This window comes from Octopus sinensis, linkage group LG11 (genome assembly GCF_006345805.1).
Source record: "Octopus sinensis linkage group LG11, ASM634580v1, whole genome shotgun sequence".
In the NCBI taxonomy this organism is placed as follows: domain Eukaryota; kingdom Metazoa; phylum Mollusca; class Cephalopoda; order Octopoda; family Octopodidae; genus Octopus; species Octopus sinensis.
Window position 1 is genome coordinate 12,757,966 of NC_043007.1, and position 61,917 is coordinate 12,819,882.

General features: G+C 36.0%; 2 protein-coding genes across 5 annotated transcripts in view; one reads left to right on the forward strand and one right to left on the reverse strand.

Moving 5' to 3' along the window:
- The window catches only part of LOC115217499 (protein kinase C and casein kinase substrate in neurons protein 1), a 241,944-nt gene extending 229,848 nt beyond the window's left edge, over positions 1 to 12,096 (forward strand). The window contains exons 11-13 of one of the 2 annotated variants that reach the window (XM_029787212.2): positions 918 to 1,025; positions 8,331 to 8,614; positions 11,841 to 12,082. In XM_029787212.2, coding sequence (XP_029643072.2) covers positions 918 to 1,025; positions 8,331 to 8,614; positions 11,841 to 11,947 — 499 coding nt within the window. In that variant the 3' untranslated portion in view covers positions 11,948 to 12,082. Of the gene's footprint in view, positions 1 to 917; positions 1,026 to 1,551; positions 2,430 to 8,330; positions 8,615 to 11,840 lie in introns of both variants that reach the window. The other variant, XM_036507078.1, reaches the window with a different exon arrangement.
- An 8,740-nt stretch (positions 12,097 to 20,836) lies between these two features.
- On the reverse strand, positions 20,837 to 56,211 carry LOC115217104 (cysteine-rich with EGF-like domain protein 2). Of its 3 annotated transcripts, XM_029786703.2 has the most exons (12): positions 55,692 to 56,209; positions 52,293 to 52,375; positions 46,458 to 46,512; positions 44,130 to 44,244; positions 42,062 to 42,150; positions 40,885 to 41,011; positions 40,109 to 40,210; positions 38,950 to 39,030; positions 36,843 to 36,938; positions 35,476 to 35,616; positions 33,728 to 33,769; positions 20,837 to 21,009 (listed from the first exon to the last, which is right to left on the reverse strand). In XM_029786703.2, the coding sequence occupies exons 1-12, from the start codon at positions 55,836 to 55,838 to the stop codon at positions 20,948 to 20,950; spliced, it is 1,140 nt and encodes a 379-aa protein (XP_029642563.1). In that variant the 5' UTR covers positions 55,839 to 56,209; the 3' UTR covers positions 20,837 to 20,947. The 3 variants fall into 3 exon arrangements, with proteins under 3 accessions (XP_029642563.1, XP_029642564.1, XP_029642561.1); XM_029786704.2 differs by lacking the exon at positions 33,728 to 33,769 and having other exon boundaries at positions 55,692 to 56,210; XM_029786701.2 differs by lacking the exon at positions 20,837 to 21,009 and having other exon boundaries at positions 32,197 to 33,769; positions 55,692 to 56,211.
- Between the last annotated feature and the right edge of the window lie 5,706 nt (positions 56,212 to 61,917).

The following is a 61,917-nucleotide window of genomic DNA, read 5'->3' on the forward strand; positions in this document are numbered from 1 at the left end:
AGTTTTTTGGGGGTTTTTTTTTTCTTGCAGTCACTATTAAATGAGCAGTCTAGCAAAAAAAAAAGAAAATTGCTTTTGTATGTATGTGTATAGGATGGGAGTTAACTTTAGTGCAAAGATGTTTTTAGATCAAACGTTGATTTACAACTAATTTTTGTGTATTAGGAAGGAAAAAACAAAATGAGAATAATGGTTTAATCTATCGGGAAAATTGTTATTTTGTCTAATCAGTTGAGCATCATGATTGGACTTTGTTTCTCTCGCCTGTTTTTTTATTATTTTTTTTTTCAAGTAATTTCATTTTATTTTCAGCTCTCATACAAAATATATTTCAGGTCCCAACAAATACATCATACTAAATTGTTTCTATTTATTTGTATGAATTTGATAAACAACACATGTATTTGATATTGTTTATTGATTTCTCTTTTTCTCCCAATTTTATTATTGTATTTTCTTGTGTGTGTTTGTGTGTTTCTTCTTGCAAAAGCAATCTAATATCTATTTATTTGTTTAATAACTATTGATTCTATAAACGAATTGAAATTTTGGTGAGCTTTTTTTCAAACACACGAGGCGCTATTTTCTTGCCTTTTTTCTTTTTTCACGTTTGTTGTTTTTTGTTTTATTAATTCTCTCATCTATATTGCCCATACCTATCAGAAAAAATATCCTCTCAAAGAAACCTAACATCCACTTTAAAAAAAAAAAATTCTTGTTTTTTTAAAAATCTAATAATTTATCTTAAAATGCATGGAATGGTGTGTGTGCGTGTTGTGTGTACATGTATGCGTGTGTGTTTGTTCAGTTTTACTTTGGCTCCACATTCCCTTCCCGCCAAAAATTAAAAACACAATACTTTTAGCTCTCGACTTCATTGAATTTGAACAGTCTTATAGCTCCTATACCTTTTATAGGCAAGAGAGCTACGATGAAAGTCTCAATCCTTTTGGAGAGGAATCTGACGACGAAGATATACATAGTGATGCTAAACATTTGGTGAAAGATGCATCTCAAAAGAAAAAGTAATGATAGGTTTGCAGTTCAGTGTCTATAATTTAAATTACTAAAAAAACATTTTATTTACTGCATCTTGGCATGAAATGAAAGTTCCTGTCAACAACATACCTCTTCCTATGCAGACTTTTGCCATTATAGATTAGACGGGCTCTTAAAAGAAAAAATAATAATAAATTAAATTAAATTAGAATTTTTCTTCTCAGCTCTTCAGTTTTAGTTCTTCTGAAGTGGGGGGGGGTATGATTTTCTAGCTTAGTACAAAGAAGAAGAAAATTCTTTAATTTAATCCATTCTTATTTTACAAGGAGCTGATCTTTGAGCTTACACAACACTAACAGACTTTCTTCAGGTTGTTTGTTACAGCCGATAGATTATTAAATGATTCTTATCTGGATCACTTAATAATTTACAGGATTGTGTAGGTTATATGATTAAAATAGCAATTGTTAACATGAAATTGAAATTTTTATATCCAATCGTAGCAATGATGTTTTCTAAGTCCTTTGTTCCTTCCTCTATTTACCTTACTAGCTCACCCAGGCAGAAAGGACCTTTGAACACTGGCATAAAAATCAACCCAACTACTCAGTCACCCGCAGGTATGGGGCCTCAAGGACGGGGTGCTGGACCAGCTAAATTTGGAATGGATCCACGTTCCCATGTTTCAAGTCCCCGTGGCATGAGACCACCAGGTATGGGTCCAGCTGGCATGAGACCACCTGGTATGGGTCCACCTGGTATGGGTCCACCTGGCATGGGTCCACCTGGCATGGGTCCAGCTGGCATGAGACCACCTGGCATGGGTCCACCTGGCATGGGCCCACCTGGTATGGGCCCACCTGGTATGGGCCCACCTGGCATGGGCCCACCTGGAATGGGGCCACCTGGTATGGGTCCACCCGGAATGGGCCCACCTGGTATGGGTCCACCTGGCATGCGACCACCAGTAATAAATGAGCCAAAAGTAAGTCCAGGAAATCGACGTGGTAGCATGACACCACAACCCCAGGGTCCACCTAACCCAATGATGAGACCCATGATGAATCAAAATGCACCTACAATTCACATAGAAGAGAGGAGACCTAGCTCTCCATCGCCGATCCCAACCAGAAAGAACCAGTATAGAGGAATACCTGATAACTTTGACCAAGAAATTCGAGACATGATACTTGGGAAACCTGCTGGAGGTAACAAAGGAATCGGTGTCAACAGAAATATAAACACTCCAAATAAGAACCTGAACAATAATAGGAGCCCTATGCATCAATCCTCTCCATATATAGACAGCCGAAAAGGATCAACTGACTATGGAGTTTTGAACAGATCCAACACAGATCAGTCGATTGAGGGTTATTATCGCAGTGTTGAAACCGAGTCCTTGTCTGATTTCTCTGATTGATCTCTACCAGGTAGGTACGATCCTACACCCGCCCCCACCACAGGCAGTTAGCTAACTTCCCATTGTTGTAAACCTGTATCAGTTGTTCCATTTGCACCGCTCCAGATCTGACCTTGCAAACAAACAACATCAGTACAAACCAAGACTCGCCACCCCCCCACCTGCTTTTACCTACAGTCACAACAGGGTTACCACGTGCCCTTATTTTCCATCGTACTTTCTCTAAGGGATTTGCTTCAGACTGTTATTTATGAATTTGTGTCGGGAGGTGGGGAAAGATACATACATACATATATATGTGTGTATGTGTATATATATATATATATATATATGAATATTCACAAATCTGGTTGTAGCTAATTAATTTAAGAGCATATGCATGATATATATATATATATATATATATATATGTGTATATATAAAAACACAATGTTATTTCTTATCATGCTTATACAATAATCTTTTTACCCTCAGGTCTGTTTTCCTCTAACCGTTTTTGTTGGTGAAATTCAATATCACTCATGAATTATAACACTGTGCAGTTAAATTAACACAAATTTATGCTCAAAGACTAACAAAATAACGACGTTCGTTAAGGTTTTCATCTTAATATATTTAGTAGGGAGTGTAGGTACCTTAAATTTTGTACAGGGGCTCATCTGACTTTTGCTTACATTCTCTATAACCCCAGGTAAGGCTAGGTACACCTTGGTTCATCTTTAATGTTTCCTCAGATTCACGACTTGCATATCATATGCAATATGTAATATAAGGTCTTTCCTTTTACAATTTACTGAAATTACTGTTACACATTGTATATAAGCTTAGCTTTTAGACAGACAATATATTTTCTTAGTCCGTTAACATTCAGACTAGTTTCAAAATCTTATGCTCATTCACATTGTCTTGTAGCTTTGGCATTTCAATGATGTGATTGTTTAGTTTAGAATGACATTGTCAGGTAAGTGAGAGAAGTTAGATCTGGTCAGTTTCAACCTAAAACGGACAGAATATTTTAACCTGATATGGCCCGCTTAAATGCCAAAAAGTTAATAAAATTCAAAAAGAAGGAAGCAAGCACCTGTCTCTATATTTATTCTTCATCAGTTTGTATTCTACCTGTCCTATATATAAACTTGTAGAATGTAGAATATTTGCTTAAAAATATTAAATGATTATTTGGACTGTTTCCTTTCTTTAAATAAGTTGGTTAATATCAATGTTTATCATTATCTATTATGTGGGATTTTTTTTCCAAATTTCACTTAAAAGAATAATTTTCTGGCTAGAAGAGTTCCTAATTCATTTTATAGCAATCAACCTAAAATATCTGCATAGGAATGGCTATGAAGAGCAGGTTCCTTTTTGTTATTCCCAAAGATTTTATATAGCCGCTTTCTGTCCAAATTTTAACCATTAATTTCTCTCCGTTGATTTCATTTTTCTTTTCCTTTTGTCATCTGTTTGTCTAATTTGATCCGTCTTTCCTCAATCTGATGCCATGACAGTTGCAGCCAGTGCATGTTGCTATTTGCTCGTTTTTGAAACTGCATGCAACACCTTTTTTTATTTTTCTCTCTTTGATTCTTTTATATCTTCCTTATTTCCTTCCTTTCTTTTCATCTTTGTAATTCTTCTTTGTATTGTCAGCTGTCTGAAAAGCTTACTGTTATATTTTATAACAAGCTTGCAAATATTTTCCATTCAGGTCTAAGGTTTAGGTTATTTTCATGTACGTTTTGTCATATCATTGATAACACATATTAATATGATTTTGAATTTAAAAAACAAACTCTGCTTATTTGAATTTTGAAAAAAAATTGTGTTTTGCAGGGAAGGGGAATTTTTCTGGTTTTTCTTAATAGCATTCAATCATTTTTTATTTTCTACCTGACTTGTAACTATAACACAACAGATGGAATGAAACTATTGTATTACTTGAATCTTGTGGATTTTTCTTACAACCATTAGTCTAACACTGAAGGAGATAAGGACCTGTTACACCAGACACACACTCATTTGATCATTTTTATGCCTGTTTTTTCCATGCTAGCATGGGTTGGACAGAAGTTTATTCAAGACAGTAGATTATAGTTAGACACATTCCCTGTCACCAGCCATTACTTGTCTTTCAAGTAAGGGTGTTTTTGGGGGTTTGCTTGTTTTTTATTTTTATTTTTTTATTCTGCTGGTCTTTGAAAACACTGAGCAACAGGATGTATTGTCAATGGGAAATGCAAACATTACATCACTGTATTATTCAGACAGTGACCAGTGAGGTCAAGAAACATCAGCATTTGTACACACACACACACACACACACACACGTATACATACTTAGATAAACTAATTTCCATATTTGTTCCTGTCTGACAATTCACAAGGCATTGGTTGGCACAAAGCTATATTTGAAGACACTTGCCCTGGGTGTCCTACAATGAAATTGAAACCATGTGGCTACAAAGTGAACATAAATATATTCATTTATTAAGGTACATGTCCTAGTGGTTAGGTTGTTGCACTCGTGTTTTCACAAGATGGTGGTTTTGATTCCTGGACTAGGTGGTGCTTTGTTGTTCTTGACCAGAACACTTCATTTCAAATTGCTTAATGACCACTGATATCTGACATGTGGCACACCATGCACCTGTACAGGTAATAGCAATTTGATGAAGGGAGTGCGCTAACGTATGCCACATACATTTGATCACTACAAAAGAAATCATCTGTGTAGGTTGTGCAGCACAAAGTTGCAGAATCCTCTTCAGTGTGAGAGTCCACTGTACCAAACCAGAATTGGTTCAGTTCCCTATAACATTTGCCGTAGGAACTGAGTTTGTCTCTAATCAAAGAAATTACTGAAGTTTGGTGCTGTGATTTACTGAATCCAACACCTTTTCCAGATTCCTCATTGGAACTACAATTGGTTTTGGCTCTCACAAATCCTCCCTATTTTTTCATTTCAACATGATGGTCGTCCACTCGTGACAGAGGAAGACCATTGCCGACTTTTAGGAACATTTTGCGCTCTAGGACTAACTTATATTTTGCATTTACGGCTCTGTTGGTGGCTAATGAGCCCTGCCCTTGACAACCATACATGGCTGCAAACATTGCAGGCCAAGCTTTCCCCATTCACTATACAAGCCATGCGCTTTCAAGCAGCACACTTAAATTCTTCATGCAGAATACGTACATGCATATGCATGCACACACACACACACACTTCTCAAGTATTTTAGAAAGGTTGTTTGTTTCAGTCAGCATTTTCTTTTTCAGTACAAGAATTATATTAACTTTCCTTTTGCAGACAAAGAGGATTTTGGTTTTTGTTTTGGCTTGGTTTTGTCTGCTTTTAACAGTTCTGAACCTTGCAAGTAACTGGAAGCTGTTTTATCGTTAGAAGGCAATATTTGGTAATGAGGTAGATTATAAAAGATTAACAGATCATTAATCCGAAATGATGCACTGTTTAAGTGCAAGACTTCAGATTTCATTGGAGTCGTGGCTAAATAGCTTCATCTAGGATTTGAAACTGGTTCATAGGTTTACTGGAGATTTACTCTGTTTTTTGAAATGGTCACCGCTACACCAGACATTAAGGCTTGAATTTTAAATTAAAATTATCGCTGACCTGGTCTTGATGATATTTTCGATTCCAATTTGCTATGGAAAGCATTGATAAATACATTTGGTACAAGGCCACAGAATATATAGGAACCAAAATCAGTTTTGGTTATAACGAAAATTATATGAGTTCATATTGGAGATTTCTTACTTTGTCGGCTCTAAAGAAATGGAAAGCAAAGTTGGACTGTCAAGATTTGAGCTTAGAATGTAGGACATCAAGATCAAATATTGTAAGACTACATTTAGTTTGTTGAGCTGGTGTTTCTCTCTCTGCAGATTTTCAGTATTTGATGATTAACCCCTAAGCATTCAGATTAGTTTGTGAAATGCATTGTAGCTTATAGCTTCGAGATATTGAGGATGTGATTGTTTATTTTTAAAATGACATTGTGGGATAGGTGAGAGAGGCCAGATCTGGCCAGTTTGAACATAAAACAGGGTGAATATTTTGGCCTGATGTGGCTGATTTAAATGCAAAAATTTAATTAAAAATTGATTTACAAATAGAATGCAGCTTAGTTTTTATGCTTTCCTGAACAAATAAACATTCCGTTGACTTATTTTTTGCTTTCCTATTCTAAGCTTTTCTATAAGTGTTCTGGCTCCAAGAATTTACCGAAACAGTCTAGCTTCAATATTTCTCTGTTTTTCTTGTACTTTTTATTATTATTATTACTATTATTGTATTGGCATGCTGCATTTTACAAAACAGCAACTTACCAATATGTTATATTAAATGAGTTTCAATTTTCTTCTAAATTTAATATTATTCGTCTTTTCAAGTAAAATTTAGATGTCATACTCTAAATCTTTATTAACTTGTTTCTTTTATTTTTACTATCATTTGTTCCTATTTTGGATTCATCTGCCAAACTTTTTTTTCTGTTTTGATTGGACAATATTTTTCTGTTTTCAGACAAAATCAATAATTCTTTAAAATATTATTATTGGTATTGTGATGCTGGATTGATTGAATTGTTAAAGAATTGGTGGGGAAAATACCTTGTGGTGTTTGTTCTGGTGTTTATATTCTAAGTTCAAATCCATCCAGGATTGGTAAAACCAGTGCAAGTACAGGGACCGTTTTGACCAATTCTACCAAATTTGAGGCTTTGTGCTTAGGTTAGAAACGATTATCAAAGATGTGGTTTGACAGAATTGGTTTAGCATTGAGCGAAATATTTTGCAGTATTTTGTTCCAAGTCTTTCCAGCTTGAGATCAAATCCTACTGAGTTTAACTCTGCCCCTTCATTCTTTCAGGGTCAGTAAAACAAAGTTCCCGGCAAGTACTGGGGTTGATGCAATTGACTTGTCCCCTCTCCTATGTCCTTCTGCCAAAATTTGAAATCATCATCATCATCATCATCATTGTGCCAAGCAGCACTTCTCCTGGCTCTTTACATTCTGAGTTCAAATCTCATTGGGTCAACTTTGCCTTTCATCCTTTCAGGGTAGATTTAATTGACTAGCCCCTTCCCCCAAATTTCAGGCCCTGTGCCTATAATAGAAGGGATTGTTATTATTATTATTATTATTATATTATTATTATTACCATCATCATCTTCATTGAAGTGGGTTGACAGAGTTATTAAAATGTTGTACAAAATGCCTTGTGGTATTTAGTTACAGCTCTTTACATTCTCAATCCAAGTCCAACTAAAGTCAAACTTCACATTTCATCCAATCCTAATCCTGGGGTAAATTTAATCAGTTAATCCGCTCTCTGCTTAAAAACTTGTGGCTTTGTGCCTTCTGATTTTAAGAAACTGAAAGAAAAAAAAAATTTGTAACTCAATAATTTGAACAGTTAATAATGTCTAAATCTTCATTATTGTTTCAAAAATGTAAAAGAGAAAGTTCTGGAAACCACCATTACTTCTAATTCCCTTCTATTGCACAGCTATATATATATGTGTATGTCTATATATATATATATATATATTATTACTAGAATCAGTGTGCTTTATATGTTTGTATATTCAATTTTTTTGCATTTATTTTAATGTCGTTCCTCCATGTCGCTTTGCATGTGATTTTCTCAACCATTTTCCTTTATTTTTTTTCTTCTTTGTATCCTTTATATGCATGTTTTCCTTTGAAAATCCCTGTGTTTTTTCTGTAGATTTAAGGGTATTTTTTTTTTCTTTCTAAATCTTCATTATTATTTTTTTTCTTCTTCTTTCCATTTAAAAAAAAAAAAAAAACTTGTTGCACTCCTTGCTTCTTTTTGTCTCCCTGTTGCCACAATTCCACCACCGACTATTTCTGTTAACTTTGCAGTGCTGAGACTGCTGACAATCATAACCCTGATTCAATATACTCCAGCTCAACATACGTTGCTCCTCCTCCTTACTCTTCTATTACTGCTCCTACTACTACCACTACCACTACTACCACCACTACTGATATCAAAGATGCTGATGGTAGGAATCCGTTTGGTGACCCCGACAGCGATGATTGGCTTGACGACACAACATTGGTGGATGATAACCGACCAGGTGTGCCAGTGCGCGCTTTATATGATTATAGTGCAACGGCTCCAGATGAGCTGACTTTTAAAGCAGGTGAGCTCAGATTACTCTAAAAAAAAAAACACTGAAAGTGATCAAATATACTAAATGGTGTCATGTTTGAAAAATCAAAAAGCAATTCTTCGATTAAGTTTGCTCTGGAATAAATTAATCATTTCTTTTCTAATCTAAAAAAAAAAAAAATTCCTGCTCTTTTTTTTTCTGCTTTTTTTCATGATTCTTTTCATGAATTTGAGGTTTTGTTATTTTTCTTTTATTTTCTGGACAAGTTCTGGACATTGGTTGATTTTCTTGGTTTTTCCCAAATATTTTTGGTTTTTTTTTCTTCTGTGACTGACTCCTAATCTTAAAAATATAATCTAGCCTTTTGATTATAGGGACCAGCTTTATCTTTTAAATCTTGAGTAGTGATTATCACATTTAATTGTATTGATGTGGGTTTAGTCCAAAGATCACAGTCGTTGAGCTTTTTAGGGCCTCCCAGACTGGTGAGAAGGACACTGATACCCAACCTGAACATCACCATGAAAAAATATAGGTAGGAAGGTGACCAGAGGTCTTGGCTAGAATGCTTATGACAGAATGAACTCTACTAAAGTTACTCAAGGACCAAGAGGTGGCTTGAAACTAGGCAGAATGTTAAACTTGGCACCGAAGTAGAGTTAGAAGTTTGAAACCATCAGTTGTGTATCAGGTATAGGGAAGCTTTTTCACTGAGTCCTCAAACCAACAAATTCTCTGGATTACTTGTAAAATTAAAATAAGATTGTGGAAGGTGTTTATAAGCCATTTAAGAAACACACAAAAACCATTAGATTCACTTTGACATTTAAATTTAATTTGTCAAAATATTTTCGCTTTGAGACTGCGACCTGTTCACTGACAAAACTTCGTGCTGCAATTGTTTTTGTTCCAGCACAAATCTCAGATCAAGTCACTCGCTATGCAAGTACATCTCCCTAAAATAAGATTTTTAATTAAAATATTGAGACTACAATTATTAAAACTACTACCATATTTTGTTGGTTACTTAGGTATTGTTTCTGTCTTTCCAATTGTAAAAAATATTACCGTTTTTTACTTTGGGATTTTATTAAATGAATCTATTTTACAATAGGTGATATTTAGCAAATGATATTTTGCATTTCTGATTCTTTGCTTAACACCAGTAAGTAGGTTGTATCAGTATTTGAAAGCTTTCTCAATATTCATATTTCATGTTTATTCAGCGTCTGAACCAGTCATGGCCAAACTGCAGGCAGCAGGACTTTCTGTTTGTTCTGCCTAATGAAAAATTACCTTCAGCATTATTTAGTAATGTGGCCTGTTTGATAATAGTGCTGTGTCTCAAGTGGCCTGTTTTTCAAAAAAGATTGCCCATGTCCAGTGTAATTCCTTAGGAAAATTCAGTGTGTTCTATTTCACTAGTCTTAATTTGTTTGTTTGCATTCTTCCTTGTTGAAGAAATGTTGTCAGTGCTTTGTTGTTCTCAAACCAGTTTTGATTTACTAACTTAGCAACGAAACCTTTCAGTCACTTTCTGAAGCCATCGGATTAGCATTCAGTTAAGCCTAGAATGTCAAAATGTTTGCTGCAAGGAATGCAGTTTTGTGTCTGTAATGCCCTGCTGTACACTGCTTCTCTACTAACCCCTTGTTTCACTCTTTATTTTATTCTTTGGTCAAAATGCTGAAGGGCAATGACCATGAATTCCTGTATGGCCTCTGGCTGATGCAAGGGAAGGACAAGATTATTCTCTGACCAGAGATCTAGTTTGAATTATTATAACGGTGTGGATTCTGATAAAAGCACCAAAGATTCAGCTGGTCATGTTAAAACACAACAGATGCTGTCTCCCACTCAAAGACAGGATTTGTTCCACTGGACATCCACACAGTTTCCATCTCCCAGACTTACCTACCCAAAGCCATGGTAGAATGAAACTGCTCAGTGTGCTATGCATTGGGATTGAACCTGAAATCACATGGTTGCAAAACAAACTTCTTGACCACTCAGTCCTGCTTGCGTTTATTTACAAAACTTTGAAGGGTTTTGTTGTTGTTTTTTATTTTTCTTCTGTTGTTGATATTTTACAAAAACAGGAAATATTTAGATAGAAAGCAGAAAGCTGGAAATTTAAATCACAGAATGATGCCATGCGATGCTGCTATGGTAATGCTAAATTGTTCTCATGGAATAGACAGAAGTAATATTCTTGAATTATTGTGTACGATACTCTAGTAAATCATTATTTCAGTGATTGGAAGGGGTTTCGGATAACCCAACTAGAGTTTTAAGCTTTTGAACTGTGGATGATTTAAAAGTAAAAAACTGTCTGGGAGAAGAAAGATTATATTTCCCATCTTGTTTGTATCTCTTCACACCATATTTGGTTATCACAGAACAAAGCTTTAGAATCTAGAATTGAGATATTACAGTTGCTGAATATGAAGCTACAGAACATTCTTTCTCATCTACTTTCCTGATACCTCAAAACCTTGCCTAATTTCCAATGTAGTCGCCTTTCACTGAAACCCAGCACAAAAATACATCATTTTCCTTCAACTTCATCATCACCTGTTTATTGTTTCAGTGTCTTTTATTCAATATTTCACAACCTACTCATTCATTAGTTAAAAAATCCATCATTTATATTGTGGCATTTTTTTTTTTACCTCCCTCATATTAAATAATACCACTTTTAAAAATTTTTTCTTAATACTTTACATTACTAGATGACAAACTGTTCTGGATTGGAGTTTTGAAGCATGCAGTTATTGACCCACCAGTTTACGCATGTCTTCCAATCTTCTCTTTAAAACCTTAGTTATTTTCTTTTTCTTAATTTGATTACTGACATTATGTAATTTTCATTAGTTGTTAATAAATTAAATCTACTTGTAGCTTTTCAAAAATAAATTAGAAAGAAAAAATGTACAAATTTTCAAGTAACGTCACAGCCACAGTTAAATTACTAGTTTTTTAAAAACTTTTTTATTTGTTTTTCTTTAAATTATTTTCTAAATAATTTAATTCTATTTTAAATCTGTAATTTTACTTTTAATAGAAATATCTAATATCTCAGCTATGCATCTGTCGCAAGAGAGAGAGAAGCTGTCTGTATATGTGTGTCTGTCTATGTATGTATTCATAGATATTTAAAGAAATACATATTTATGAAAATTATAACACAAGGTGTTAGGGTTTGTTTTTAAATGTCTGTCTGCAAACTAATCTTTCTCCTTTTAAATTTTTCTAGGTGAAATGTTCACTAAACTTTCTGATCCTGACGAATTGGGGTGGTGCAAAGGACGCAAAGACGGTCGAGTAGGCCTCTACCCAGCCACCTATGTGGAACCACTGTGAAAAAACACTTAGATAATACGCTAATATAGCCCTTTTATTATCACACAAGACCTTTTTTGCCCTGACCTGGAGTATAATATCAAAACTGGAAAAAAAAAAAATTACACATTAACATTGAATATCTGTATAATCCTTCTCATGGTACCGATTATAGCTTCCCTTGTCTGAAGAACTATTGTGCAACAACCATATCTATAGCTTAACGTTTCACACACACACCCACACACACACACACACATCAACACGGTCAAGAATTGACAGATTCCTTGTGACTTTAGTCCAGTGTTGGACCTTATATCCAATATTCCCACTGAGTCTGTTTTTAATGATAACCAAATTGGTTTGTACGTCATTGATCAAAGTTCAGGATGTAATCACCGTGAACTGTAAACCAATTTAGAATTGATTCCACCTTCTATCAGTTATTGATAGTTTCCCCTTTAGATTATTGGCAGAAAGGTCACTACTTTTAGTTCAAACAGTCCAACTACAGTAAATTTCCTACATGGTATACATGTCCAAGGGGGTAGGGGAATATTAAACAGAATTTTATATGTGTGTATGCATGTGTGTGTAAGTGTATGTGTATATATATATATATATATATATATATGTATGTTTGCATATTTGTGTATGCATGTTTGTATGTATACATGTAAGTTTGCATATATATATATGAGTGCATGTGTGTATAAGTGTATATATGTATGTTTGCATATATCTGTGTATGCATGTTTGTATACATGTAAGTTTGCATAATATATATATATGAGTGCATGTGTGTTTATATATATGCATGTATGTGTATATGTTTGTGTATGTGTCTATATATATATATGTATGTTTCCATATATCTGTATGCATGTTTGTATGTATACATGTAAGTTTGCATATATATATATATATATATATATATATATGAGTGCATGTGTGTATATATGCATGCGTGTGTGTGTGTATATATATATATATATATGCATGTATGTGTATATATGTTTGTGTGTGTGCCTATATATATATATATATATATACACACACACATACATGTATATATATTTATGCATACATGTGAATGCGTGTATGATATATCTATATTGCTATATATATATAGCAATGAAGTTGTTAAAAATTTCTCCATTTTCATTTTTGTTATGTTAGTAATACAGATTATATACGGAAGTAGCTTAACTGTCTTGCTAATACAGATGATGATGATGAAGGTACAATTTACAGATTAATTGTCATAGAAATTAATACAAGTTAGATTGCAATACTGGAAGTCTATATCTCCTAGCAAAGCAGATTATTCTACAACGGTTGAGATTAATGATACAAGAGTAATTGTTGGAAACAAACAAACAAGAAAGAAAAAAAAACAACCTTGAACTGCAATATAATTAATTATTCTGCAAAACTCCTTCACACTGTTATCCTAAAACTCTACACACATTTTAATGGATGGGCTTTAAAAAAAAAAAAAAAATTTAACAAAAGTTAGCTGAGCAATAAATGGTATTTTATCAATCTACGTCTTTTTTTTTTTTTTTTAACTTCGTTTTAATTAATTGTAGTTGATTATGTTAATTAAAATCCTTTTTTTTTGTCTTTTTGCACACAGAAAGTGCGAACCACTATTTTTCAATTCCCAAAGACAGCCTCGTTGTTGATATTTTTGTCACAAAAATGCAAAAGTTCATATTTTGATTTTTATTTCGTATTATCTAAAGCTATAAGACGATGGCAAAGTTGCAGAACTATTAACACGCCAAGCCATATGCTGACAGGCATTTCATTTGTCCTTATGTTCCGAGTTCAAATTCCGCCAAGGTCAACTTTGCTTTTCATTATCAAAATTGCTGGCCTTGTGCCAAAATAAGAAACCAATATTATCTGAAGCTATATAAGCTTTTTGTTTGTTTTTGTTTTCCTTTGAAATATTGCTATATTTTTTTCATATCTTTCCTTCCTCCTCATTGTTCTCTTCACTTAGTGGAGCCTTAATAATCAACATCCAACCTAATTATTCAGAAGTAGATATTAATTAAGCAATCTGTTAAAATTACACTCTACTTCCATTGGTAAATGCTTTTTTTTTTTTTTAAGAATTTAAGCTAATTTCATAAGTTTAATTTATATTATTTAAAATATTTTACGCACACACACACAACTATTTCAAGCATTACCTCCTCTTACTTTTTTTTCTCTATTTTTAATATCATTTTATTACGGAGCTGATAAGAGAATCTCTGAAATCTGCCCAGATTTTTCTTTCAGCCAAAATCTCCCATCAGTATTGAATGGAGTTATAGTTATCTCCCTTGTATATTTTGCTATTCCGTGATTTCCCTTCACTGCAAATTTAGTCACTCCATCATCCACTTTTATTACTATCAGCCTTTATATATTTTTTATAAAATCAAACAAAATATTGTAATAGATTTTCTTAAAATAGTATGGAAATTGATTTTATAGACATATATAATTAAATAATAAGGGTAGAAATTGATGTTAATCAATTAAAACCAGTGGCTTAGCATATTTAAAAATCTGAAGATTAAAAGCTGTGTTACATACAAAATTAAGAGGTCTGACCACTAAAGTGAACACCTTATATGCTAAACATAGACATCAAATCTTCATTACCACGAAGAATGTGTTCTCAAGAAAAAATCTCTGCAAAATGTAAAAATGAGTAAGACAAATGAAAACATACAAAATAAAAACGTTTTTATTTCGTATGTTTGCTCATTTTTACATTTTGGTGTTTTGCTGAGAACACATTCTTCGTGGTAATGGCGATTTAATGTCTATGTTTAGCATATAAGGTGTTCACTTTAGTGGTCATTCCTCTTAATTTTGTGTGTGTATATATATATATATATATATATCATCATCATCGTTTAATGTCCGCTTTCCATGCTAGCATGGGTTGGACGAATGACTGAGGGCTGGTGAACCTTAGTCATTCATCCAACCCATGCTAGCATGGAAAGCGGACATTAAACAATGATGATGATATATAGATATATTATAATTAGCAATTATTTGCACCGTTTAGAAATTCAGCTGATGATAAATGTAACAGCAGAAATACACAATTGAAGGGAAATGTAGGTGTGATACTTTCAGAATTATTCAATTATTATTAAGTTGTAATATATAATTATTGATTTATTGATGATCTTAGCATCTAAATTTATAAAACGAATTATATAAAAAAAAATCTAAGTAACCTGGGTTGTGACTACTAAGTTTTTGTATAATGAAGAGGGTGATCTGATTCTGAAGATTAAAATGGTGTTCAGTGTTGCACATATTGATTTACTGTATCTGCTGGCATACAAGACGCACCCCTATTTTCCAAATATATTTTGTATTAAAAAAAAAAATGAAAAAAAAATTAGCATTTGAACATACACTTAATGATATTTTTATGTGGCTTTGTATTGGGGGAAATGTTTGATTCTGTGTGTGTGAATATGTCTGATATTGCCAGCCAATCAATATTATTGTGTGCATATAACTCTTAATATTTCTTACCAATGTGGCGAGCTGGCAGAATCGTTAGCATTCCAGACGAGATGCTTGGTAATTTGTCCATCTTCGTGTTCTGAGTTCAAATTCTGCCATGGTCAGCTGTGCCTTTCATCCTTTCAGGGTTGATAAAATAAGTACCAGTTGTGTACTGGATGGGCGGGGGGTGAGGGCAATGTAATGGGCTTACCCCCTCCTCCAAAATTGCTGGCCTTGTGCCAAAATTTGAAATCAATATTATATGTGTTGAAATAAATGACAAAAAAAAAAAAAAAATTCTCATCCAAAGAACAAATTGTTCCTTCTGCAATAATTGCAGAGAATGCATCTTTGTCTGTTTATCAAGGAAATCCCAAATTTCTCTTGGACAGATTCTGAAATTTTATATGTACAACAATGAATTTGTTGATCTTTGAAAAGTTAGGATTAAAACCTACCAGGATGGAAGTGTTGTATACGTAGCTATTTTTGACAATTGTTCTAATAATTAATTTGATATTTCTATCAAAACTTTTGTGCAAAACTAACAATTTAAATATTTGTTATACCATGTAATGCATTTCTCCAGCCTTTCTTTCATTGTGTATGCAATCAACTTATCAAACAGAAAGAAAAAAACTTGTTATCCAAACCTTATGGTTACTAGCTATTAATATTATTTCTATGTTTTGTGTAATAAAATTACTATTACATATATCTTACATTGAGTAGTAAGTATATTTTGTATTACTATGTAATAAATTTTTGAAAATGAACTTGTATTTAACCTCAAAAAAAATTTTTTTAATTAAGAAAAGTGAAAGAAGGCGGCGAGCTGGCAGAATCGTTAGCACGATGGGCGAAATGCTTAGTGGTATTTCGTCTGCCGCTACGTTCCGAGTTCAAATTCCGCCGAGGTCGACTTTGCCTTTCATCCTTTCGGGGTCGATTAAATAAGTACCAGTTTCGCACTGGGGTCGATATAATCGACTTAATCCATTTGTCTGTCCTTGTTTGTTCTCTCTGTGTTTAGCCCCTTCTGGGCAGTAAAGAAATAGGTATTTCGTCTGTTGTTACGTTCTGAGTTCAAATTCCGCCGAGGTCAACTTTGCCTTTCATCCTTTCGGGGTCGATTAAATAAGTACCAGTTACACACTGGGGTCGATATAATCGACTTAATCCATTTGTCTGTCCTTGTTTGTTCTCTCTGTGTTTAGCCCCTTCTGGGCAGTAAAGAAATAGGTATTTGTAACTTTCTCAAACTTTTGCATTAATTTGAAATTATTAGCCAAGAATTGGCACCTTTTGTCAGTTGTCCAATTGTCTGGACTACATTTACAATCAACACCCCCACCCCTCTCTTCCTTTTGCAATTAGTTAAATATTCAGTTATCTCCATTAATAGTTATTTGCTACCATTCTTTGGTTACTTTTTTTTTTTCTTCTGTCATGTGTATGCACACACACACACACGGTTTAATGTCAATCTCTCTATATATATATATAAAGCTGAAGTTTTCTGTGTATGGCAGGTTTGGTAGCCTTCAACTAACACTATCTCCTCCGAGACCCTGCAGCGCAAGTTGACCAAAATTGAGAGTACGATAGAAGAAGGCTTGCTCTTCCTTCCGTAGAAGAAAAAATTCAAATCGGACCATGTTAACACTAAAAATTATTTACATCAAAAAGGTGCTTTTTTTTTTTTTTTTTATGAAAATCCCTATTTTTTACGATTTATTGACTGCTGTGTTGCCAGTTTTCGGTGTATTTCAACCAGAAAAATGTTCACTTAAAGAGAATAACAAGCTACATATTGCAAAATTTTTACTTTTCAAAAATTCCAATTCTTAAGGGTCGAAAAGAAAACAAACCCGAGCAACGCTGGGCGATACTGCTAGTTTGCTTCTAAATCTGGATCCATTTGGACTGACTGATTTTCTGTTTTGTGCTGTGTTGTTTTCATCTCTCTTTTGTTAAACAGTCATAATATTGAGAGTTTGATTTTGTTCTGCCCTTGCACAAGACACTTTATTTCACATCGCCTCAATCCAATGAGCTGAAAACAACTACCCAAGGCAGCTGGAGGGGTTAACCCTGTGATGGACTGTCGTCAACAGAGGAGTCTTCTCAACACTCTGTCTCTCATACCTTACTGTTATCTCTGTTGATTGTATTTATGAATTTTGCCTTTCATCCTTTCGGGGTCGATAAATTAAGTACCAGTTACGCACTGGGGGTCGATATAATTGACTTAATCCGTTTGTCTGTCCTCTCTGTGTTTAGCCCCTTGTGGGTAGTAAAGAAATAGGTATTTCATCTGCCACTACGTTTTGAGCTCAAATTCTGCCGAGCTTGACTTTGCCTTTCAGGAGCAATAAATTAAGTACCAGTGAAACACTGGGGTCAATGTAATCAACTAGTCCCTTCCCCACAAATTTCAGGTGTTGTTCTTCCAATAGAAAGGATTATTATTATTATTATTATTATTATGATTAAAGCAGTGAGCTGGTAGAACTGGTAGTGCATTGGGTAAAATGCTTTACAGCATTCGTTCCAACTCCTTGTTCTTAGTTCCAATCCTGTTGAGGTCAGCTTTACCTTCATGCTTTTGAAGTTGATGAAATAATAAATATATATTTATTATAATTATATAAAGAGTATTTGACATTACAGTTAATACTCAAAATTAAATATATAAAAGTATATAAACCACGGTTTATATAGTTACTTTGCAGTTAAGTATTAACTGTAACATTAAATATTCTTTCTATAGGTAAATAACCAGTACATTCATAGGATTTTGCTATCCCTGAATGAGGTTTGTAACCTTTATTTGTGCCTTTATATATATGTATATGTATTGGGGTGTCCGGAAAGTTCATGCCGATTTATAGTAGCTTACCTTTCGACTTATTTTAGAACTTGGTTGAGTCCATAAAATAGGATTTGACTACACCTCCATTTAGTGCACAGTTTAAGCTATCTTTTCGTGGAAGAAGGTTTATGTTCCTATAACCAGTGTTAATTCTGTAACCCTTTAAAATGGAAGATAAGAAAGTTCATTTTCAGCACTTGATGCTTTGGGAACCAGACAAAAATTGCTGCAGCTCGGCTGGGATGTGTTACCCCACCCTCCATATTCACCAGATATAGCTCCTTCGGATTTCCACTTATTCAGGTCTCTGCAGAATAGTCTTAATGGTAAAAATTTCAATTCCTTAGATGACATAAAAAGATACCTTGATGAATTCTTTGCCATGAAACCACCTCAATTCTGGGAAAAGGGTATTTTCATGTTAAAGGAAAGATGGAGACGCATTGTGCAACAAAATGGTTCATAGTTGGTTGATTAAAAATGTAATGGCAAGTATTTATTGACCTTTTTCTTTCCTTTAAAAATCGGCACGCACTTTCCAGACAATCCAAAATATATATATATATATAGAACACAGTATTGATTTATAAAATCATCTGATATATTATTGTTGCATAAATAAGTACGTTGTCCCTACAGGTCGTTAATATAAACAGGTTACCATTCGTTAGTTCTGTCTTACATTCATTTTTCAATGCTGGCATGAGTTGGATGAAACTTGTCAAGACAGATTTTCTATAATCAGATGCTCTTCTTGCCAACAACATTAACCTTTTTTTCTAAGGAAAGTATCTTTTTCTCATTCAACTGGTCCCTACATATGCTTTATACACACTTTTATCAAGTTGTGGTGCACCTGAGCACTGTGTACAATAATTTCATTATTATCATTATATCGAAAGTTTTACAGGAAAATGCAAACCAGAACATCTCTCTCTCCTCTTTGGGTAATATTTTTGTTCTGATTATGATATTAGGCTAGCGATTTTGAGGGAGGGGGCAAGTTGGTCGAATACTACTTATTTTAACGACACCAAACGGATGAAAGCCAATGTTGACCTCAGCTGAATTTGAACTCATTGTGGGTGTTGTTTTGAATTCAGTGCCGCTGCATGGCACTTTGGGTAAGTGTCTCCTACAGCCCTGGGTCGACAAAACTTTTTTTTTTTTAAAGTGTTTGTTTACATTTGCGCCCCTGTGAAAGTTACTCACAACGAGCGATGTTGTTGTGACTTCTGTCTACAAACCGTCCGTTTGCTTTACGTCTTCAAAGAGATCCTTTATTCGAAAAACAGAGAAGGGTGACCAAAAGGGTGCCCGGCTGTAAAATAAACCTAATCCATGTTATCATGCTAAAAGACGGACGTAAAATCAAAGAATATAAAAGCTTCTTTTCGGGTTCCATATACCAATTTCACTTACACACATGATGATGACCCGAGACTGTAATTAAAGACATTTGCTCGGGGTGCCATGCAGGGGGATTGAACCTGGACATAGATGGTTGTGAAGCTAAATTCGTAATCACAAGGAAAAAAAAATGGCGCTCTCTGGTGTATGAAGAGTAATCTCCCCTTTTTGGTGTGAAAGCGTCGTCAGTATTGGTTGGAGTTTATATCTTTTAAAGGTTAATCTCATTTAATCCGATAAATACTTATCAGATATTTACTTGGGATGTTAATACTTATGCGGCGAGCTGGCAGAATCGTTAGCACGAAGGGCAATAATGCTCAGCGTCATTACGTTCTGAGTTCAAATTAAGCTGAGGTCAACTTTGCTTTATATCTTTTTCAGGGTCGGTAAGATAAGTCCCAGTTGAGTACTGGGGGGGGGGGGTCGATGTAATTGACCAGCCCCCCCCCCTCTGCCGAACTTGCAGGCCTTGTGCCAAAATTTGAAACGAATATCTTCGAATTCTATGAGTAGAAGGAAAAGGTGGCAAACTGAAAGTTGTTGGCGTTGACAGACATGTCGTGTGGCAGTTGTTTCACCCGAATGTATGTGCTTTGAGTTCAAACCCCGTCAAAGCCAACTTATCATTTCAGGGTCGACAAAAAAAGTACCAATCAAAGGTGGTGGATAGGCGGAAATATTGGAGTGACAAACAAGATGCCTTGTAGTTATTTGTTCTGCCCTTTTGTATTTTAACAGCAACAGATGCAATGACACTGGCCCAAGCTGTGGCCTTTCCCTTGGACAACATCAGTGCCTTGGAGAGGATAAACTTGCACATATGGGCAAATGCCAGTCTTCCAAACATAATAATAACAGGCCTTTACTCAGGCCTGTGCATAGAGATGCAAGACCAACAGATGCAAGACCAACAGAGGCTTTCATGAATAACTCACTAGGGATTGAATAATTGAAGATTTCAAAGATCAAAGTATAAAAAACAAAATGTGTCCCACAAATAAGATTGTGGTTGTTGATCAAAAGCTAGGAACATTCTTTGGTTTTAATCTTTCAGAAAAGGAGTTTTAGTTGTTGATTTTTTTTTTTACTTTGTTTTATTTTAGTATAAAAAATTATTTATTGAAAATTTAATTTTTTTCTCTCTTTTTTTGTTTGTTTTTGTTTGTTTTTGTTTTGCCAGCCAAGTTGATTATTCTCTATCATAGTTCGACTTTGGGAAGGGGATCTTCTGGGACTGTGGCATTGGTGACTCGTTTGCTTGCTAAAAGAAAAGAAGAAAAACAATTATAAGACTTAGTTTGGAAACAAAGCAATACAATTAAGAAATGGAATAAATTTTTTAAAAACCAGCCCTGAAGCCCAAATGGTGTTGATTTAACATGCTAGGTGTAAATTTCAAATTTCTCAAACCTCTGACAAGTTTAGTACCAAAGCTTAGAGCCCATTAATTTAATTGCATTGCTTTTATTTGATTTGACAAGCATTATTAAAATGGGGAGGACAAATATTAGCATATCCAATACTGAATTTGCTATATAATTGATGTAAAAAATGAAGCACCATTGCCCATAGAATGGTGTACACATCCTGTTACATTTCAATATATATTTACTAAAACAGCATTTTTCCTTAGGGAGTCATTAATAACATTACATTCTCTATTTTTCTAGTTTTTCAGAACTCTGGGTCCGTTTCATATTAAATTCATTTTTTTTACCTTCCCAAATCTAATTTCCTTTTAAGGAGAACAGGTATCATACAAATTAAATAAATTCTGTGATTCTGGTCAACAGCAATGGATTGCTCAGTTTAGTTATAAACAGAAATAAAACAGAAATGAGTTTTGTTTTGTTTTGTTTTTTTTTGTTTACTCATTAGAAATATCACAGTTTTTAATTAACCACAATAAATGTCCTTTGTTTTTTAATTTATTATTTTTTTCATATAAATAACATCTAATATTTGACTTTTTTTTTTTACCTTGATTAGTGGTGAAACATTACAACAGAATGGAATCATTTTAAAGTTAGTGCAAAAACACAATTGAAAACAGTTTTTTTTTTTAAATCACATTGCAAATAATCACGGCACAAAGCCATAAATTTTGGGAAAGGGAATAAGTAAATTACATCGACCCCAGTACGTAACTGGTACTTATTTTATCAGTCCAGAAAGGATGAAAGGCAAAGTCAACCTCGGAAAAATTTCCAACTCCGCATTTTATCTGGCGTTTACCTGCAAACAATTCTGCCATCTTGCCACCTTGATTAATATTTTCATATTAAAAAGGCAGTGAGTTGGCAGAAACATTAGCATGACAGGCAAAATGCTTAGTGATATTTCGTCTGTCTTTACGTTCTGAGTTCAAATTCCGTCAAGGTCGACTTTGCCTTTCATCCTTTCAGGGTCGATAAATTAAGTACCAGTTGCATACTGGAGATGATCTAATCAACTGGTCCCCTCCCCAAAAATTTCAGGCCTTGTGCCTAGAAAAGAAAACAAATATTTTCATATTAAAAAGATTCTGTTTTTGGAGAGTGGGGGTTAATAGTTATTTGTCAGCATCAGATTCAGTTACAGAAAAAGGAAAACAACAAAAAGGATGCTCGACTCTAACATTAATAAGATTACTGTGAAAGTTATTTGAACTAAAATACAATAAAATAAACAGTTTCCATTGCTAAGGAGAATTCATCACAAAATAACGAACAATTCACCTCAGCAGTTTGCTACAATATATCACTTGCTCCCACCCTGAGTATTAATGAGAAAGTTCAGTCCTATATTTAAGAGATGGGGAATTATTTACATTTGACGGATATTTGTCCTCATCTTGTTTGTTGTTAACACAACGTTTCGGCTGATATACCCTCCAGCCTTCATCAGGTGTCTTGGGGAAATTTTGAACCTAGGTTCTCATTCCTAAGGTATTTTTATATATTATTATTATTATTATTCAGGTCACCATATGCCCATGGCATAGTGGTTAAGAGCGCAGGCTACTAACCCCAAGATTCTGAGTTCGATTCCAGGCAGTGATCTGAATAATAATAATAATAACATAGAAAAAATACCTTAGAAATGAGACCCCAGGTTCAAAATTTCCCCAAGACACCTGATGAAGGCTGGAGGGTATATCAGCTGAAATGTTGTATTAACAACAAACAAGATGAGGACAGATATCTGTCAAATGTAAATAATGTAAATTAGAAAGTTATACAATATTCTTTTATTAAATAGAGAATACCAAACTCATTCCCTATGGATACCGTATTTATTACGAGTGGCTTATAAACGTATCTAACGAGTGAAAGCGAGTTAGATACGTTTACAAGCCACGAGTTGTAATAAATACGGTATCCATAGGGAATGAGTTTGGTATTTTATTTATTACACACGAATAAACGACCATATTTTATTAACCCAATAACTAAATTCTTCACGTTTAGTTGTAACTTATGAATGACAAAAGTAGTGCCGTCACCGTGACCTCGGGTCATCACCATGAATTGACCAATCAGAAGCAGCGCTGTCACCGTGACCTCGGGTCATCACCATGAATTGACCAATCAGAAGCAGCGCTGTCACCGTGACCTCGGGTCATCACCATGAATTGACCAATCAGAAGCAGCGCTGTCACCGTGACCTCGGGTCATCACCATGGATTGACCAATCAGAAGCAGCACTCGCAGTATCTGACATGTTAGATACCAAAAATATCTCAAAGTGTTCTCACTCACATGTGTGTAATAATACCCAATTATTCTGCCACTCACCATAACCACTTCCTCAATGCTACATGCTTCCTGCTGTGATCAATCACAAAAACAAAAAAGACTAATGTTGCCAATCATACTTTATCCATCATCGTTGTTTTTATGCCCTTGTTAGCAGGAGTTGGATGAGACTTATTGAAGCTGAATGCCCTCCACCGTTTTTAAGTAAGATTATTTATATTCTACAAGTCTTCACACAAAACCAGAGCTATGGAACATATTGATTACACAAGCAGAAGACAAATGTACCATAATGCAATACCAAGGTGAACACACTCACAAAGATAGGTTCTGTAGAGTTTCCATTTACAGAATTTCAGCCACAGGGTATTGGTTAACACAGAGGCAGTGGTAGAAAGACACAACCTGAGGTACCACACTGAGGGATGGAACCCAAAACCACATGGCTACAAACCAAATTCCATATATCCACACACCCATGCCACACAAGAAATTACTAAAGGCTGTATATTTGATTCGGTCAATATTGGATTGGTTAATCATTTACAGCCAGCTCCTAAGATCAGGAAAATATCCAATCCTTACCAGAGGACTGAGTGAATCAGTAAGATGCAAGCAATGGTCTGTATTGGTGAAGTAAAAAAAATTTTTTTTTTAATAAAAGACTTCACAAGTGGAATAAATTTGCTGTTAGAAGACAAGCCTGAGGTTTTGAGGCTGAATCTGTCATCATCATCATTGTTCGACCGTGGTTGAGACAATGGAATTTACTATGTTACGCCAGACTTCACAGTCCATCATGGCATTACGGAGGTCCTGTTGCTGGATGCCTGTATCCCTGGAGATTACATCAGGGTAGGAGAGTGTGTGCCCTCTGGTATCGCGAGCAGATGGCTTCCAGAGTAGAAATTACCTCGTTTTCAGCTCTACAACAATGTCCAGCAAACTGGACTCTTCTACCTTTCACAAGAGATGATACAGGTGGTAATTTCCCATATATTTGTACTTTGGTTGGATGGCGCTTCCACGAGAGATTTTGAGCTCTCATAAGGAGGCGAGTGTAAGTTCCATCCAACCGCCTCTCAAGCTTCTTTGATGACATCCAGGTTTCTCAGCCATATAGTAGAATCTGTTGATGAAAGATGAGATGGTCACTAAAACTGCCGAATAACTATTTTGGAAAGACTGAAATCAAGGAATTAATTTTCCTCGTTATCATTGCTCTCAATGTATTTTTCACTATAAAATAATACATTTTTCTCAGAAGGAAGCCTTTTTGTACTTAACTAGAGTACAGTTTCAGCCAAATTTCATAAAATGAGTCTTCCCTGGTATATAGATTATCCAGCAGAGTCATTTATGACAAACAGCCTGTGGGTTATTCAGTAGAGCTGTTTGTGATAAACAGCCTTTATTTAATAGTTGAGTATTTGCATGGTTTATTGACAAATTCACCAAAATACCCCAACTTCAATAAAACGGTAAATGAATCATCAATCGATCAATGAAGCCTCCAAAACTAAATAAGTTTGTTGCTGTTTAGCCTCAGGTCAGCTCTGGTCAAAAGCATTCCAGGATCATTTTGTTTTCTTTTCGGACATAGTATACCTCCTCCTTCTTGTCTTGAGACAGCATTCACCTGGGGTGGGTTGAGCTGGCTTCATTCATCCTCAATGCTGCATCTCTCACAAACGCCAACCAGGCCTGGCAATTTGAGGCTAACGACCGCATGATCTCCAACCACTCCTTATATTATTCTAGGTATACTAGAATAATACCATCCCATTATGTCTTTTCTTTTGTGAGAAAATAAGGTGTGATTCGAGGGCAGCCAGGTGACAATGTAGATGTTCACTTAAGGTGAAGTTGAAAAGATAAGTACAAGGAAATTGTTTATACTCTTTGATACAAAAAATTCCTCTGCTAAAACTTCATTTTCTTCAGGTAAACATTCTTGTAATCCAAATAATTCAGAACCCTATTGAGCAATTTGGGATCTAAAAACTTGTATGGTGCCATTTTCCATCCACGAAATATCAAGAACTTCAAATCAACCCACTGGTTCTGTTGGCGAAGCTTGTGTTCCTCTCATTTCTCAACATAAATACAAAAGCCTAAGTTCCACAGATGTTTTGATGAAGGTTCTTGAATGTGTTTTCAGTAAAGGAATTCATTAATTTTTGGTTCTTGCTGTTGGGGTTGATGAATCTGAAGTGTTTCAAGACAAATTCTGGAAAAACTTTTGCAGAATTGAAAAACTTCATTTGCTAAAAACAGCAAAAATAACAAATATATATTGTTGTGACAAAATTTCCTTGATTTTGAAGAATCATAAAAGGACATTTTTTCATGCTCTTTCCATTTATCTCCTGATAAATGTAATGACACATGAAATAACTTGACAAGTCAGATGAGATCACAGACAAGCAGACTTAATTAAAGGCCATCACCTAGACAAGTAAATGGAACACATCATTAATGAGATTATCAACACAGATATTTCAAGAACTTTGAGACAGATCTGGCTCAAGAAAGAGAAGTGGTGCAGCAAGAATGAACACTGGCAGAATCTTTAGCACGCCGGGTGAAATGCTTAGCGGTATTTCATCTGCAGCTACGTTCTGAGTTCAGATTCCGCCGCGGTTGACTTTGCCTTTCATCCTTTCGGGGTCGATTAAATAAGTACCAGTTACACACTGGGGTCGATGTAATCGACTTAATCCGTTTGTCTGTCCTTGTTTGTCCCCTCTGTATTTAGCCCCTTGTGGGTAGTAAAGAAATAAAAATGAACTCTGAGGATGGTAGAAGCATCTGGCCAAGAGTTGCAAACATCTGACACAAAGCTCATGGGAACTGAGAGGAAGAGCAAAGACCATCATAGTAGCATCGCAAAAGACAGAGTAAATAGAAAGCACATCTATGGTTCAGACGCCAAAATGGTAGCAGGCAAGTCAACCGAGCGGCTCTTCTCTGGATGTAGTACAGGATGTCAGTGAGCAGAGTAGCAGTTCAATCTCAAATAATGGTGCAATATACCACTGTGGGCCCACTTGAGCCTTGTGAGGCATCAGAAGCCATTGGGGACTATAATTTCTCCACGGTTTGTCTTTGGGATGTGGTCCTAGCTCTGCAAAGGATGTTGCTTTCACCAGAAGAGATCCTCAGTAATAATGAAGCACAGAATTTGGAGCAACTTGTGAGGACTGGGGTTGAGTACCACTCGTGGTGAGATTTTGAAAGAAACTGAAAAAGTAATGGTTGAAGAATGAACAGAAAATGTTTGATGTCTTTGTATAAATAAACCTATCTAAAATGTTCAGTTGATAGTAGTGGGGGGGTTCATTTAGCCCTAGGTCAACTAATCCAACAGATTTAAGATGAAAAACAATCCGGCCATGACCATCTTATCATTTTTAAGAGTACCTTGGGCTACATTACCCAAGGATTTCTTTTCTTTCTTAAAGACAGCAGAGTGTAATTTCCCTATTTTGATTAGTTCTTTTCCTTTTAAAAAAACAGTAGAGGACAATTTAAATGAAATATAGCTGCTGCTATTGTATCTAGCAGATCAAGCAACCACATAGAGGTTTCTTTGTTGCTTCATAATTAATAGTAGATTTGGCATTTGTAAAGATCAAATCTATTTTTCTGCTCGCTCCATCAAATCCAGCAAAATTTTTTAGTAGCATTTTTTTAGAAATTCAACATGTATTCTAAAATATACAAGAACAACTTTCTAACTTTAGGAAAATTCATACAGTTCCCAGAAAATGTAAACAGACTGCAACCTTTGGAGGATTTTTTAAATAAACTTGACCATGTGTGATTATCTACATTGATCAAAACAAGGACAAAACCAACAGGAAACCTTGGCAAACAATTTTTTTGTACTTTCACTTCCACTTTCAAATAAATGAAAACTGCTTTTGTTAACTGTTAACTATTTTATGTAAAAAAAAAAATTAAAAAAAAAAAAAATTTAAACAGATATAAACAATGAAAACAAATAACAAGACATTTGAAATTAATAAATATTGGGTTTTAAAGAATGAAACTAAAAATAGTTAGAACAGCAGGGATTTTTTGTTTGTTTTTAGTTTGTTAAACATTGAAACAGACAAACTAATGGTTAGAAAATGACTTTTTTTTTAAATTCACAATCATTTTCAATTCAACCCACGAATGCCAACATATATATACACACACACACACACATATATACTTATCTATATTCAGGGCATTACTATACATAAATGCCTCATGCTAGGAGGGACTCTTAAAGTCAAAACTACTATAACAAACACATTGTACAATGTGTTTATTATGGTAGTTTTGACTTTAAGAGTCCCTCCTATCGTGAGGCATTTATGTATAGTAATGCCCTTAATATAAATAAATATATTTAAAGGGAAAAATTAATAAATTTTCCCCTTATGAGGTTTTTCACGCTAACTACTTGATAATTTCTTATAAAGATTTTATCCTATTTTTAAATTGTGTGTGTATATATATATATATATATATATACATACAGTCGCAATGAGGATATTTAAACCTCTTATAGGGATATTTTATCCAAGATACACTGGTTTAATATATTATATTTTGAAGAGATATTTCTTCAATGAATATATTATATAAAATATTGTAAAACATCAAACATTATTATTGAGTTAGAAAACAGAGAGATCTAATGGATACAAATTAATTTATTAATTAATCAACATATTCAGTTACAACTGTTTCATTTCACAAACAAAATTAAAATTACAAAACATAAATATATAATTTTGCATTTTAAATACCATGTATGGAAAATCAAAGTATTCAACTACAAAACATTGTAGGTGAATATTTTGATTAATTAATAAATTTGTTTGAAACCATTAGATCTCTCTGTTTTCTTAATCAATAATATATATATATATGATATTTGTGTGTGTGTGCATGTATGTATATATTATATATATATATATATATATATATATATATATATATATATAATATATATATATATATATATATATATATATATATATATTTGGTGTTTATTATTCTTTGCAATTGAAAGTGTTATAGGGATGGTGTCAGAAATGTTAGTTATAAAGGAATTTAATTTGGTTTTTTAAAAAAGACATTGAAAATTTATGACAACATACTTTCCAAATAAAGGAAAAACACCTACAGTGACTGTGTTCTACAAACACTGCTGACTGAGTCCCAATTCTGTTAATGTGCCTTGTTATTCCTCCCTCTAAACACCCTTTTCTCAGTATCAAATTTATATGTTTAATATAGAGGTCAAAAATCTAATTGCAAATACTAACTTGGCAAGGCCAGGACATAAGCTCAATGAATAATTAACCCTTTGACCCCTGACCGCCTGAACCCTATTTGACCACAGACCTGGTACTCCACTGATGCTACAGTATAGAGAAAAATAAGCCACCCACTGGTAAACCGGTGTTATGGGCTCAAAGGGTTAATAATACTATAAACGTTTCAGTAAATATGGGAGGCAACTCTGGACGTGTGTCTGACCTTTTCAGCAAAATAGACTTCACTGTTGCTAAAATAATAAAGAAATTACTAAGAGTAAGTACAGTGTAGTAGCCTTGTAATTGCCACAACCAACTCCTGCTCTACAAAGAAGAACAGTAAGTTACACTGCTCCCTACTTCAAAGAGAATGTTCAAACACCAATGCTAGTAAACAATGTGTTAACATAGGAAGACAGTTTTGCTAGAAGTAAACCCTAACTTCTAACCACCACAGCTAAGTAGCATACTGGCTGAGAAAATACAGAGATTAGCTAAGATTTGAATTTGTAAGAAACATGAGTTCACGCTAAGAGTTGCTGAAACATGGAACAGACTGCCGGCATCAGTTGTTAGTTGTCGGAGCACTGCATCCTTCAAAACTTCCATGCTTCCTGAGATTCGCCAACACTACACCTGATTTTCTCCCCTCCGTACACACGCAAGCATGTATCTGACTCATACACTGTTCACTTCCCAGACATTTGTACATTACTGCATATGCTTTATACGCACTTTTGACAAGTTGTGGTGCACCTGAGCACTGTATACAATAATTTCATTATTATTATTATTATTATTATTATAAGCTTTTGCTCAAAATGAGGAACAGATTAGCCAGTAACAAATGAAATACACTGAACTCATTTCTATTGCCTTCAGCTGAGAAAGGATAGTATTTCTTGAAAATAGAGAGAACATCAATGGGCCACACAATGTCAGCTAGAGGGTACATGGCTAAACCAGAGAAAAGTCATATCCTGCCAAACCACTAAATAAGAAATAATTCAACAGATGAAGATATACGAAGATTTGAGCAGAGTATTTGAGACTTTAAAGACAGTGAGAACCTTACAATGGATTTAACTAAAATGGTAAACCCCGCTCAGAGGAGAGTCTACACTGGATTGAGTAATTGACAAATGGTCCTCAGAAGAGTATCTTGACAATGAGGTTGGTCCCCTAGAGGCTTCCAGATAGGTCAAACATTTCTTGCATATCAGATGTATCTCAGGTAACCATAACCTCTTAACTGGTACTTCATCAGCTAAGATGATGACGGTTCCAGTTGATTCGATCAACGGAACAACCTGCTCATAAAACTAACGTGCAAGTGGTTGAGTACTCCACAGACACACATACCTATTTCTTTACTACCCACAGAGAGGACAAACAGATTAAGTTGATTATATCAACCCCAGTGCATAACTGGTACTTATTTAATCGACCCCGAAAGGATGAAAGGCAAAGTCGACCTTGGTGGAATTTGAACTCAGAACATAACGGCAGACAAAATACTGCTAAGCATTTCGCCCGGCGTGCTAACGTTTCTGCCAGCTCGCCGCCTTTTTTTTTTTCAGATAGGGGCGAAGGGAAATCATCAAGACAATCAGTCGATCCACAAGATCATCACTCTCCATACATACCCTTAATGTAATTCTCAGGGAGATTCAGCGTGACACAGAATGTGACAAGGCTGACCCTTTTCGAAATACAGGTACCATTCATTTTTGCCAGCTGAGAGGACTGGAGCAATGTGAAATAAAGTGTCTTGCTCAAGGACACAACACACTGTGGGGAATCGAATTCACGGCCTTGTGATTGTGAGTCGAATGCCCTAACCATTAAGCCAGACACCTTCACCATAGCTTGATAGTGCTGTAAGAGAATGCTATTGAAATAGATCTACTTTTAATGTGGCAGTGCAGATTAGGATTTTTAAAAAGAAGAATCTATCTATGTGTTGTTAGTGACATTTTGCAGATTAATAACACTCAAAGATCACAGTCCACAGAAATAACTTCTCTCAAACCAACAAAAACTTCAGACTTGGTACCAGCTTCAAGATAAACAAGGACACAAAAACACAAACTCAACTCTAAATACGTTGGAAGTTGTTCAGCAATTCATCTTCGTTCGACAATTAGTAACAACATGTTCAGATTGTTGCTAACTCCTTAACACTTGACATAAAAACAAGCTATAAATACCTAAATCAGTTGAATTGCCTTTGTTATTTGGTTATATTTGGTGGTAATAGAAATACTTCTAGATCATAAAAAATAAAAAAAAAAGAAACTGAATCTATCCAATTTAACCATAACATAAGTACATCATAACCTGTTAACGAATCAAACCGCCTAAAATAAATTCTACATTTATTTTGCAGCTTATTAACAAGATGAAGTATAGCAGTGAAATTATTTTCTCAAACAATCTATGATGCAAAGTAATCGAAGATGTTTAATTTTTTTAAAAATATCGAGTCATAAATAAGAAAAGAAAAAACTAGTTGGATTGAATTAATATCCAATCAACTTCCAAAACATAATACTTCTATCTCATCCTATAAACTCTGCTAATTATTTTCCTATAGATCCACAACATCTTAAGTGTTTTACTAGACTAGAGAAGGATAAATATATCCCACACTAACTCAGTTCTGTTTTTTTTATTTTAACAGATATAAATCAAATACTATTTCTGACCCAATAACAAGTCAAAAATGTAGAGATAATCTCGCAGAAAATAAAATTAAAAAACATACAATTCTGCTTTATCTCAATCAAATATGAAGATTTATTTCAAAAATATTTGATATCTCAGAAAATGAGAGCTGGACCTTAAAACAGTTTGTTAAGATAGCAACCTCAGACTTAGAACACAATAATATCATACAAAATATAAACATACTGGATCACAACAAAGATCAAAAACAAAAAAATCTCAGATGCTTCAAAAACAGTAACAAGAAGCCTGAACACCAATGTAAATAAATCTTATTATATTAACCCATTAATGCATAGTATTCACAAAAAAACAAGACAGAAAATAGGTTACAAAATATTTAGTTCCATTTTTAACCCTTTCGTTACTGTATTTCTGTTGAGATACTCTGTATTTCTTTCAATTATTTTAAATATAACAAATAATTTAGTAAAATAACATTGTTATCATTCAGCTAGTGTTAGGAACGTAAATTGTGACTAAGGTTTGGTGGAAGATTTTAATTCAAAACTTATGAAAACAAGACATTTGTACTCAGAGAGCCAGAGGCAGTTTCAGCCAGGTTGGTAACGAAAGGGTTAATACTGTTCAATATAATTAGTAACTTTTCATTAATTACCAAACTATTTTATAATCATCCGTTTGTGATTTTTTCATTGGTACTACTCATTTAATGAAAATTAAATTGTGTGCATTAATGGGTTAATGATTTTTAATTAATTACATCTTTAGTAGATTGGGTTTAGTATAAGTAAATCAAATACTGTTAGTATCAAATTATACCAGGTAGTTAAAAAAAATATGAGTAAAAAAAAAATCAAAATTTTTTATGAAAATGATGTAAAAGTCATTTTCAAAATTCAGTGCGTCTCCTTTGCGTGTGTATGAAACAGTTCAAAGAGAGTGTTATACTTTGGAAAAATAAAATTCTTTGCAGTTTGCATTCATGATTTTTGGTAATTTCATTGATTCAGTATTATAGTTGTCAGTTGACTTACAAAAAAATATGTTCCTGTTAACCCTCACTATAACTTATCTTAACAAGAACCAAGTATACAATTAAAATAATAATTAAAATCTGTATAATTCAGACTTCAATCATATTACATAAGACAAATCACAAAAAAAAAAAAACATGTGTCTTAAAACTGGACAGTAATAACTTTCATTTAGCTTTTGTGGTAAACATCATTCTCCAAATATTTGTATTTCGGTGAGAGATTAACATTTTAATTAGTCAGATCATACTGAGTTAATTAAAACACTCAGTAATGAATAAAAATGCCGGCAGCAGATCTAGCATATATAATGATAGAATTCTTTCAATTATCATGTGTAAGAATCGAAGGTGTAATTTGGAATATTTTGGTGCTGGAGCTTACCTTTTGGCTGGAGCCAATAAAGGTGTGACAGAATTAATTAGATTTTTTTTTTTACATATTGTAAGACATTACACAGAGATCAATGACATTTCTTCATCGATCAATTACTTAGGAGTCATTGTCTCATTCGACTACATTTTTTAAAAATGAGTGCAAAAGAATATGATTAATAGGAAATGAAATAAAACAGGGGGAAACTTTCCCCTCGAGATATTAAAAAAGTTGAGTATGAACATTTGCTGCCTTTGATATAGTCATTAGTTGGTGCAGCCTGTACAGAGTTAGACTCAGTTCGTATTAACTTGATTTGTAGTCTTCATCACGAAGGGACCCCAAACGCCTTTAGGGCTTTTACCCTTCCCTGGTAATGCTACAGAGAAAGAATGTAGTAAATATATACAGTGCAAGTGGTAGCTTGTAAACGGTTTTCATCGATGGAACAAGAATAAATGAAACAGTTTCCAGGAGAGAAACCCTTCCTCCTGCGGTCAATTATTCATTGCACATTTGCTCTATCCATAAAAAGCTCGTTAGAGAGATTTGCTTTGAAAGAACTGGAACAGAGAAGGTTCTTTTAAATAATTACAATTTCTTTCGGTTTTGTGCACGCAGACACACACACTTTTACACTAAGCACTCACTGTGAAACATACGGAATCAAAGAGAATCGTTTTCTGACCCAAACCAAAAGGTGTATCCCCCAAGCCAAAGCAGAATAATAGCAACCGCGGGGGGATAACCATGCATCAACCGACCCATCGTTCCGATCCCCGTAAGAATGAAAAAATAAACCAGCAGACCCCTTTTATCATTACCCTCTTCAGACTTTTTGGATTTCTTCTTTTTTAAGGAAATATCTGAAAAAACAAAAACAAACAGAAAAAAAACCCTTTTAGTTCTATCTATTAGAAACAAAAATATTGTTTGTCAATTTCTCTTACCTCAAATCCAACCCTCTCCAACTGAATTCTGATACTTTAGGTCCCAAGCCCCTACATTCCAAACTTAAATCCTAGAATTTTACTTACTGTCCAAATTCTACATTCTAAGCCTAAATCCTTTGTCAACAGACTGGATCAAACCTCTACATTCCAACCTGATATTTAGTGTGTCAAGTGTAACCAGCTCACTTATGAGGACCCCTCACTCATTCTAAGATCAAATCTAGATTCGATATCAAATAAATAAAAAAAAAAGATGCTAATAATGCAATCCATATTGAAAACAAATTATTTTTGACAAGCTTTTTCCAGTTTATTCCTAAGGAAAAGTGTAGCTCTTAAACTAAAACAATCTTAATATGTCTGTCCCCTCTATGTTTAGCCCCCAGTTGGCAATAAAGAAATAAATATGTACTTCAAAACCTCAAACAAAATCCACAGCCGAAGCAGTTCAATTAATCAGATTTGAAAAGGTGTATGCTGGTGTGTCATGAGGTGCAGTAGAGACTAAAAGGACACTCCAAAAAGGGTTTTTTCTGACAAAAGCTCTAGGAACACCTCTTTCTGTTATATTTCGACCAATAAAGTTTATACTGATGCAGATCATTTTTGCCAACAAATTCTTGTGGCTACCCCCCTTCCATTTCCATTCACTGTTTACTTTACCAGTTCTATCATGATGTATGTTGTATAGTATCTGTGTCCCATTAAGCAACATTCCTTTAGACAACAAATCTAAAACCAAACTGCAACAGCTTGCTGATGTAACTCTGACAGTGTGGGAAGCTACCAAACCAAACCAATTTCCCCTATTTGGTGTCAACATTGTCATCACCATTATCAGTTAAGGCGGTGAGCTGGCAGAAACGTTAGCACGCCGGACGAAATGCGTAGCCGTATTTCGTCTGCCGTTACGTTCCGAGTTCAAATTCCGCCAAGGTCGACTTTGCATTTCATCCTTTCGGGGTCAATAAATTAAGTACCAGTTACGCACTGGGGTCGATGTAATCGACTTAATCCGTTTGTTTGTCCTTGTTTGTCCCCTCTATGTTTAGCCCCTTGTGGGTAGTAAAGAAATATATCATTTAACCTGTCTTCCATGCTGGCATGCATAGAATGGTTTGACAGGAACTGACCAAACTAGAGGATTGTGCCAAGCTCTACTGTCAGCCTTAAACATGGTTTTGTGGCTGGTTTCTACCTTTCCTAACACAAAATACTAAAAAGGTCAGACAAACTCAACAGGAAACAAAAGGTTAAAAGCTGATCAACACATCATATGACAAATTAACTTACCTTCAAAATTATTATTATTTTTTTTGAATATCTCAAAAGACACACATAAGACTGTATACAACAGCATGTAACAATCGAACTGAAAAACCCTTCTCGATAGGAAAAGTCCAGGACAGGCGATAGTAAAACGCCTATGTCTACAGGAGACATGGGTTCATGTCGTATGGGCAGCTTTCAACTGTTTCTCTCCCAAAGGGTTTTTCAGCCTGATATTTACATACTGTTATTTATAGCTTTATGTGAAATGCTTTGAGACATTCCAAAAAAAAAAGGAATCAGTTTATGTTCTTTTGAAAGTTAATAAAATTCTTATGACATCAACTTACCTTTAAGTTTCTTTATACAATCTTTGTTTTTGTCTTGGACGTATCCTTCATTGCATTTGCATGTATATTTTCCTTCTAGGTTTTCACAGGTACTTACTTCTGTGTCACAGTCGTCGGTATTCTCAGCACATTCATCAATGTCTACAATACAGTGTTTTATAAGAAGTCATTTTGAACATTAACAGTTGCATCAAAAACAAAATCATAAATCCAAGTGAAATCAAAATTGCTAACGAGGCCGATGACAGTACTGCCTGATTGGCCCTCGTGCCAGTGGAACGTTAAAAGGACATCCGAACGTGGGGTGTAATCGGCCCACTTATGAGTACCCCTCATTCATTGGACAATGAACTTTGCTTGTGAAGACCTATTGAGGCAAGTGAAATCGAATCAAAATCACTGACCTGGCCGATGACAGTACTGCCTGATTGGTACTTGCACCAGTGGAACGTTAAAAGCACATCTGAGCATGATCATTGCCAGGACTACAGATTGGCTCCCATGCCAGTGGCATGTAAAAAGCACCATTTGAGCATGATCATTGCCAGTGTCGCCTTACCAGCACATGTGCCAGTGGCACATGAAAAACAACATTTGAGCGTGGTCGTTGCCAGTGCTGCCCGACTGGCTCCCATGCAGGTAGTACATAAAAAACACCTTTTAAGCGTGGTCATTGAGAGAGAGAGAGAAAGAGAGAGTGTGTGTTTGTGAGCAAACATTGAAATTCTATAGCCTCAATTGCTGTCATCTGAGTGAAATAATAATGTAATGCTGATGTAAATTCCCCTACATGGATAACAGCTGAGGGTTAATGACTATACAGCCTCAAATAAGTCCCCATCTAACCCATGCTAGCATGGAAAAATGGATGTTAAACAAATGAATTTATTCATATGAAACACCTGATCTGGTTACTACAGCTAAGTGACTGAAGAATCAATTATAAAAGACAAATCTTCATGAAACCACAGAAGCCATACTAAAACGCTTGTCACTTCCATTTTAAGCTAACAACAGGTCAGCGTTTGAAGCCAAAAGTTGTGAAGACTCAACAAGTCATTGCAAAAACCAATTAAAAAAATCTATCTTAAAAGTAATTTAGAGATGCAGCATGGAATTTTGTCAGTGAACATGTCGCGATCTCAAAGTGACGAAAATATTTTGGCAAATTAAATTTAAATGTTGAAGTGAATCTAACGGTTTCTGGCTTATAAACACCTTCCATGCTGCAATTGTTTTCGTTCCAGCAAACAATCTCAAATCAGGTCACTTGCTATGCAAGTACATCTCTGTAATATCTTAAAAGTCTCTGATAGAAATAATTTTTACTTGAAAATATGGAAGAGGGGAAAAGAAAACCAACTCACCAGAACATTTACCATCCACTGGACGATAGCCATCAGCACATCGAATGCATTTTTCTGGACCATTTCCAGTACAGCCATCACAAGAAAGATCACACCCTGAACCACAACAACAAAAATATAATATTTAATTAAATGCAAAAACATGTCTGATTAGGAATATTTAGTTTCAAACAATAAAAAAAACCATAAGTTGGAACTGTGGACAAAAAAATAACTTTTCTGTGATTGCCTTTGTAATGAAATACACACAATGTGTTTTTATGAATTTTGTGAAAAGCATCAATTTGGAATGATTCAGCAAAATGTTTAGCTTTTTTGTTATTAGGTGCTGGTTGATGAAATTAGTATCAGACAAGAACTGGAGTTGATATTATTTCAGGTGTTGTACCTACAGCAGAAATATCAGGCCTTGTGTGTATTAGTAGAGAGTATTATACATACATACACACACATATGGAGAAACAAATTTAGCTTGTTCATCAACTTTCAGATATTAGAATGCTAAATGAATAAATAATCCAACATTCTAATATCTGAAAGTTGATGAACAAACTAAATTTGGTTCTCCATTTTCTTATTTGTATTATAAAATAATGGTAAAATATTTCTTTACCTTTATCTGTTTAATACAATAAATAAGTTAATTGCATTGCAATTAAAAACATTTATGTATTAAGAATCTGGGTACTTTACCAACAGTATATTGGATAAATACTATCCCTTAGTGAGTTTCACCCATAACCCCTAACTTGGTGGTGTTTGGAATATAACAAAAAGGTTCTTAAATAAAATTATGAAGTGAGAGAGTTTGTAACTGGATCAGAGGTAGGAGTACCAGACAGGTTAGTGTCAAGAGATTAAAATGTAAAATATGTAAAGAACAAAGTTACTTAAATGTTACATCTCTCTTAATTACAAATTGAATTTAGTTGGCATGTAAAGAGCACCATCTGAGTGTAGCCGATGCCAGAGCTGGTGGCATGTAAAAAGCACCGTTCAAGCGTGATTGATGCCAGTGCCACCTGACGGACTCCTGTCCTGGTGGCACGTAAATGGCACCATTCAAGTGTGGTCAGTGCCAGTGCCACTTGACTGACCCCTGTGCTGGTGGCATGTAAAAAGCACCCACTACACTCTTGGAGTGGTTGGTGCTAGGAAGGGCATCCAGCTTTAGAAATCTTGCCAGATCAGATTAGAGCAGCCAAGCCATCCAACCCATGCCAACATAGAAAGCAGACAATGATGATGATGATGAAAAGAAGCTGCTTCTTTGTTGTATCTGTCTGGTAACAGAGATCAGTTTCAAACTGTAGACACAGAAACTTTGATCGAGTCCTCACTATTCTTATATGTTCATTCCTCAAGTGATTGTATTTGTGAAGATGAATATGAGAGTGAATGAAGGTTGCAAGAGTATGATAATATAAACAAAGTGACTGGAATGAGAGGATGGTGAAGAGGGAGAACAATGAATAGTAACAGAAGTGGAGATGGGTGTGGGTGGCAAGTGGCTTGGAGGAGAGGAAGTGATGGCTGGCAATTTCAGAGTTAGCAAGGTTTAAGGAGATGAACAGTAGAAACAAATAGCAAACTAGAAAGCCCTTAATACTCTATGATGTGTTCAGTCAACAATTTCTAAAAAGCCAATTTATATCAGTTACAGAAGACACATCAGAAGCTGGAGGATTGCCAGCCTACCCTGGCACCTAAAAAGCACCATTCGTACGTGGCCCGATGCCAGCGCCGCCTCACCTGGCACATGTGTCGGTGGCACATAAAAAGCACCCACTACACTCACAGAGTGGTTGGCGTTAGGAAGAGCATCCAGCTGTAGAAACACTGCTAGATCAGACTGGAGCTTGGAGCAGCCACCTGGCTTCCCAGACCCCGGTCGAACCGTCCAACCCATGCTAGCATGGAAAGCGTACGTTAAACGATGATGATGATGAAGAGGTTTATGAATTGGTTACATAGCTTTAGCAGCAGGCCTACTTCTCAATTCCTACAACTCATAAAGGGAAGAAAAAGAATCTGCTTTTACTTGCTTCAGAACAGTTGTTAAATATTTGTGACATTAAACAAAATAGTTTTCAATTAGAATACTTACGATGACATTCGTACCAACCAACTGTATTTTTACACCGGAAATTACCATTGCATGGGTTACCCAAACTACATTCATTAATATCTAGAAAAGAGGAGAAAATATACTTGTGTAATTTCAATATAAGACAGAAAATATGTAAGTCATCTCAATAAGCTAACTACAAATAGTTATTCAGTAAGGAAAAATAACATAAATCATTGAATAATATTACTCTGCCTTATTTTTATGATAAGTGGAGACAACTCTGTTCAGGTTTTGGTATTATTCTGACCTCATCAGCGAAATAAAAAATTCATCATACTTGCCAAAGTAGTAATGAAATATTCAAACTATAAAAACAAATCCTTTCATTATTAGATCGTGTAATTCTTTAACGGGTCTCATTCAAAACACTGAAACTATTTAAACCAGTGTTTGTCAACTTTTTTACCCTTGCGTAACCCTTAAAATAAATTACATGTCGCAAGGAACCCCTGCACATAAAAAAATTATATACCATACTTTTCTCGTATTTTTTCCATCATAGTTCATGAGGTAAATATCATATACACATATATATATATATATATATATATATATATATATACACAGACACATATATATCTTTATATATATTTATTTTTACACTCATTCTCCTATTTCCCTATATACTCCTTATTTCCTTCCTTTTCCAAAATAACTCCTCATATTGAACTCTAATATTTCCCTCTATTTAACCATCTCACATCGTCTCTGATGAAGCGATATCCCTAACATCTCAGAAACAGCTGTAAAACTTACTCTTTATAAATGTCCTGAAAATTCCACACAGCCTTGGCTTTGCTGTCTCATTTTCTTTAATATATACACACACACACACACACATATATATATATATATTATATATATATATATATATATATATATATATATACATATATATGGCTGTGATATTTTCTTGATAACATAATAGGGGTTAGATAGGACGATGTCTATATTACAATAACCAATAATGTGTTGTGCATGTGTAGTAATATTACAATCATGAAATTAGCATTAGCTTATCTCACTCTTTCTTGCGGAATCCTTATGAACCTTTTTCAGAACCCTAGGGTTCCGGGGAGACCCCGGTTGAGAAATGCTGATTTACAGAATGACATGATAATGGAAATATACTTACCATCACACCCATATTCATCTGAATACTTCCAGCCCTGACCACATTCATCACAGGTAAAAGGTGTGTTGTCTGTGCAAGATGTCTTGCAAGCTTTGTGACATACTAGAAATTAAAAAAAAAGAAGAAAAATATTCATTGAGAGAACAAAACACATTAGACATGTTAAATGTTGTCCCCGTTTTTGTGTGAACATGTACGAGTATACTGAAGCTGTGTCAGTATCACAGAAGGAAAATGATGATGATGATATAAACTTTTAAGAAACAACAGGAAATAGTTGGAACATAGATATATATGAAATGTGAAGGCACATGGCTCAGTGGTTAGAGTGTCAGGCTCACAATCATGAGTTAGTGAGTTCGATTCCCGGACCGGGCTGCGTGTTGTGTTCTTGAGCAAGACACTTTATTTCACATTGCTCCAGTTCACTCAGCTGTAATGAGTTGTGACATCACTGGTGCCAAACTCTATCAGCCTTTGCCTTTCCCTTGGATAACACTGGTGGCATGGAAAGGGGAGGCTGGTATGCATGGGCGACTGCTGGTCTTCCATAAAACGACCTTGCCCAGACTTCAAATAAAAATATACATATCTCTATTTTCCATACTGCATACAATTATTAACCACAACTTTCTCCCAAAGATTTTTACTCGTAAATGTTTTACCAAAATGGTTTTCACATGTGGTATAAATCCATTGTTACATATATCTATTAATCTTTTGAAGAATTAAAAATATGTAGAAAAATATGTGAATGTATTTGGTCTGGAACTTACGGTGGCACACTGTGTGTGTCTCATTTTTGTATCCTAAGTAAAAACCAACATCGCACTCATCACATAATTCTCCAACGTAACCATCTGTACAATTACACTTTCCACTGCCACCTCGGGTACCCTCACCCTGGAAAAAAGAAAAAGTAAAAATAAGTGTTTGTATAATCAGGGTTGTAGAGTCAGAGCTTACTTTACAATAAAATTTAGTAAAAGCTGGAAATAATTTGGGTAACAAAGTCAGTAAAAATGTACTGACCCCCTAACTAAATGTGACACAATGTTTCAGAATTTTTAATTTCACAAAAAGGGAAGCTGCATGTATAACACAAAACTTAGAAGCAGCACTAAAGATGTGCCGGCACACATGAGATTGAGACATGGCCAACCTCACGTACTTCTCATGAGGAATTCTGGAAGGAGCTTCATGAGACCACTGGTGAGACACTTCCGAAAAAACAAAGAAAAGCCATTGGAAAACTGATTATAACAGCGACTCCATCAATTCCTAGGGATATCTGAAGAAGGAATTTTTATTCCGAAATATCATATCAGACTACGGATGATGAAATTACAACAGTTCTTTTAGTCCACTGTTTGTATTATAGTGCATTGTTGTACCATTCAAAACTTTATATTCTTTACAAACAATACACAATGCTTCAAGCAAACTACAATACTCTCCTATCATATTTATTAATTAAAAAAATAATCAAAGGTGCAGGAGTAGCCGTGTGGTAAGTAGCTTGCTTACCAACCACATGGTTTCGGGATCAGTCCCACTGCATGGCACCTTGGGTAAGTGTCGTCTACTATAGCCTTGGGCCGACCAAAGCCTTGTGAGTGGATTTGGTAGATGGAAATTGTAAGAAGCCTGTTGTATGTGTGTGTGTGTGTGTTTGAGTCTCTGCTTGTCTCCCCACCATTGCTTGACAACTGATGTTGGTGTGTTTACGTCCCCATAACTGGATAGTAAAAGAGATGGAAAATACACAGAGAACCATTCTATAGAACTATATTACCTATAGCATTGCATATCAATAGAACAGGACCTATATATTTTGCTTTGCAAGTTCCTCAAAGAGTTCTACCTAAGCAAGGATATTCAAGCATTAAGCATTCTAGAGTTTGGCAAAAGAAAGGGGAAAATGTTAAAAAAAATCAAAGGAAAACTTCATACAATGCATTTGCCCCTCTTTTTGCATGGTCTCTCTTTTCCTCCATGACAAGGCTGACAAGTAGGTCCATATGTGTTCTTTGGACAACAAACTGAAAGAAATGTTTTAAAATAATTAGAATTAGTTTAAACAGCAAATGAATTTGTTTACAAATATAATTTCTTTACTGGAATGTTAAATCATCCACAATACTTAACTAGCATTTTTTACTTTATCACCTCTAGAAAGATGATAGGTGAAGTAGACTTTGACAGGATTTGAACTTAGATTGTAAAGGGTTGCAACTAGATCCCACAGTCATTTTGTTTGATGTTGTGATACAGAGCTTCTCAAAATGGGTGGGACCGTCCTCTGGAAAGAAAGGTAGAGGAAAATTTCATATGGTCACTGGGGACAAGGGGCAGGGTGAGGTGTAGACCAATAGATATATCTATACATTTTCTTTTAGTTTTTGTCAATTTCAAAATTAACTTTAAGCCAACCACTTTACAGTGTGTAGGAGCTTTTTTTTTTGGAGGGGGGCACCAACACTAGTGAGGTGGCCAAGTAACTTGCAATACAAAGAAAAAAAGAAAAATCCCCTTCAGCTGAGTGAGAACATATTTGAGAAAGGGGGAGGTGGCTTTGTGCCAAGTGTTGATGGTTAAAGTATGAATGAAGGACAAAACACAGGTGTCTTGCTATAGAGGAGATACATGGCTACCCTGCATTATATGAAGGTGGGTAAGGGTAGCTGGAAAGTAGATAATACAGTGGTGACAATATGCCAGAGTATATTCCCAACCCATGCAACCATGGAAAAAATGGGCATTAAGCCAAAACATGAATGAATGGAATTTGATAAAGTAAGAGAGCAGGCTAATCCATGTATACATGTTTGTTTCCCTTCATAACAGACAATTAAACATTACAGTTGCAAAGACAGGACTACCAATGCTGAAAAAATTCTTTGTAACTATTTAAAATGATTAACTGGAACTATTTGTTAATATGGTAAATTGGCAGAACCACTGCAGTGCTGGAACAAATTCCTTGCAGCATTTTGTTACACTCCTTATATTCTTGAGTTCAAATCTAGTCCAAGTGGACTTTTACTTTTCATCCTTTTTTCTGTGATTGATAAAATAAGAACCAGTCAAGTACTGGAATCAGTGAAATTAAATGTTCCCTCTCACATATCTGGGGCTGAGTGTCTTTGTTAGAAATTATTAAATCTAACTCTAGAATAAACTGAACTTACTTCATAATACACTGTTCTTCCATTCCAATCAATGACACAAACCCCTACATTTTGGTCATATGTACCTTGCTATCACACTTTGGTTGTATGTACCTCACTCTTTCACTATGATCATAAGTACCTCACAAATGCAAACTGATCAGATGTATCTCACTAATAAACATTCATCATATCTACCCTGTGGATGAGTTCCTTTCAAGTGTTGGGCCTCACGGAGGCAATGACCAAGACCTTTGACATTATGTCATACTAGAGAAGAAGACCCATCAAGCCAAGTAAAATCACAGTCAAGACAGATACTGGTGTCACATAAAAGCACCTGTTACACTTTCAGGTTGGCGTTAGGAAGGGTATCCAGCCGTAGAAAACCATGTCAAATCAGATTGGAGTCAAGGCGGCGAGCTGGCAGAAACGTAAGCATGCCGGGCAAAATACTTAGCGGTATTTCGTCTGCCGCTATGTCCTGAATTCAAATTCAGCCAAGGTCGACTTTGCCTTTCATCCTTTCGGGGTCGATTAAATAAGTACCAGTTACGCACTGAGGTCGATATAATCATCTTAATACATTTGTCTGTCCTTGTTTGTCCTTCTGTGTGTAGCCCCTTGTGGGCAGTAAAGAAATAAGAAATCAGATTGGAGTCTGGTGCAGCCTCCCAGCTTTCAAGCCATCCAACCAATGCCATCATGGACAATGGATATTAAATAATATGTACCTCACTATTACACTGATTGTATGTATCTCATTCCCTTACAGAGATCACAGCTACCTCACTATTAACATTTTAGAGATACTCTAGTGTAATCGTTATCAATATGAATCATTTTCATACCTTTAGCATTTGTTATACAGAAATATTGAAAGAAATCTACACGGGTCTTTTTCACAAAATGCTTAAACCAGAAATTTTCAATCCTATCTTCAAACTGTTCCAATAAGCTGTGAGCCTGGAAATAAACAAAGCAAATAATTACATCACACGTTGCAATATATAATTTAGCATGGATATAGTTAAAGCGGTTAACATTAACCCTTTTGTTACAGTATTTATTTTGAGATGCTCTGTGTTTCTTTCAATTATTTTAAATATAACAAAGAATTTAATAAAATAACTTAGTTATCATTAAGTTAGAGTTAGGAACATAAATTATGACTAAGGTTTGGTGGAAGATTTTAATTCAAAACTTAAGTAAACATGACATTTGTATTAGAGAGCCAGGTTGCCACAGACCAGCCGAAGCTTTCTAAGTGGAATTAATAAATTGGAAACTGTACACAAGTCCATTATTGGAGCCTGGTGCAACCATCTGGTTCGCTAGTCCTCAGTCAAATCATCCAACCCATGCTAGCATGGAAAGCAGATGTTAAACGGGTTGGTATCGAAAGGGTTAAAAAAAAAAAAAGAAATAGTTGTGAGGTGCAGGTAGAGCTGTGTGGGAAGAAGTTTGCATCTCAACCGCTTTCCATGCTAGCATGGGTTGGACGATTTGACTGAGGTCTGGCAAACTAGATGGCTGCACAAGGCTCCAATCTGATCTGGCAGAGTTTCTACAGCTGGATGCCCTTCCTAACGCCAACCACTCTGAGAGTATAGTGGGTGCTTTTATGTGCCACCGGCACGAGTGCCAGTAAGGTGATGCAGGTAACGATCACACTCAAATGGTGCTTTTTATGTGCCATCGGCATGGAGGCCAGCTAGTTGCTCTGGCAACGAGATTTGATAAATGGAAACTGAAAGAATCTTATCATATATATGTAAATGTGTGTGTGTGTGTGTGTTTCTTGTGTTTCCTCGTCGTTACATTGCATGATAGTTGTAAATGAGTGTCAGTGTTACACAAGTGGTGTCATTCATTTCCGATATACTGCAGACGCATGTCTGGTCATGGGGAAATATTACCTTGCTTGGAAATAGGTGAGGGTTAGCAACAGGAAAGGCATCCAGCCATAAGAAATCTGCCTCAATAAACTCTGTCTGACTCATGCAAGCATGGAAAAGTCATTAAATGATGATGAAAGAAAGACCATATTATCACTGGCCGATAGGATTTTACTTATCCTGGTATGTGAGACAACTCCAGACATGTTTCAGTGTTATTAGAGATCCTCAGTTGAATACAGACCATGAAGCTCATTATGTACATCGTTATAAATTTGTATAAATTTACTTTATAATTCTACTCCTATGCAATATGAGCCAACAAGGAAGTCTCCACCTGCCAGAGATAGCTGCTATGGCTCCCTCAAATAACACTGTGCAGATTGTCCAGTTCTATTAGGCCTCTGTCTAGATGAGCACTCTACTATAGACTAGTGCTGGATTGACAATTAAGCAAAATAAACATGTGCTTAGGGCATCCGGGGGGGGGGGGGGCCAAAGAATTGGTAAATGGTCAACAGCACAAAAGAAATCACTTTAAACTTGCTAAAATAATATTCAGGATGCCTAATCTCAGCTAAGTGTAGAAGCAGATGTCTTTACATAAGATTCATTTTGAGAATCTGATCAAAGGCTTTGCAATTGAAGAAAAATAGGAGAAAACTCTTCAACATCATCATCGTTTAACGTCTGCTTTCCATGCTAGCATGGTTTGTACGATTTGACTGAGGGCTGGCGAACCAGATGGCTGCATGAGGCTTCAATCTTGATCTGGCAGAGTTTCTACAGCTGGATGCCCTTCCTAACGCCAACCACTCCGAGAGTGTAGTGGGTGCTTTTACGTGCCACCGGCATGGGGGCCAGTCAGGCGGTACTGGCAACGACCTCGCTCGAATCTTTTTACACATGCCACCGGCACAGATGACAGTAAGGCAACGCCAGTAACGATCATGCTCGAATGGTGCCTTTTACGTGCCACCGGCACTGAAGCCAATTAGCCGCTCTGGCAACGATCACACTGAGATGGTGCTCTTGGCACCCTACTAGCAAGGACACAAATGCCAGTAAGGCGACGCTGGTAATGATCACACTCGAATGGTGCCTTTTATGCGCCACTGGCATGGAAGCCGGTTAGCCGCTCTCAAATATAAATAAAGTGGAAGGATACAAAAATAAATTTTCCTATCATTGATGATCCATAAAGGTGCAATACAATAATATGAAACAAAGTTGTAAACAGGTATATCTCACACAGACGTAAAATATTACAGGTAGACTTACTGTTTTATCTTCTATTTTGTATAAATATTCTAATATTTCTGTCATACGCGTTTCACTGAAAATAAACCAAAGGAATAAATGAGATTATATATTTATGATGCATCGTTAATAATATTGGTCGTCATCATCATCATCATTACCAGGCTTTAGCATCCGTTTTCCATTCCAGCATGGACTGGGTGGCTCAGCAGGAGCTGAAGCCGTCCAAGACTTTGGACCTGGAGATCTCCATTTCCAGCGACTTCGAAGGCCACCTCCCAGTGGTGTCGGGCGTCAACGAAGAGCCCTCGATTACAAGATGACCAAAGTTTTTTTTTTCTTTTCCAAGGTCTGGGGTCTCCCGCCCCTAAGCCCTAGACCATCACCTAATCACCCTTACCTGTCTTGTTGCTTAACAATAACAACAGCAGGAGCTGAAGAACCAGAGGACTGTGGTGTCATGTTCCAATGTCTGCTTTGGTATAGTTTCTATGGCTTGGTACCCTTCCAAACATCAACCACTTTACAAAGGGTACTGGATGCTTTTCACGTGGTACTGGTACCAATGAAGTCGCCAAGTAATTTGTAAAACAAGACCCAACAACTGATGGGGGAGTAGTAGAGTGAGGTAGCTTTGTGCCAGGTGATGAGAGGTTAAATCATATTAGAAATATGGGAACAAGTGCCCTGCTGTTAGGGAGGTACATGGTTACTAAAGTTGGGAAAGACAGAGGGCAAAAGAATATCTAACAAAAATGTGAGGTTATGGTCAAATTAAACAATCCAAAACTCTACAGTAAATTATAATATTCACAAGCACACAAACAAGCAATCACAGAATTTTAGTAGTATTCTCTTATTCTCTTATATGTTTCAGTCCAATGACTGTGGCCATGCTGGAGCACTGCCATTGCAATCATCTTTCCACCTTTGTTGGAGTGGCTTCTGGTGAAGGATGGAGTTCGATGCTACTGCCCTCCTTTGAGTTTCTTGCCTAGATATTGGCTCATCCGGGATCTCGGCGAGCCAGAGGTCAAGTTCGCGTTTGAAAACGTCTACATCCACTCCATGGAGGCTCCTCAGATGCTCCGGCAGACAGTTAAACAGCTGTGGACTCTTGGAACCCAAGCTATTGCAGTACATTGGTCCTTGCCCAAGATGAAGCAGTTGGCACAATGGGGAGAGCACAGTGACGTCCTGTTCGTGGTCTGGTATAGTATATAGATTATAGTACAATGAATTAGAAAAAAAAGAGTGCTAGATAATTAATTAAATTTCGTAGAAGAAAAAAGATAAAGCAACTATTTTACAATATCACAAAACATCAGAATTTCAGAAGCTGTCCTACAGACTCAAATGCAAGAAGGAAAATGCCCCTTGTATTTGAATACTATGCAAATATTCTTTTAAAAAACTTTTCTTTTAACTTTTCCAAAATTTAATTGTTTTCCATACTTACAGTTGAAAAAGTCTCAATGACTGAAACCGGTACTGAAATGCTTTTCATAAAATTATTTTAGTATTTTCTACCTTGACTTTTTTTCCCATCTATATCAACTCGTGTGTTCCTTTTCAACCTTATCATCATCATTGTTTAACGTCCGTTCTCCATGCTAGCATGGGTTGGACGGTTCGACCGGGGATCTGGGAAGCCAGAAGGCTGCACCAGGCTCCAGTCTTATCTGGCAATATTTCTACAGCTGGATGCCCTTCCTAACGCCAACCACTCCGTGAGTGTAGTGGGTGCTTTTTACGTGCCACCCGCACAGGTATATATATATATATATATATATATATATATCTCATCATCATCATCGTTTAACATCTGCTTTCCATGCTAGCATGGGTTGGATGATTTGACTGAGGACTAGCGAACCAGATGGTTGCACCAGGCTCCAATAATGGACTTCTGTACAGTTTCCAATTTATTAATTCCACTTAGAAAGCTTTGGCTGGTCTGAGGCACCCAAATCCATGTGGTTACAAAAGGGAACTTTGTAACTACACATCCATATTTGCGCTCACATATAAGATGCACAGAAGTGAAGTCAAGTCACAGGCAGAGTATAGCAAGGGAGATAAACCTCATAGATGGCAGATATACAAATGTTTATAAATATTTCTGCACCATGTGCTGTGTTTTTGCACAAAACAAAACCAGTATGCTAGCGGAGTTTAATGTGATGGCCTTGAATTTTTACTCAGTAGTCCACACTGAAGTGGATCAAGGATAAAATTTCCAAAAGCCGAAACCCGGGTATGAGGATGTCCTAAACTGCATAATCTTTTATAGTTGCGCTTTTGGATGTATTAATTCTTTCCATTTCCTTGCCTGCTGTTATTTCTCCGTTATCTTGGTACTGTACAGTAGTTTAATCAAGACTTTAGCTCTTATTTCTAGCAGCATGATGTTTTTATGAATCCTTACACTTTGTGCTAATTTGTAAATTATAGCTAAATAATGCTATTTGCCTGCTGACCACCTATGCTGATGACTTTGTTCTAATGGCTGAGTCACTACTAGATCCAGAGGAGAAGTTTCAGGTGTGGAAGTAAGGTCTAGAATCACAGGGCCTTAGAGTCAATTTTAAATTTTATCCACATTGTAGTTGTGAGCCTCGTATCAGTAACACATAAAAAGCACCATCCGAATGTGGCTGATGCCAGTGCCGCCTTGACTGGCTTCCGTGCCAGTGGCATGTAAAAAGCACCCACTACACTCTCGGAGTGGTTGGCATTAAGACGGACATCCAGCTGTAGAAACACTGCCAGATCAGATTGGGGCCTGGTGCAGCCTCCTGGCTTCCCAGACCCCGGTCGAACCGTCCAACCCATGCTAGCATGGAAAACAGACGTTGAACGATGATGATGATAAAAATATTAACAGTCGTAACATCTTATTTCAAATTTTAGTGTTTGAATATTTTGTTTACATATGTACACACACACACACATATATATACATGCATGCATATATATACACACACATGTTTGCATGTATATATATACACACACACACACATACATTGTCATCATCATCATCATCGTTTAATGTCCGCTTTCCATGCTAGCATGGGTTGGACGGTTCGACTGAGGGCTGGCAAGCCAGGAGGCTGCACCAGGCCAGTCAGATCTGGCGGTGTTTCTACAGCTGGATGCCCTTCCTAACGCCAACCACTCCGTGAGTGTAGTGGGTGCTTTTTATGTGCCACCGACACAGGTGCCAGACGAGGCTGGCGAACGGCCACGCTTGGATGGTGCTTTTTACGTGCCACCGGCACAGAGGCCAGGCCAGGCTGGCACGGTATATGTATGTATATGTATATATATATATCATCATCATATGTATGTATATGTATATATATATATATCATCATCATTGTTGTTGTTTAATGTCCACTTTCTATGCTGGCATGAATTGGACGATTTGACTGAGGGCTGGCAAGCCAGGAGGCTGCGCCAGGCTCCAAACTCATCTGGCAAGGTTTCTACAGCTGAATGCTCTTCCTAACACCAACCACTCTGAAACTGCAGTGGGTGCTTTTTACATGCCAACGGCACAAGGGCCAGTCAGGTGGCACTTGCACTGACCATGTTCAAATGGTGCTTTTCACGTACCACCAGCATGGGAGCCAGTCAGGAAGCACTGGCATCGTCCACACTTGAATGGTGCTTTTTATGTACCACAGGCATGGGTGCCTGTCAGGCAGTACTGGCATCAGCCACAATAGAGATTTTACTTGACTAAATAGGTCTTCTCAAGCACAGTACATTACCTGACAATTGAACAGAACTCTTAAATGTAACTCTGGCATAGGCCATAGCCACAATCTCAGCTTGCCAGGTCTTCTCAAGCACAGCATATTTCCAAAGGTCTCGGTTGCTTGTCATTGCCTCAGTGAGGCCCAACATTCAAAGGTCGTGCTTCACCACCTCATCCCAGGTCTTCCTGGGTCTACCTCTTTCACAGTTAGAGATAGGCACTTCTTAACACAGCTGTCCTCATCCATTTGTAGCACATGACTATACCAGTGCAGTCATCTCTCTCACACACCACACCTGATGCTTCTTATGTCCAACTTTTCTCTCAGTGCACTTACTCTGTCCTGTATGCACACTGACATTACACATCCAGTGGAGCATACTAACTTCATTTCTTGCAAACTTACACATGTCCTCAGCAGTCACAGCCCATGTTTCACTGCCATGTAGCATGGCTGTTCGCATACATGCATCATACAGTCTACCTTTCACTCTGAGCGAGAGGCCCTTTGTTACTAGCAGAGGCAGGAGCTGTCTGAACTTTGCCCAGGCTATTCTTATTCTAGCAGCTACACTCTCAGAGCATCTGCTCCCACTGCTGACTTAATCACCTAGGTAACAGAAGCTATTAACTACTAGTTTTTCCCCTGGCATGTGATGGAAGCTTTTCTCTGCACATTTTCAGTGTTTATTGCCCCTGTGCATCTGCCACGCACAAAATCTATCTTCCCAGTTAACCTTCCTTTGATATTGCTGCACCTCTTATGTGTCCATAGCTTACACTGATTACATCTTATGGAGTTTCTACCTACACCTTTCCTACAGATCAAGCAGGGCCATCTACCTGAAGGGATTTGTGGTTTGTCTGCCTTCCTACTTACTAAGATTGGTTTTTGCTAGATTGACTCTAAGGCCCTTACTTCAACACATGAAACTTCTCCTCTAGATCTAGTAGTGACTCAGCTATTAGAGCAAAGTCATCAGCATAGAGGAGCTCCCTGGGGCAGCCTGTCTTGAACTCCTCTGTTATTGCCTGGAGGACTGATGAATAAGTGGGAGCTGAGGACTGATGCTTGGTGGACCCCTACTCCTACCTGGAATTCTTCACTATACTCGTTGCCAACCCTCATTGAAGTGAGGGACCCATGCTGGGTGCTTATGGGCCACCAATATGGGTGTGTTTACACAGCACTGGCATGAATGCATTTTATGGGGCAATGGCACCTGTAAAGGACCAGCCTGTATGTATGGATGACAGCGATTTTACTTAGCTTGGCATGTCTTCTCAAGTACACAAATTGCCACAACTCCCAGTCCCTTATTTCCTCAGCGAGGCCCAGCATCCGAAGATCTTGTCTCACCACTTCATCCCACGTCTTCCTGGGTCTACTCCTTCCCCAGGTTCTCTCCACTATTAGACCTCAGCACTTCTTTATGCAGCTGACCTCATCTACACACTTTACATGACCAAACCAGCAGAGTCTTCTCTATTGCACACGAGTATTTACCAAAATGAAGCAAACACAAAAAGCATATGTAAGAAACAAAAATCTGGACAAGCACCAGGCTGTTCATAGAAACAATTTCAAGATTCATCTCTCAACACAAAAAGATAAAAAAAGTCATGTAGGAGTGGCTGTGTGGTAAGTAGCTTGCTTACCAACCACATGGTTCCGGGTTCAGTCCCACTGCGTGGCACCTTGGGCAAGTGTCTTCTGCTATAGCCTCAGGCCAACCAAAGCCTTGTGAGTGGATTTGGTAGATGGAAACTGAAAGAAGCCCATTGTATATATATATGTATATATATATATATATATTATATATATATATATATATATATATATATAATGTGTGAGTGTGTGTCTGTGTTTGTCCCCACAACATCGCTTGACAACCGATGCTGGTGTGTTTACGTCCCCGTAACTTAGCGGTTTGGCAAAAGAGACCGATAGAATAAGTACTAGGCTTACAAAGAATAAGTCCTGGGGTCGATTTGCTCGACTAAAGGCGGTGCTCCGGCATGGCCGCAATCAAATGACTGAAACAAGTAAAAAAGAGTAAAGAGTAAAAAAAATGACAGGTTCAAATCCTTACCTTAGAGCATAACTTCCAAGCTTATTTTCTTCCCAGTTGGTGTTACCACCTCCATAGTTACCTTTTGCAGTTCTTTTTAAACCCTGTGAATAAACGGATGTTTTTGTTAAACTATAAACTAATGCACTTCTGAATACGGTTTGTGAATACATACAAATGATAAACAGAACAGCTCAAATGTTAGTAGAAAATCTGATTCAACAAATTCCGTCTGACCCATGCAGGCATAGAAGGTGTACGTTAAATGATGGTGCTAGAAACTTGCTTCTAAACCATGTGGTTAAGGGTTCAGTTCTCCTCTACAGCACTTTGGGAAAATGTTTTCTTTTATCGCCCAAAGCTTGTAATTGGATTTGGTAGATGGAAACCGAAAGAAGCCCATCACACATATACATATGTTTGTTTGTTTGTGTGTACCTTTGTCTTGATATTGTGTAAAGATTGTAAACGAGCATCATCGACATACAACCAATTTTTGTTTCCAGTCTTCTGTGAAAAACATGTCTAGTCAAGGGGAAATATCACCTTGATAGGAAACAGGTGAGGATACGTAACAGCGGGAAAGGTATTCGACTGGAGAAAATCTGTCTCAACAAATTCCGTCTGACCCATGCAAGCATGGAAAAAATGAACGTAAACTGCTTATATATATATATATATAATATATAATAATAATAATAATGAAATTATTGTATACAGTGCTCAGGTGCACCACAACTATATGTTTATATATATATACATGTGTGTGTGTGTGTTTTACACAGGTGAGCACATAAGTGCAAAACAAGATGGAAAAAATAGTACTCGAATACCAGAGGTAGAGTAATATGCTTTTTTTATTAAAGCTGTAAAATTATCGCAGAACTGGCCCGTTCGTCGGGCAGTTGTGATACTGAATTAAAATCGTGATTGTACATGTAATTCAAATACATGAATATTCGTGTATTTTGAAATATATCAAATAACAATATATTACATGCACAATCCCGATTTTAATTTAGTATTTTATCACAACTGTCCAACGAACGGGAACGTGAAACTATCGGTTACAGCTCTGTGATAATTTTACTGCCTTAATAAAAAGTATATATATATATATTAATGGTAAAGGCCGGTTTATGGGATTACATTAGGTTTCCAGTCCATAAAAGGTCTGGGTTTTGGGGATCTGACGATACACCATAAATCTAGACCCTTTATAGAGGGGACACCCATAAACCGGCCTTCCCCATTTTTAATGTATACTGCTCTACATCTTAGAGTGTGCTTCTTTCGGATTTACGTTTTCTACAAATGATATATATATATATATATATATATTATATATATATATATTATAGGGTGTCCCCAAAAAATGTATACACATAGTGGTTCGGCAAAAGAGAACGATAGAATAAGTACTAGGCTTACAAAGAATAATAAATTTACAATTATTTAAGGTGTGTATACATTTTTTTGGGACACCCTGTGTGTATGTATATATATATATATATATATATATAATGTATGTACAATGCCACAGTTCTTAATCTTATTTCTTCTCACAAATAAGTTATATAGAATTCTAATTGAAAGATATTTTTTAATGTTTTTCATTAACGGCCAAGTTTGCTTACAATGGAACCAACTTTGAAGATTCTTTGGCAAAGACTATAAACCCAATGATATAATGGCTGATATTACGCATATATGTTATTAATTTTGACACGTCACTTTGTCACCTTACCGACTTAGGAACGTTCTAGTTGATTCGGGCAGGGTTTGACCCCAGAACTTTAAAACCGAAATATCCATTCAATGCCAATACACATTAAATGAAAGGTGGGGGGGGGAAAAAGCCAGCAAGTGTTAAATAAAAGCAAAAATGAATTAAAAATCCAAAGGTTATTTCGATACAAACGGACGGTCGTAAAAGGTAACAAAACAGCATAGAATGATAACAAAGTGGCATGTCTCTAAATAAACTTTAACCCCCCCAATATTGTTCTTCATTTGGGAGCTTGAATGAGAATCGAACTGACCAGTCCAACTGAATTCAAAGACTCGTAATTCAGTTTCGCTCATCCTTCTTTCCAAAGCTACCGAAAGTTCAGCAACGGATTAACGACTTATTAAAATGTAAACAAAATTAGCAAGTTGGTCTTTATGAAAAGAAAATTTACGGCATGTAAATTGTATATTAGCTGAATCCCTTTAAGGGAGAGACTCTTTAATAAGTTTTTATTTGTATTTACCGTTCCGATTCACCTGTGTGTGTTGTATATATATATATAGGTCCCGGGTTGAGTCGGGGTTAACCACAGTAAATAAGGTACTCAATACATAGCAGAGTAAATTAATTTATTTTATAGAAGGAGCTTCTACAGGACCCTGTAGAAGCTCCTTCTATAAAATAAAATATATATGTATATATATATATATATATACAACACATATATATATATAAATTTAAAATGAGGGTAAGAAATTAGATATTAATTTAATTAACATCGATTTCACACCAGTGGTCTAGCATATATAAAAAAACTGAAGGTTCAGTAAAATTGTATTATATACATAAGGGTGTCCACAAAGTGGTTTCCCTGTTATATATATATATATATATATATATATATAAAGTTAATCCAAGCATGAAATGCCAATCCATATTCGTGAGAATTGCCACATATGAAGTGAACATGATTATCCCTAAACAGCTCTGAAGATCGATCAATGAAAAATATATCAAATTCAACAAGCCCCTTTTTTGCTCTGTCATAGAGGTGTGTTGAAAATATATATATATATTTCATTTAAGCATTTTTATAAGATTCAAAAGAATTTTCTCTAAAAAATATGTTTTTAGTTTCGTTTTTAGTGATACAGTCTGATAATCAATCTTGTATTCTTGCTTTATCAATACTGACGGTCGAGTCGTTTCATCGATATTCATTTTACCTTGCACTAATTTGTCAGTCCAGACGATATAATTACTGGTACTCATTTTATCAATCTCCTGAATATCGAAAGCTAAGTGAAACTCCGACAGGAATTGAACCTCAGAAACTGAACTAAAAAAATATATATATTTTCAAACGAAACAATCTTCCACACAACAAATCATCTTTATACTACACATTTCAACATCAACCAGTTTTAAATCACCAGGTCGTGGCCATGCTGGAGCATCGCTATCAAAAAATGGTTCGTTAACTGGATTTAGGGGCGAGTGTATTTTAGCAAGACATATTTTAGATTTTAGATCCGAAAGATGAAACAACGTATATGGTTGAAATGGAACCCACAAGTGGTAAGACCTGTTAGTGCTAAGAATTCTCATGGCAATGAATGGTATTTTGTTATATGAAAACAATAACATTTTTTGATTCTCAACAGAACGTGTAAATAATACTGACTTACCTCTCGATACCGCTCTTCGATATTACGACAAGCTTCACATTTTTTTATCATCGGATCCTCCTCTTTGGTGGAAGCATACACAGAAACCAAAAGGAAGACGAAGTTAATAGCTAAATATTTGCTCGATAGACTGTTCCAAAAATACATAATTGATTTATATAAAGTAACGATATATTATTTTTTTTATAAACAATGTGTAAACAGTGAATATATAGCTTTTTTTCCTTAGCAACAATAACAGAACGATTTATTGTTGCTAAAATAACCTAAAATGTTACTGGGGGAAAAACAGTGTTGTGGGATGCAAGACTAGTCACTACTGCGTTTAAAGATTACTATTTTGTTTTATCCTCTGGGAAGAACTGTTATAAATGAGAGACATGACATCGAAGCAGGAAGCTTTTATTTCGTTGCTGTCCAGGTCTTGGAGGCAGCTTAAATGTTGATGCGAACATGACAATCATCACAAACAGACACAAATGTCCATGTGTACTGAAGACCGGTTGAAATCAAACAGCCAATCAGATTGCGCCACGACGCTCTACCGGTGACGTGTTAAAATGTGAACCGACCTTTATCTAAACGATTTATGAGTGCCTTTTTCCTCTTTGCACCTTGACTTCGAATTTAAATAAATTATTCATTTAGATTTTATTGTGTGTTTCTTTAAAATGAATTATTCATGTTCCCTCCGAACATTTTATGCAGTTTAATTTAGGTCATTATTAAAATTCAAGAAGCATGTTCTTTCTATTTTTTTTTAACATTGTCAATGACGTTAGGAAAGTCATCCAGCTGTAGAAACACTGCCAGATCAGACTGGAGCCTGGTACAGCCTCCTGGCTTCCCAGACCCCTGTCGAACCGTCCAACCCGTGCTAGCACGGAAAACGGACGTAAAACGATGATGATGATGAATGGTTTAAAGCCTCTTTTATCATAGGGTGAATTGGTTGGAAGTGTGTCTAATGCAACATCTCTCTTTGCATCTTGATCTGATTTTATCTTCTCAGTGAAACCCAATGCTCTCAATTCAAGTCTAGCGTTTCTCTCTTAAGTCCTTGGTCTAATTCTGCCACATGTGTGAAATTATCACCAGCTCACTTTTTTTTTTCCATGAACATGCATCATTCCATTCTCACGTAGTTGTCCATCTTACATACATCCACCGACACCTGTGATGCTCAGTTGCTTTCACAACTCACTCATGCTTTTTTGAAATAAATTAAATCTACACAACCAACAATCTACAACAGCTTGGTCTTTTCCACTTGCATAATACTTCTTGTATGTTCTTCATATAATCTATATATATAAAGCTGAAGTTGTCTGTGTATGGCAGGTTTGGTAGCCTTCAACTAACACTATCTCCTCCGAGACCCCGTGGTGCAAGTTGACCAAAATTGAGAGTATGATAGAAGAAGGCTTGCTCTTCCTTCTGTAGAAGAAAAAATTCAAATTGGATCATGTTAACACCAAAAATTATTTACATCAAAAAGGTGCTTTTTTTCTATGAAAATCCCTATTTTTTACGATTTTTTTACTGCTGTGTCGCCATTTTTCGGTGTATTTCAACCAGAAAAATGTTCACTTAAAGAGAATAACAAGCTACATAATGCAAAATTTTTACTTTTCAAAAATTCTAATTCTAAAGGGTCGAAACAAACCCAAGCAACACCGGGTGATACTGCTAGTCAATTATAAAAGAGAGAATGAAACACTTTTCATTCCAAGAAATTGCAATTCCTTCATTAGTCTTCCATGAATCCTAACCTCTCTGCTATTACTCACAAAACTTGCACCCAGAAATTATACTCAACGTCCAAAATCATTCAAAAAATACTTGGCCTTCACTTCATGCATACTCATGCTGTTTGTTAAACTATTTTGGTAACTTGTGAATCTATAAGAAACCCCCACCTCATCAGTTCTTTTGTGTAGTGATTGCTAGTATCACATATCTAGTATTTATGTTACCTAGATCCTTTCTCTTATTGAGCAAGGCCATTGCTATATTTTCTATAGGGTTTTTGTAATTCCTGCAACTATATTAATTTTGGACTTTTTAACTTTAACCCTTTTGTTACTGTGGTTATTTTGAGATGCTCTGTGTTTCTTTCAATTAATTTTAAATATAACAAAGAATTTAGTAAAATAACTTAGTTATCATTCAGCTAGTGTTAGGAACATAAATTGTTACTAAGGTTTGATGTAAGATTTTAATTCAAAACTTATGAAAACGAGACATTTGTACTCAGAGCCACAGCCGGTTTCAGCCGTTTTTGGTAACAAAAAGGTTAAGGCTTTTTTTCTCTCAAGCCCAGTCACCTCTGTTTGAAACATTTTCTAAAGTACTCAGCACATTCTACAATGACTACTAAGTTATCAAGCAAATATTCCGTTAGTAACTTAGTTTTAGAATTATTTTAGGGTTACCTCAAAGGTTAAAATGAATGGAAGACTCACATTCACATCAAATGCCATGCAAAAGCACCTCTGGTCACCTGAAACCAACAAGGCCATCTTTCCTTTCTATAAATCAATGTACCCCAAAGTTAGCCTCTATCTCTGCCAAGCTCTTCAATCTCTCTCTCTCTCTCTCTCTCTCTCTCTCTCTCTCTCTCTCTCTCTCTCTCCTCCAATGATACTTTGGAAATTGTACATTGTGTACCATTCACAAGAAGGGCAACCTGTCAGTAACAGGATGTAAGGTCTCTGGAACACTTGAGGGGTGCAGGTCTTATCCCGTTACATTAAATTATTTGTCGATAGGAAAACCAAGACTTCGAATAACTTCAACAGCATAAAAAATATTTATTTTTCTGGATACGCAATAATATATATACATATATTTCCTTCAGGGCAAACCAGTAGCCATAGGCCATGGAGCTAGTCACAGTAGTTAAATGGTGTGAGCCAAATGCTGTCTCGTTCCAGTGTAGAGTGGCTTCTCCACATGTTGGCTTGCTTGGGAGAGCCGTGAGGACATATCCATTCAATTCAGCTGCAGCTTCGAAAGAGGTCAATCCAGCAGGAAATTTTGCTGTTGGTAGTTCTCTGTGCATGTGCATGAGGAAACTTCTAGCGGCATACTGGAAGAAATCCAACTCTGCACATGCGCGCTGAAGACTTCCAAAATGGCATCACTACATGTCTGACCCACCACACCAACTATTGAGATATCATTCCCAGTAGTGTTGCAAGATTTTAAAGTTAGGATAAGCAAGCACACACAAAAAAGAAAAGGGTGCCATGACACACAACAAACAATTTTTAACTCATTTCTCTTATATTGCACAAAATATTTCATTAATTTCATGTTCATTATCAATGTCATTATTTATGAAATGCACAACTACTGACATAAGTGTGATGTGAAAAAGATGAAACACCACTGGACCGTCCAGTGTCAGGAGGTTATTACGTTGGGGTTTGTTTTGGTTCTTCAGACATCAGTGGCCACCAGTACATCACAGGAGATTGAGCTGACAGCTCAAAAACACGACTCCAGAAACTTCTTCCAAGGACAAGTGACTAATGAAAAACAAGAGATTCAACTGTTATTGTACAAGTGAAGTAAAGAGGTAAAAAACATTGCTGTAAAGGCACCAATTTTTTTTTTTAAAAGTGCTTGGGTGATGGGGCAGCAGTTGCTCCTCTTACTCCCCTCTCAGCTACAACACTAATCATTCCTGCTTCCAACATCTCAAAGGTGTCAGAGATGGTCATTAAGAACTACAGTCTCTAACAAATTAAATCCATCTCCCTCCTTTATGACCCCAGGATAGCTTTCCTAAATCCAGATCTACTGGGTTTCTTAAATCCTTTCATACACGAGTAGACCACTAGGTAAATGCTCACCTATGAACTCCATCCATCTCTCATTTCTTTATTGCCCACAAGGGGCTACACACAGAGGGGACAAACAAGGACAGACAAAGGGATTAAGCTGATTACATCGACCCCAGTGTGAAGCTTTTACTTAATTTATCTACCACGAAAGGATGAAAGGCAAAGTTGACCTCAGCAGAATTTGAAGTCAGAACGTAGCAGCAGATGAAATACCTATTTCTTTATTACCCACAAAGGGCTAAACATAGAGGGGACAAACAAGGACAGACATAGGTATTAAGTCGATTACATCGATCCCAGTGTGTAACTGGTACTTAATTTATCGACCCCGAAAGGATGAAAGGCAAAGTCGATCTCGGCGGAATTTGAACTCAGAACGACAGACGAAACACCACAAGACATTTTGCCCAGCGAGCTAATGTTTCTGCCAGCTCACCGCCTTAGTTTAACAAGTACCACACTGAAATAAATATCATGATTGATGTGACTAACAAACCCCTCTAAGTCAAGGGAGAACCACAGCATATCTACAGTCTAACGATTGAAACCAGTGAAAGAATAAAAGCACAATCAAGTATCTTAAATTTGCTACGATGGGTTTTGTTTTTTGTCCAGTAGGGGGTCCAAGAATCACCCCCTTCACCAAGCAAGTAAGCTCGATGAGATTACCAGTCTAGTCACTGATAAACTGATCATGCAACAGGTTGTACAGGGTTACGTATTACCAGAAGTGGTCAAGAATAATGTGATGATTGCAGAGAGGGGAATGGTCCTCATTTATGGGGATTAGCTGCAATTATACTTAAAATAAGCAGCCTCTGATCAAACATGTTGCCCTTACTGGGTTACATTAGGCTTACTGGAAAGAGTAAACCTCAATAATAAAAATCCTGGTTTGATGCTGTGGGAACTGGCATGTAGCTGATGCAAGCTTCAAACAAACTTATATCATGGATCTCTACATTATCCACTGCATCGTTGTTTTCTAGACTGCTACATGGGGACATGTGACAGTTACCAAAAAACCATAATCTGCATGGAGTGTATGCAACCCATTCATTTTTCTTCCTTTCGTTACCCACATGCAGGTGATTGTTGGACACTTGCCCAAGGTGCCACGGCATGGCGCCTTGGGCAAGTGTCTTCTACTATAGCCTCGGGCCTACCAAAGCCTTGTGAGTGGATTTGGTGGATGGAAACTGAAAAAAGCCCACCGTATATATGTATATATATATATATATATATATATATATATATATATATATATATGTGTGTGTGTTTGTGTGTCTGTGTTTGTCCCCCTCAACATCTCTTGACAACCGATGCTGGTGTGTTTACGTCTCCGTAACTTAGCGGTTTGGCAAAAGAGACCGATAGAATAAGTACTAGGCTTACAAAGAATAAGTTCTGGGGTCGATTTGCTCAACTAAAGGCAGTGCTCCAGCTTGGCCACAGTCAAATGACTGAAACAAGTAAAAGACTAAAAGAGTAACCCCTGTCAATGAAAGATCAAAAAGCTAATGAAAGATCAAAATGACAAGGCCTAATTGGGAGCCCGACCAAATTAATTAAGTTGCAATGCTGCATTATTCAGACATATGTAAATTGTATAATTTCAAGCATAATGAATCTTCATTTGGATGTAAAAGAGAAAAGTGGTCATTCCTACACAATCTTTGCAAAAATAAGACTATCGAATTTCATCAAAAGAGACTGTTATGGGAGATTAGTATCAGAAACTAAGATGAACTGTTTTTTTGATTTATTAGCAAATTTGACTGAGTTTTTCTGAATTAGATCTCTTCTTCTGCAAAACCTAAGTATCGTATTGCCAAAAGCAAAGACAGATTGAAAGATTTATCCTCTACTCAAACACAAATACAGTTTTCGTTTTTGGAGGTTTTTCTTTTCTTTTTAATAATTCTCTGATAAACCAAAAAGGAAAATATGTATTTTATATATAAAAACAAATGCAATTTTCTGTAGCTGCAAAGCTATTCTTCTCTGGTTTTTCTCAGAATCTTCAAAGGCTAAGAAAAAGAATATCTCGAGATTGGTTGTGAAATATAATACTTCAATAGTTTAACAGCTGAACTTTTGATTGAAGTTCATCAATTGAAGTGTTTTAGAGAGTCCTGATTTCTTTTGGTAAATAATTCAATGGATCTTTGTCCTGGATAAAGAACAATATTGTTTCATCTGTGAATGATAATTTAATAAGCTAATTATATTAAACTCTGCTAAATGAGGTGGCAGTTTTAATCTGTGTCTAAGAAAATGTGTACATTCACTGACACCACGCACACATATGCCTACTTATTCATGCACCTTCCTGCTTGGATCATCGTTATCATTGTCGTTGTTATCACTCTCAT

Excerpts from the sequence above, each read along its gene's own strand:
- LOC115217104 (XM_029786701.2), bottom strand. The coding sequence starts at position 55,838 with ATGTATTTTTGGAACAGTCTATCGAGCAAATATTTAGCTATTAACTTC. Across the intron at positions 46,513-52,292 it reads CTTGGAAGTTATGCTCTAAG|TGAAACGCGTATGACAGAAA; the intron begins GTAAGGATTTGA and ends GTTTATTTTCAG. Across the intron at positions 42,151-44,129 it reads CTGTATAACAAATGCTAAAG|TTTGTTGTCCAAAGAACACA; the intron begins GTATGAAAATGA and ends CATTTCTTTCAG.